We start from the raw sequence: 72,089 nt of genomic DNA, 5'->3' as shown, positions 1-72,089 counted from the left end.
GGGAGACCACCAACACTGCCCACTCCTACCCACATCCCTGGCCCAAGAGGAAACTGTATAAGGCCTCTGGGCTCCCGTGGGGGAGGGCCTAGGAGCGGCAGGACCCCTGCCTGAGACTCCGCCGGAACCTGAAGGAAACAGACCTGATAAACAGTTCTCTGCACCCAAATCCCGTGGGAGGGAGAGCTAAACCTTCAGAGAGGCAGACAAGCCTGGGAAACTGAAAGACCCCCGGAGAGGACCTTTCCCTCAGGTGGAGTCCCAAGCGCCCAATGACCGAGCCGAGTCCACTCGGATGCAATCAGCAAGAGGGTTTATTGGAAAACACAGGTACCTGCGGGCACACAGTCTCTTTGGAGGACTTGCGCGCCCAGCAGCTCCAGCATGGGGCTTTTATAGGGATTGGGGAAGCAGAAGCGGGCGTACAGAAGCAGATGCACAGTTACGGGGATTGGTGGATTCAAACGAGGCACATAGACATGTTCACATATGATTGGCTATTTCAGATGATGAGGCAATAAGGTATAGCTACACACATTGGCAGGTTTGGGGCGTCCTGGATGTCAGGGGCTGGGGGCTTATCGCTTCCTGCCAGGTGGCCTGTGAGTCAGATCTGGTACTCCTGGTCTGTTCTGCATTCCTTTCCTTTTATGGTCTGTTAGCTCTAGCGGCAGGGCGGGGCTGCCTGGACTTGCTTTTCACAGTGTTTATTCCTGAGTTGAAACATACTCTTTTAACTTCATATTTTTAAACCTTAAATCTGTATAATTTTCCTTTCAAAACCAGAAGAGACTGCTCTCTGCACACACATCTCGGACGCCAGAGGAAAAAGCCAAAGACCATCTGGAACCCTGATGCACTGAAGCTCCCGGAAGGGGCGGCACAGGTCTTCCTGGTTGCTGCTGCTGCAGAGAGCCCGTGGGCAGTACCCCACGAGCGAACTTGAGCCTCGGGACCACAGGTAAGACCAAATTTTCTGCTGCAAGAAAGCTGCCTGGTGAACTCAAGACACAGGCCCACAGGAACAGCTGAAGACCTGTAGAGAGGAAAAACTACACGCCCAAAAGCAGAACACTCTGTCCCCATAACTGACTGAAAGAGAGGAAAACAGGTCTACAGCACTCCTGACACAGAGGCTTATAGGGCAGTCTAGCCACTGTCAGAAATAGCAGAACAAAGTAACACTAGAGATAATCTGACGGCGAGAGGCAAGCGCAGGAACCCAAGCAACAGAAGCCAAGACTACATGGCATCATCGGAGCCCAATTCTCCCACCAAAACAAACATGGAATATCCAAACACAACAGAAAAGCAAGATCTACTTTAAAAATCATATTTGATCATGATGCTGGAGGACTTCAAGAAAGACATGAAGAACTCCCTTAGGGAAACACAGGAAAACATTAATAAACAGGTAGAAGCCTACAGAGAGGAATCGCAAAAATCCCTGAAAGAATTCCAGGAAAACACAATCAAACAATTGAAGGAATTAAAAATGGAAATAGAAGCAATCAAGAAAGAACACATGGAAACAACCCTGGATATAGAAAACCAAAAGAAGAGACAAGGAGCTGTAGATACAAGCTTCACCAACAGAATACAAGAGATGGAATAGAGAATCTCAGGAGGAGAAGATTCCATAGAAATCATTGACTCAACTGTAAAAGATAATGTAAAGCGGAAAAAGCTACTGGTCCAAAACATACAGGAAATCCAGGACTCAATGAGAAGATCAAACCTAAGGATGATAGGTATAGAAGAGAGTGAAGACTCCCAGCTCAAAGGACCAGTAAATATCTTCAACAAAATCATAGAAGAAAACTTCCCTAACCTAAAAAAAGAGATACCCATAGACATACAAGAAGCCTACAGAACTCCAAATAGATTGGACCAGAAAAGAAACACCTCCCGTCACATAATTGTCAAAACACCAAACGCACAAAATAAAGAAAGAATATTAAGAGCAGTAAGGTAAAAGGTCAAGTAACATATAAAGGCAGACCTATCAGAATCACACCAGACTTCTCGCCAGAAACTATGAAGGCCAGAAGATCCTGGACTGATGTCATACAAACCCTAAGAGAACACAAATGCCAGCCCAGGTTACTGTATCCTGCAAAACTCTCAATTAATATAGATGGAGAAACCAAGATATTCCATGACAAAACCAAATTTACACAATATCTTTCTACAAATCCAGCACTACAAAGGATAATAAATGGTAAAGCCCAACATAAGGAGGCAAGCTATACCCTAGAAGAAGCAAGAAACTAATCGTCTTGACAACAAAACAAAGAGAATGAAAGCACACAAACATAACCTCACATCCAAATATGAATATAACGGGAAGCAATAATCACTATTCCTTAATATCTCTCAACATCAATGGCCTCAACTCCCCAATAAAAAGACATAGATTAACAAACTGGATACGCAACGAGGACCCTGCATTCTGCTGCCTACAGGAAACACGCCTCAGAGACAAAGACAGACACTACCTCAGAGTGAAAGGCTGGAAAACAACTTTCCAAGCAAATGGTCAGAAGAAGCAAGCTGGAGTAGCCATTCTAATATCAAATAAAATCAATTTCCAACTAAAAGTCATCAAAAAAGATAAGGAAGGACACTTCATATTCATCAAAGGAAAAATCCACCAAGATGAACTCTCAATCCTAAATATCTATGCCCCAAATACAAGGGCACCTACATACGTAAAAGAAACCTTACTAAAGCTCAAAACACACATTGCACCTCACACAATAATAGTGGGAGATTTCAACACTCCACTCTCATCAATGGACAGATCATGGAAACAGAAATTAAACAGTGATGTCGACAGACTAAGAGAAGTCATGAGCCAAATGGAATTAACGGATATTTATAGAACATTCTATCCCAAAGCAAAAGGATATACCTTCTTCTCAGCTCCTCATGGTACTTTCTCCAAAATTGACCATATAATTGGTCAAAAAACGGGCCTCAACAGGTACAGAAAGATAGAAATAATCCCATGCGTGCTATCAGACCACCACGGCCTAAAACTGGTCTTCAATAACAATAAGGGAAGAATGCCCACATATACGTGGAAATTGAACAATGCTCTACTCAATGATAACCTGGTCAAGGAAGAAATAAAGAAAGAAATTAAAAACTTTTTAGAATTTAATGAAAATGAGGATACAATATACTCAAACTTATGGGACACAATGAAAGCTGTGCTAAGAGGAAAACTCATAGCGCTGAGTGCCTGCAGAAAGAAACAGGAAAGAGCATATGTCAGCAGCTTGACAGCACACCTAAAAGCTCTAGAACAAAAAGAAACAAATACACCCAGGAGGAGTAGAAGGCAGGAAATAATCAAACTCAGAGCTGAAATCAACCAAGTAGAAACAAAAAGGGCCATAGAAAGAATCAACAGGACCAAAAGTTGGTTCTTTGAAAAAATCAACAAGATAGATAAACCCTTAGCCAGACTAACGAGAGGACACAGAGAGTGCGTCCAAATTAACAAAATCAGAAATGAAAAGGGAGACATAACTACAGATTCAGAGGAAATTCAAAAAATCATCAGATCTTACTATAAAAACCTATATTCAACAAAATTTGAAAATCTTCAGGAAATGGACAATTTCCTAGACAGATACCAGGTATCAAAGTTAAATCAGGAACAGATAAACCAGTTAAACAACCCCATAATTCCTAAGGAAATAGAAGCAGTCATTAAAGGTCTCCCAACCAAAAAGAGCCCAGGTCCAGATGGGTTTAGTGCAGAATTCTATCAAACCTTCATAGAAGACCTCATACCAATATTATCCAAACTATTCCACAAAATTGAAACAGATGGAGCCCTACCAAATTCCTTCTACGAAGCTACAATTACTCTTATACCTAAACCACACAAAGACACAACAAAGAAAGAGAACTTCAGACCAATTTCCCTTATGAATATCGACGCAAAAATACTCAATAAAATTCTGGCAAACCGAATTCAAGAGCACATCAAAACAATCATCCACCATGATCAAGTAGGCTTCATCCCAGGCATGCAGGGATGGTTTAATATACGGAAAACCATCAACGTGATCCATTATATAAACAAACTGAAAGAACAGAACCACATGATCATTTCATTAGATGCTGAGAAAGCATTTGACAAAATTCAGCACCCCTTCATGATAAAAGTCCTGGAAAGAATAGGAATTCAAGGCCCATACCTAAACATAGTAAAAGCCATATACAGCAAACCAGTTGCTAACATTAAACTAAATGGAGAGAAACTTGAAGCAATCCCACTAAAATCAGGGACTAGACAAGGCTGCCCACTCTCTCCCTACTTATTCAATATAGTTCTTGAAGTTCTAGCCAGAGCAATCAGACAACAAAAGGAGATCAAAGGGATACAGATCGGAAAAGAAGAGGTCAAAATATCACTATTTGCAGATGATATGATAGTATATTTAAGTGATCCCAAAAGTTCCACCAGAGAACTACTAAAGCTGATAAACAACTTCAGCAAAGTGGCTGGGTATAAAATTAACTCAAATAAATCAGTTGCCTTCCTCTATACAAAAGAGAAACAAGCCGAGAAAGAAATTAGGGAAACGACACCCTTCATAATAGACCCAAATAATATAAAGTACCTCGGTGTGACTTTAACCAAGCAAGTAAAAGATCTGTACAATAAGAACTTCAAGACACTGAAGAAAGAAATTGAAGAAGACCTCAGAAGATGGAAAGATCTCCCATGCTCATGGATTGGCAGGATTAATATAGTAAAAATGGCCATTTTACCAAAAGCGATCTACAGATTCAATGCAATCCCCATCAAAATACCAATCCAATTCTTCAAAGAGTTAGACAGAACAATTTGCAAATTCATCTGGAATAACAAAAAACCCAGGATAGCTAAAACTACCCTCAACAATAAAAGGACTTCAGGGGGAATCACTATCCCTGAACTCAAGCAGTATTACAGAGCAATAGTGATAAAAACTGCATGGTATTGGTACAGAGACAGACAGATAGACCAATGGAATAGAATTGAAGACCCAGAAATGAACCCACACACCTATGGTCACTTGATTTTTGACAAAGGAGCCAAAACCATCCATTGGAAAAAAGATAGCATTTTCAGCAAATGGTGCTGGTTCAACTGGAGGGCAACATGTAGAAGAATGCAGATCGATCCATGCTTATCACCCTGTACAAAGCTTAAGTCCAAGTGGATCAAGGACCTCCACATCAAACCAGACACACTCAAACTAATAGAAGAAAAACTAGGGAAGCATCTGGAACACATGGGCACTGGAAAAAATTTCCTGAACAAAACACCAATGGCTTATGCTCTAAGATCAAGAATTGACAAATGGGATCTCATAAAACTGCAAAGCTTCTGTAAGGCAAAGGACACTGTGGTTAGGACAAAACGGCAACCAACAGATGGGGAAAAGATCTTTACCAATCCTACAACAGATAGAGGCCTTATATCCAAAATATACAAAGAACTCAAGAAGTTAGACCGCAGGGAAACAAATAACCCTATTAAAAAATGGGGTTCAGAGCTAAACAAAGAATTCACAGCTGAGGAATGCCGAATGGCTGAGAAACACCTAAAGAAATGTTCAACATCTTTAGTCATAAGGGAAATGCAAATCAAAACAACCCTGAGATTTCACCTCACACCAGTGCGATTGGCTAAGATCAAAAACTCAGGTGACAGCAGATGCTGGCGAGGATGTGGAGAAAGAGGAACACTCCTCCATTGTTGGTGGGATTGCAGACTGGTAAAACCATTCTGGAAATCAGTCTGGAGGTTCCTCAGAAAATTGGACATTGAACTGCCTGAGGATCCAGCTATACCTCTCTTGGGCATATACCCAAAAGATGCCTCAACATATAAAAGAGACACGTGCTCCACTATGTTCATTGCAGCCTTATTTATAATAGCCAGAAAATGGAAAGAACCCAGATGCCCTTCAACAGAGGAATGGATACAGAAAATGTGGTACATCTACACAATGGAATATTACTCAGCTATCAAAAACAACGAGTTTATGAAATTCGTAGGCAAATGGTTGGAACTGGAAAATATCATCCTGAGTGAACTAACCCAATCACAGAAAGACATACATGGTATGCACTCATTGATAAGTGGCTATTAGCCCAAATGCTTGAATTACCCTAGATCGCTAGAACAAACGAAACTCAAGACGGATGATCAAAATGTGAATGCTTCACTCCTTCTTTAAATGAGGAAAAAGAATACCCTTGGCAGGGAAGGGAGAGGCAAAGATTAAAACAGAGACTGAAGGAACACCCATTCAGAGCCTGTCCCACATTTGGCCCATACATATACAGCCACCCAATTGGACTAGATGGATGAAGCAAAGAAGTGCAGACCGACAGGAGCCGGATGTAGATCGCTCCTGAGAGACACAGCCAGAATACAGCAAATACAGAGGCGAATGCCAGCAGCAAAACACTGAACTGAGAATAGGTCCCCTATTGAAGGAATCAGAGAAAGAACTGGAAGAGCTTGAAGGGGCTCGAGACCCCAAAAGTACAACAATGCCAAGCAACCAGAGCCTCCAGGGACTAAGCCACTACCTAAAGACTATACATGGACTGACCCTGGACTCTGACCCCATAGGTAGCAATGAATATACTAGTAAGAGCACCAGTGGAAGGGGAAGCCCTGGGTCCTGCTAAGACTGAACCCCCAGTGAACTAGTCTATGGGGGGAGGGCGGCAATGGTGGGAGGGTTGGGAGGGGAACACCCATAAGGAAGGGGAGGGGGGAGGGGGATATTTGCCCGGAAACCGGGAAAGGGAATAACACTCGAAATGTATATAAGAAATACTCAAGTTAATAAAAAAAAATAAAAATAAAAATAAAAAAAAAGAAATACTCAAGTTAATAAAGATAAAAATTTTAAAAAGTTAAAAAAAAAATAAATAAAAACCTATATTCAACAAAACTTGAAAATCTTCAGGAAATGGACAATTTCCTAGACAGATACCAGGTATCGAAGTTAAATCAGGAACACATAAACCAGTTAAACAACCCCATAACTCCTAAGGAAATAGAAGCAGTCATTAAAGGTCTCCCAACCAAAAAGAGCCCAGGACCAGACGGGTTTAGTGCAGAATTCTATCAAACCTTCATAGAAGACCTCATACCAATATTATCCAAACTATTCCACAAAATTGAAACAGATGGAGCACTACCGAATTCCTTCTACGAAGCCACAATTACTCTTATACCTAAACCACACAAAGACCCAACAAAGAAAGAGAACTTCAGACCAATTTCCCTTATGAATATCAACGCAAAAATACTCAATAAAATTCTTGCAAACCGAACTCAAGAGCACATCAAAACAATCATCCACCATGATCAAGTAGGCTTCATCCCAGGCATGCAGGAATGGTTTAATATACGGAAAACCATCAACGTGATCCATTATATAAACAAACTGAAAGAACAGAACCACATGATCATTTCATTAGATGCTGAGAAAGCATTTGACAAAATTCAACACCCCTTCATGATAAAAGTCCTGGAAAGAATAGGAATCCAAGGCCCATACCTAAACATAGTAAAAGCCATATACAGCAAACCAGTTGCTAACATTAAACTAAATGGAGAGAAACTTGAAGCAATCCCACTAAAATCAGGGACTAGACAAGGCTGCCTACTCTCTCCCTACTTACTCAATATAGTTCTTGAAGTTCTAGCCAGAGCAATCAGACAACAAAAGGAGATCAAGGGGACACAGATCGGAAAAGAAGAGGTCAAAATATCACTATTTGCAGATGACATGATAGTATATTTAAGTGATCCCAAAAGTTCTACCAGAGAACTACTAAAGCTGATAAACAACTTCAGCAAAGTGGCTGGGTATAAAATTAACTCAAATAAATCAGTAGCCTTCCTCTACACAAAAGAGAAACAAGCCGAGAAAGAAATTAGGGAAACGACACCCTTCATAATAGACCCAAATAACATAAAGTACCTCGGTGTGACTTTAACCAAGCAAGTAAAAGATCTGTACAATAAGAACTTCAAGACACTGAGGAAAGAAATTGAAGACCTCAGAAGATGGAAAGATCTCCCATGCTCATGGATTGGCAGGATTAATATAGTAAAAATGGCCATTTTACCAAAAGCAATCTACAGATTCAATGCAATCCCCATCAAAATACCAATCCAATTCTTCAAAGAGTTAGACAGAACAATTTGCAAATTCATCTGGAATAACAAAAAACCCAGGATAGCTAAAGCTATCCTCCACAATAAGAGGACTTCAGGGGGAATCACTATCCCTGAACTCAAGCAGTATTACAGAGCAATAGTGATAAAAACTGCATGGTATTGGTACAGAGACAGACAGATGGACCAATGGAATAGAATTGAAGACCCAGAAATGAGCCCACACACCTATGGTCACTTGATTTTTGACAAAGGAGGCAAAACCATCCAATGGAAAAAAGATAGCATTTTCAGCAAATGGTGCTGGTTCAACTGGAGGGCAACATGTAGAAGAATGCAGATCGATCCATGCTTATCACCCTGTACAAAGCTCAAGTCCAAGTGGATCAAGGACCTCCACATCAAACCAGACACACTCAAACTAATAGAAGAAAAACTCGGGAAGCATCTGGAACACATGGGCACTGGAAAAAATTTCCTGAGCAAAACACCAATGGCTTATGCTCTAAGATCAAGAATCGACAAATGGGATCTCATAAAACTGCAAAGCTTCTGTAAGGCAAAGGACACTGTGGTTAGGATAAAACGGCAACCAACAGATTGGGAAAAGATCTTTACCAATCCTACAACAGATAGAGGCCTTATATCCAAAATATACAAAGAACTCAATAAGTTAGACCGCAGGGAAACAAATAACCCTATTAAAAAATGGGGTTCAGAGCTAAACAAAGAATTCACAGCTGAGGAATGCCGAATGGCTGAGAAACACCTAAAGAAATGTTCAACATCTTTAGTCATAAGGGAAATGCAAATCAAAACAGCCCTGAGATTTCACCTCACACCAGTGAGAATGGCTAAGATCAAAAACTCAGGTGACAGCAGATGCTGGAGAGGATGTGGAGAAAGAGGATCACTCCTCCATTGTTGGTTGGATTGCAGACTGGTAACACCATTCTGGAAATCAGTCTGGAGGTTCCTCAGAAAATTGGACATTGAACTGCCTGAGGATCCAGCTATACCTCTCTTGGGCATATACCCAAAAGATTCCTCAACATACAAAAGAGACACGTGCTCCACTATGTTCATCACAGCCTTATTTATAATAGCCAGAAAATGGAAAGAACCCAGATGCCCTTCAACAGAGGAATGGATACAGAAAATGTGGTACATCTACACAATGGAATGTTACTCAGCTATCAAAAACAACGAGTTTATGAAATTCGTAGGCAAATGGTTGGAACTGGAAAATATCATTCTGAGTGAGCTAACCCATTCACAGAAAGACAACATGGTATGCACTCATTGATAAGTGGCTATTAGCCCAAATGCTTGAATTACCCTAGATCCCTAGAACAAACGAAACTCAAGACGGATGATCAAAATGTGAATGCTTCACTCCTTCTTTAAATGAGGAAAAAGAATACCCGTGGCAGGGAAGGGAGAGGCAAAGATTAAAAACAGAGACTGAAGGAACACCCATTCAGAGCCTGCCCCACATGTGGCCCATACATATACAGCCACCCAATTAGACAAGATGGATGAAGCAAAGAAGTGCAGACCAACAGGAGCCGGATGTAGATCGCTCCTGAGAGACACAGCCAGAATATAGCAAATACAGACGCGAATGCCAGCAGCAAACCACTGAACTGAGAATAGGTCCCCCGTTGAAGGAATCAGAGAAAGAACTGGAAGAGCTTGAAGGGCCTGAGACCCCAAAAGTACAACAATGTCAAGCAACCAGAGCTTCCAGGGACTAAGCCAGTACCTAAAGACTATACATGGAGTGACCCTGGACTCTGACCCCATAGGTAGCAATGAATATCCTAGTAAGAGCACCAGTGGAAGGGGAAGCCCTGGGTCCTGCTAAGACTGAACCCCCTGTGAACTAGACTATGGGGGGAGGGCAGCAATGGGGGGAGGGTGGGAGGGGAACACCCATAAGGAAGGGGAGGGGGGAGGGGGATGTTTGCCCGGAAACCGGGAAAGGGAATAACACTTGAAATGTATATAAGAAATACTCAAGTTAATAAAAAAAAAAAGATGCATTCCATAGAATCCCACTGATATGCAACAACATATGGCATATAATTTGATGTAAAAGTCTCTTGATGGCAACATATGTGGAAGGAGGAGAGTAAAATAGCACTGTGTTATGTGTAATATTTCTGTGTCATTTTTATCCTACAATTGTGCTATAGAGGAGAGGTCATTTCTTCCCTGAAGTTCATAGTGGATACCTGACAATGGAGCAGGATAGAAAGAAGTAAGTATTGACTACAGCACCCTGCCTCATAGACTGACACAGCATACATGCTATTCTTCCTTTGCATAGACCAACAACATACTCTCTACAGTTATGTGGAACAAAAATATGTCCTAAAATGCTTCACGATAGCTTCTTAGAGATGAAGAGGAAGAATGAATGGCAGGGTTAGAGAAGAAATAACAGTTGTATTTTTGTGTTATATGAAAGCAAGGGCATCAGAAAAGACCTCTGAAAGAAAGTGGGGGAGAGGAGACAGAGTCTTTTTTCCACCTCAACAATTCTCATCTGTGGTTTGGGGTGATGATCATATATCCTCTACATGGAAAGCCTGGCCCCTCTCTAGATTACTTGACACATCGGCATTTCCAACATGTGATGAATCATGGTTACAAAACTTTAGATAACCCACTGAGCCTGACCTTCAGGTTTCCCTTCTGTAGACTGAGTATTCCTGCATCTGCTTCTCTAAGGTACTGTGACCACCCAGAGAACTGTTGAGAATGGAATTAGGAATCGATGGGTGAGAAAATTTTGTTCTCAGTTTCCATTTGTGTGATGATGACAGCCCTATTCTCTGATGATTTTATGGATACATCTAGATTGCAACGTCATGGTCATCACATGGCATTAGTAGTTCTGTGGTCTACAGGAGAGAAGGGTGAGACAAAGTGTCTGGTTATCCATCCTGGCACTGCTACTCTCTGACAGGTTCCTGGGACAGTTATACACATAGGGTCTTCACATGATACCCTTTCTCTACTACTATAGACTGGCTATACTGTAAAGATTAAATTTATTTAAACACTTAGCAAAACTTCTGACTTGTAGGAAAATTTTCATCACTATGTTACTCAGAGTCCATGTGATCTTGGACTTCTCACTTTCCTTTTCCAGGGTTTAGTTGTCAGTGAATTTCACTAGGGGACAGGTTGGTGGCTCTCCACCTAGCTGCTTTATTTATTTATTTATTTATTTATTTATTTATTTATTTATTTATTTATTTATTTGCGTTGGCATACCCTGGGGAACTGAGTAAACTCCTGTATCATTTAATTGGTTTGATATGGATTTTGACATCTGAAATGCCTAATAACTACAGACTTTTCCAATATACAGCTTGTGTTTATCTCAGATACATTTTGTGAAGCAACAGTAAATATTTGTGATTTATCCATTGATAGAGTTATTATCTGACTTCAAGTTTGCTGTGTTATACAACCCCTTGTGCTTTAGAATAATGTGGCTCAGCCTGCTACACACAAACCCCTAATCACTAAGTAATGTGCCAGGGACACCTTTAAGGGATGAAATCCGAGGTCCCTAAGGGTCCATGAAGACAGCCAGATAAACTTCATTTTCGGGGCTCAACTTTTTTATATTGCACATGGCTGCGTTAGAAAAATTTCTAGGAACAGCGATTTATTTTTCCACTGAGAACTCTACCTCATTGATTCAATATGACCTTCTATCTTTTCAGTTCTCCATAATTGGCCGCTATGTAGTAAGGGCATGTGGTCCTGAGTGTACTGTAAAAGCTCCTGGATAATTTAATGAGAGGATCTATAAGAAAGGGAAGGATGAGAATTATGGGGGCTTCTATTCTATAGGTAGCTTTTACATGGCAAGGGTAGGAACAATCAGGGAGACACCATACTGTTAATGTATAGCTTTACTGCATCCAATAATGGCAAAGTTATCAAGTGCATGATCTCAAATCTACTCACAACTGCAGTAATAAGTGGGGTTTCTAAGCACTTGTAGTTCATGAGATTATATCATCATTTTCATCTTTCTATATTAGGGGTTTTGCTCAAGACTTATGGAAAAGGCATATTAATGTCATTAGCCAAAGATTTAAATTAATTACCTGCTGAGAGTAAGAAGAGTTTTACTCTTTAGCCTGTGCATCTTGTTCACCCACATGTAATCTGATCTCAATCCCAACAAAGGTCACTAGAATCTGTGCATTGAAAACTGCCTGGACCACTATTCCCATTACTTTCATGAGTAGGCCTGGAGGGCCCCAGGGGCATCCACCTTCAGCACATCTCTATATATCCCCTAATTTCTAGGTAAACATGGGGTATAACCAACAAAAATAAGCAACTTTCTACTCCCTGAGATCCATTGCCCTCCACCACCAGGAGTCCTACTGACATTAGAAAAACACAGCCAACACCAGGGACAACCAGATAGTTAGAGGACAGCTTAAGAATACAATCAACAAGAGCCATGTCAATATGATATGACCAGAATAGAGCTATTCTGTGACAGCAAGTCTTGGAAATACTAACTCATCCATAGAACAAGAAAATAACCTTATTCAATCATTTGAAGATTCTATAGAACTTCAAGAGTAAACAAATAATTCCATTAAAGAAATAAAAGAAACACAATCAAACATATAAAGAAAATGAATGTAACTGATTAAGGCCTGGTAATGGAAATAGAAGTAATAAAGAAAACACAAACTGAGGAAATCCTAGAGATGGAGGACCTAAGAAAGTACCACAAATAAAATACAACAGGGAAGAGAGAATCTCAGGCATAGAATACATAATTGAAGAAATAAATACATCATTCTAAGAAAAATATGAAGTCTAAAAATTGATGACAAAAATGCAAGAAAACTTGGGTACTATGTAAAGGCCAAAACTAAGACTAGAAATAGACAAAGGAGGAGATTCCCAGCTACAAGGACCAGAAATTATTTTAAACAAAATCATAAAGAAAAATTTCCCAACCTAAAGGATGATATGGTTGTATACATAGAAAAAGCTTAGAACACCAAATAGATTGCAAGAAAAAAAAAGAAAATCCTGTCACATAATAACCAAAACAGTAAATGTAGAGAACCAACAAAAATATTAAAAGATACAAGAGGAAAATGTCAATAAAATATAAAGACACTCAGCGGCTGGTAGAGTCTCTCAGAGAACAGCCAAGCTAGGTTCCTCTCTGTAAGCACAACATAATGTCACTAACAGTGTGAGGATTTGGTGCCTGTCCATGGGGTGGATACGAGGTTGAATTGGTCCCTCCATTTTTGTCCCTGCATTTCTATTGCACAGGAACAAATTTGAGTCAGTTTTTGAAAGTAAGTTGGTTTCTCCATCACTCCACTGAGTTCCCTAACTCTAGGAGGTGGCTCCATCTCCCCACTCTTGGGCATTTGACTAAGGTCATCCCCATTGAGTCCTGGAATCCTCCCACATACCAGATCTCTGGGATGTTTCTAGAGGTTCTCCCCTGCCCCTTACCTTCATAACTACATATTTCCATTCATTCTCCTGGCTCTCTGGGCTTCTCTCTTGTCTCCCACACACCTGATCATGACTCCCCCAACACACACACGCGCACTTCACTCCTTATTTTCTCTCCTACCCCAGTCCCTTCCTCTGTTTCTTAGGATTGTTTTCTTTCCAGTTGTGAGTGGGACTGAAGCATCCTTTCATAGGCCTTCCTTCATGTTTAACATCTTAGCGTCGGGGTTGGGGATTTGGCTCAGTGGTAGAGTGCTTACCTAGGAAGCGCAAGGTCCTGGGTTCAGTCCCCAGCCCCAGAAAAAAAAAAAACTAACATCTTAGCGTCTATGTGGTATATCATATGTATATCCTACTTTTTGGCTAATATCCATTTATCAGTGAGTATGTACTATGCATATCTTTCTGGGTTTGGTTTACCTCCCTCAGGTTATTTTCCAGTTCCATCCATTTTCCTCCAAAATACATGATTTTCTTGTTTTTTTTTTATTAACTTGAGTATTTCTTATATACATTTCGAGTGTTATTCCCTTTCCCGGTTTCCGGGCAAACATCCCCCTCCCCCCTCCCCTTCCTTATGGGTGTTACCCTCCCAACCCTCCCCCCATTGCCGCCCTCCCCCCATAGACTAGTTCACTGGGGGTTCAGTCTTAGCAGGACCCAGGGCTTCCCCTTCCACTGGTGCTCTTACTAGGATATTCATTGCTACCTATGGGGTCAGAGTCCAGGGTCAGTCCATGTATAGTCTTTAGGTAGTGGCTTAGTCCCTGGAAGCTCTGGTTGCTTGGCATTGTTGTACTTTTGGGGTCTCGAGCACCTTCAAGCTCTTCCAGTTCTTTCTCTGATTCCTTCAATAGGGGACTTATTCTCAGTTCATTGGTTTGCTGCTGGCATTCGCCTCTATATTTGCTGTATTCTGGCTGTGTCTCTCAGGAGCGATCTACATCCGGCTCCTGTCGGTCTGCACTTCTTTGCGTCATCCATCTTGTCTAATTGGGTGGCTGTATATGTATGGGCCACATGTGGGGCAGACTCTGAATGGATGTTCCTTCAGTCTCTGTTTTAATCTTTGCCTCTCCCTTCCCTGCCAAGGGTATTCTTTTTCCTCATTTAAAGAAGGAGTGAAGCATTCACATTTTGATCATCCGTCTTGAGTTTCGTTTGTTCTAGGGATCTAGGGTAATTCAAGCATTTGGGCTAATAGCCACTTATCAATGAGTGCATACCATGTATGTCTTTCTGTGATTGGGTTAGCTCACTCAGCATGATATTTTCCAGTTCCAACCATTTGCCTACGAATTTCATACACTCGTTGTTTTTGATAGCTGAGTAATATTCCATTGTGTAGATGTACCACATTTTCTGTATCCATTCCTCTGTTGAAGGGCATCTGGGTTCTTTCCAGTTTCTGGCTATTATAAATAAGGCTGCGATGAACATAGTGGAGCACGTGTCTCTTTTATATGTTGAGGCATATTTTGGGTATATGCCCAAGAGAGGTATAGCTGGATCCTCAGGCAGTTCAATGTCCAATTTTCTGAGGAACCTCCAGACTGATTTCCAGAATGGTTTTACCAGTCTGCAATCCCACCAACAATGGAGGAGTGTTCCTCTTTCTCCACATCCTCGCCAGCATCTGCTGTCACCTGAGTTTTTGATCTTAGCCAATCGCACTGGTGTGAAGTGAAATCTCAGGGTTGTTTTGATTTGCATTTCCCTTATGACTAAAGATGTTGAACATTTCTTTAGGTGTTTCTCAGCCATTCGGCATTCCTCAGCTGTGAATTCTTTGTTTAGCTCTGAACCCCATTTTTTAATAGGGTTATTTGTTTCCCTGCGGTCTAACTTCTTGAGTTCTTTGTATATTTTGGATATAAGGCCTCTATCTGTTGTAGGATTGGTAAAGATCTTTTCCCCATCTGTTGGTTGCCGTTTTGTCCTAACCACAGTGTCCTTTGCCTTACAGAAGCTTTGCAGTTTTATGAGATCCCATTTGTCGATTCTTGATCTTAGAGCATAAGCCATTGGTGTTTTGTTCAGGAAATTTTTTCCAGTGCCCATGTGTTCCAGATGCTTCCCTAGTTTTTCTTCTATTAGTTTGAGTGTGTCTGGTTTGATGTGGAGGTCCTTGATCCACTTGGACTTGAGCTTTGTACAGGGTGATAAGCATGGATCGATCTGCATTCTTCTACATGTTGCCCTCCAGTTGAACCAGCACCATTTGCTGAAAATGCTATCTTTTTTCCATTGGATGGTTTTGCCTCCTTTGTCAAAAATCAAGTGACCATAGGTGTGTGGGTTCATTTCTGGGTCTTCAATTCTATTCCATTGGTCTATCTGTCTGTCTCTGTACCAATACCATGCAGTTTTTATCACTATTGCTTTGTAATACTGCTTGAGTTCAGGGATAGTGATTCCCCCTGAAGTCCTTTTATTGTTGAGGATAGCTTTAGCTATCCTGGGTTTTTTGTTATTCCAGATGAATTTGCAAATTGTTCTGTCTAACTCTTTGAAGAATTGGATTGGTATTTTGATGGGGATTGCATTGAATCTGTAGATTGCTTTTGGTAAAATGGCCATTTTTACTATATTAATCCTGCCAATCCATGAGCATGGGAGATCTTTCCATCTTCTGATGTCTTCTTCAATTTCTTTCCTCAGTGTCTTGAAGTTCTTATTGTACAGATCTTTTACTTGCTTTGTTAAAGTCACAGCGAGGTACTTTATATTATTTGGGTCTATTATGAAGGGTGTCGTTTCCCTAATTTCTTTCTCGGCTTGTTTCTCCTTTGTATAGAGGAAGGCAACTGATTTATTTGAGTTAATTTTATACCCAGCCACTTTGCTGAAGTTGTTTATCAGCTTTAGTAGTTCTCTGGTGGAACTTTTGGGATCACTTAAATATACTATCATGTCATCTGCAAATAGTGATATTTTGACCTCTTCTTTTCCGATCTGTATCCCTTTGATCTCCTTTTGTTGTCTGATTGCTCTGGCTAGAACTTCAAGAACTATATTGAATAAGTAGGGAGAGAGTGGGCAGCCTTGTCTAGTCCCTGATTTTAGTGGGATTGCTTCAAGTTTCTCTCCATTTAGTTTAATGTTAGCAACTGGTTTGCTGTATATGGCTTTTACTATGTTTAGGTATGGGCCTTGAATTCCTATTCTTTCCAGGACTTTTATCATGAAGGGGTGTTGAATTTTGTCAAATGCTTTCTCAGCATCTAATGAAATGATCATGTGGTTCTGTTCTTTCAGTTTGTTTATATAAAGGATCACGTTGATGGTTTTCCGTATATTAAACCATCCCTGCATGCCTGGGATGAAGCCTACTTGATCATGGTGGATGATTGTTTTGATGTGCTCTTGAATTCGGTTTGCCAGAATTTTATTGAGTATTTTTGCGTCGATATTCATAAGGGAAATTGGTCTGAAGTTCTCTTTCTTTGTTGTGTCTTTGTGTGGTTTAGGTATAAGAGTAATTGTGGCTTCGTAGAAGGAATTCGGTAGGGCTCCATCTGTTTCAATTTTGTGGAATAGTTTGGATAATATTGGTATGAGGTCTTCTATGAAGGTTTGATAGAATTCTGCACTAAACCCGTCTGGACCTGGGCTCTTTTTGGTTGGGAGACCTTTAATGACTGCTTCTATTTCCTTAGGAGATATCAGGTTGTTTAACTGGTTTATCTGTTCCTGATTTAACTTCGATACCTGGTATCTGTCTAGGAAATTGTCCATTTCCTGAAGATTTTCAAATTTTGTTGAATATAGGTTTTTATAGTAAGATCTGATGATTTTTTGAATTTCCTCCGAATCTGTAGTTATGTCTCCCTTTTCATTTCTGATTTTGTTAATTTGGACACACTCTCTGTGTCCTCTCGTTAGTCTGGCTAAGGGTTTATCTATCTTGTTGATTTTCTCAAAGAACCAACTTTTGGTTCTGTTGATTCTTTCTATGGTCCTTTTTGTTTCTACTTGGTTGATTTCAGCTCTGAGTTTGATTATTTCCTGCCTTCTACTCCTCCTGGGTGTATTTGCTTCTTTTTGTTCTAGAGCTTTTAGGTGTGCTGTCAAGCTGCTGACATATGCTCTTTCCTGTTTCTTTCTGCAGGCACTCAGCGCTATGAGTTTTCCTCTTAGCACAGCTTTCATTGTGTCCCATAAGTTTGGGTATGTTGTACCTTCATTTTCATTAAATTCTAAAAAGTTTTTAATTTCTTTCTTTATTTCTTCCTTGACCAGGTTATCATTGAGTAGAGCATTGTTCAATTTCCACGTATATGTGGGCATTCTTCCCTTATTGTTATTGAAGACCAGTTTTAGGCCGTGGTGGTCCGATAGCACGCATGGGATTATTTCTATCTTTCTGTACCTGTTGAGGCCCGTTTTTTGACCAATTATATGGTCAATTTTGGAGAAAGTACCATGAGGAGCTGAGAAGAAGGTATATCCTTTTGCTTTAGGATAGAATGTTCTATAAATATCCGTTAAGTCCATTTTGCTCATGACTTCTCTTAGTCTGTCTACATCACTGTTTAATTTCTGTTTCCATGATCTGTCCATTGATGAGAGTGGGGTGTTGAAATCTCCCACTATTATTGTGTGAGGTGCAATGTGTGTTTTGAGCTTTAGTAAGGTTTCTTTTACGTATGTAGGTGCCCTTGTATTTGGGGCATAGATATTTAGGATTGAGAGTTCATCTTGGTTGATTTTTCCTTTGATGAATATGAAGTGTCCTTCCTTATCTTTTTTGATGACTTTTAGTTGGAAATTGATTTTATTTGATATTAGAATGGCTACTCCAGCTTGCTTCTTCTGACCATTTGCTTGGAAATTTGTTTTCCAGCCTTTCACTCTGAGGTAGTGTCTGTCTTTGTCTCTGAGGTGTGTTTCCTGTAGGCAGCAGAATGCAGGGTCCTCCTTGCGTATCCAGTTTGTTAATCTATGTCTTTTTATTGGGGAGTTGAGGCCATTGATATTGAGAGATATTAAGGAATAGTGATTATTGCTTCCCGTTATATTCATATTTGGATGTGAGGTTATGTTTGTGTGCTTTCATTCTCTTTGTTTTGTTGCCAAGACGATTAGTTTCTTGCTTCTTCTAGGGTATAGCTTGCCTCCTTATGTTGGGCTTTACCATTTATTATCCTTTGTAGTGCTGGATTTGTAGAAAGATATTGTGTAAATTTGGTTTTGTCATGGAATATCTTGGTTTCTCCATCAATGTTAATTGAGAGTTTTGCTGGATACAGTAACCTGGGCTGGCATTTGTGTTCTCTTAGGGTCTGTATGACATCAGTCCAGGATCTTCTGGCCTTCATAGTTTCTGGCGAGAAGTCTGGTGTGATTCTGATAGGTCTCCCTTTATATGTTACTTGACCTTTTTCCTTTACTGCTTTTAATATTCTTTCTTTATTTTGTGCGTTTGGTGTTTTGACAATTATGTGACGGGAGGTGTTTCTTTTCTGGTCCAATCTATTTGGAGTTCTGTAGGCTTCTTGTATGTCTATGGGTATCTCTTTTTTTAGGTTAGGGAAGTTTTCTTCTATGATTTTGTTGAAGATATTTACTGGTCCTTTGAGCTGGGAGTCTTCACTCTCTTCTCTACCTATTATCCTTAGGTTTGATCTTCTCATTGAGTCCTGGATTTCCTGTATGTTTTGGACCAGTAGCTTTTTCCGCTTTACATTATCTTTGACATTTGAGTCAATGATTTCTATGGCATCTTCTGCTCCTGAGATTCTCTCTTCCATCTCTTGTATTCTGTTGGTGAAGCTTGTATCTACAGCTCCTTGTCTCTTCTTTTGGTTTTCTATATCCAGAGTTGTTTCCATGTGTTCTTTCTTGATTGCTTCTATTTCCATTTTTAATTCCTTCAACTGTTTGATTGTGTTTTCCTGGAATTCTTTCAGGGATTTTTGCGATTCCTCTCTGTAGGCTTCTACTTGTTTATTAATGTTTTCCTGTGCTTCCCTAAGTGTGTTCATGTCTTTCTTGAAGTCCTCCAGCATCATGATCAAATATGATTTTGAAACTAGATCTTGCTTTTCTGGTGTGTTTGGATATTCCATGTTTGTTTTGGTGGGAGAATTGGGCTCCGATGATGGCATGTAGTCTTGGTTTCTGTTGCTTGGGTTCCTGCGCTTGCCTCTCGCCATCAGATTATCTCTAGTGTTACTTTGTTCTGCTATTTCTGACCGTGGCTAGACTGTCCTATAAGCCTGTGTGTCAGGAGTGCTGTAGACCTGTTTTCCTCTCTTTCAGTCAGTTATGGGGACAGAGTGTTCTGCTTTCGGGCGTGTAGTTTTTCCTCTCTACAGGTCTTCAGCTGTTCCTGTGGGCCTGTGTCTTGAGTTCACCAGGCAGCTTTCTTGCAGCAGAAAATTTGGTCTTACCTGTGGTCCCGAGGCTCAGGTTCGCTCGTGGGGTGCTGCCCAAGGGCTCTCTGCAGCGGCAGCAACCAGGAAGACCTGTGCCGCCCCTTCCGGGAGCTTCAGTGCACCAGGGTTCCAGATGGTCTTTGGCTTTTTCCTCTGGCGTTCGAGATGTGTGTGCAGGGAGCAGTCTCTTCTGGTTTCCCAGGCTTGTCTGCCTCTCTGAAGGTTTAGCTCTCCCTCCCACGGGATTTGGGTGCAGAGAACTGTTTATCCGGTCTGTTTCCTTCATGTTCTGGTGGTGTCTCAAGCAGGGGTCCTGCCGCTCCTGGGCCCTCTCCCACGGGAGCCCAGAGGCCTTATACAGTTTCCTCTTGGGCCAGGGATGTGGACAGGGGTGAGCAGTGTTGGTGGTCTCTTCCGCTCTGCAGCCTCAGGAGTGCCCACCTGACCAGGCAGTTGGGTCTCTCTCTCACCGGGTCTCGATTTTCTTGTTTTTAATACCTTAATAGTATTCCATTGTATAAATAAGCCATATTTTCTTTATCCATTCTTCAGTTGAGGTACATCATTATTTCCTCCATTAGGCCATTAAAAATAAGGCTCCAATGAATTAGAAGGGGATGTGTCCTTATGGATTGTATGGTGGAGCACCTTTTGGGTATATGCCCAGGAGTGGAAGAGCTATTTCTGATTTTCTGAGGAAACACTAGTTGCATTTTCAGAATAGTTGTACCAGTTTTCAATTCACAATAAGTAGAGTTTAACCCTTTCACTACATCTTAGCCAGCATACACTGCAAATTGAGTTTTTGATATTATCCATTCTTAATTACATAGTTTGGAATCTAAGATTTGTTTTGAGCTGCATTTACTTGATGACTAAGGATATTGAATATTTCAAATGATTCTTGGCCATTCAAGATTACTTTTTTGACAGTTCTCTGTTTAGTTCCGTACCATATTTTATCAGGACCAAGGGCTACTCCTCCCATTGATGCCAGATAAGGCCATCCTCTGCAATATATGGAGCAAGGATCACCCGATGTGTGGTCTTCGGTTGGTGGTTTAGTCCCTGGGAGCTCTGAGAGTTCTGGTTGGTTGATATTGTTGTTCTTCCTATGGGGTTGCAAACATCTTCAGTTCCTTCAGTCATTTTCTTTACCTAATTCTTCTTTTAGGGTACATGAGCCCAGTCCAATGGTTTGTTGTGAGCAACAGCCTCTGCGTTTGTCAGGCTCTGGCAGAGCCTCTAAAGAGACTGTTATATCAAGCTCCTGTCAGCAAGCACTTATTGGTATAAGCAATAGTGTCTATGTTTGGTGTCTGTATATGGGATGGATGCCCAGACTGAGCAGTCTCTAGACGGATTTTCCTTCATTCTCTGCTCCATATTTTGTCCTTGTATTTCCTATAGACAAGAGCAATTCTGGGTTAAAAATTTGGAGATAGTGTGTGGCCCCAATCCTCAACAAGACGCCTTGTCTAACCTCTGGATATGGTCTCTAGAATTTCTACCTCCCCTTTGTGGGGTATTTCAGCTAATGTCATCCCCATTGGTTCCTGGGAGACTCTCACTTTCTTGGTGTCTGTAACTTTCTGGTAACTACCCACAGGTCCCCTCACCCAATGTTCTACACCACTATTCAGTTTTCTCACCCTCTGTATATCATCCCAATTTTCTCCCAAACCTGATCCAGTTTCCTTTTTCCCTCCTGCCCCACTATTCCTTGCAAGTCCCTTGCACCCTCATCCTCCTATGAGTAATTATTTTCTCCCTTCTAAGAAGGACTGAAGCATGCATACTTTGGTCTTCTTTCTTCTTGAGCTTCATATAGTCTGTGAGTTGTAACATGGGAATTTGGAGGTTTTTGCCTAATATCTACTTATGAGTGAGTATATACCATGTGTGTTCCTTTGTGAATGGGCTATATCACTAAGGATGATATTTTTCTAGTTCCTTCCATTTGCCTAAGAATTTCATGAAGTCATTGTTTTTTTATAGCTGAGTAACAATCTATTGTGTAAATGTAACACATTTTCTGAATTAATTCCTCGGTTGAGGGACATCTGGCTTGTTTGCAGAACCTGGCTATTATAAATAAGGCTGCTATGAACATAGGGAAACTGGTGTCCTTGTTATATGTTGGAACAACTTTTGGGTATATGCCCAGGAGTAGTATAGTTGGGTCCTCAGGTAGTACTATATCAAATATTCTGAGGAACCTCCAGACTGATTTCCAGAGTGGTTGTCCCAGCTTGCAATACCACCACAAATAGAAGAGTGTTCCTATTTCTTGACATCCTTGACAACATCTGATTCACCTGAGTTTTTTTATCTTAATCAATCTGATTGGTTGGACGTAGAATCTCAAGGTCATGATAATTTGCATCCCCCTGATAACTATGGATGTTGAACATTACTTTAAGTGCTTCTCAGCCATGTGAGATTTCTCACTTGAGAATTCTTTGTTTAGCTCTGTACTCCATTTAAAATAGATTTGGTTCTCTGGAGTATAACTTCTTGAGTTCTTTGTACATAAGGAATATGCATCATTGGTTGGACTTAGGGTTGATGAAGGTCTTTCCCCAATTTCTTGGTTGCCATTTTATCAGTTGACTGCGTCCTTTGCCTTACATAAGTTTTGCAGTTTTATAAGGTCCCATTTGTTGATTGTTGATCTTAGTGTAAAAGCCAGTGGTATTCTATTCATGAAATTTTCCCATGTGCCTTTGTGTTCAAGGCTCTTCCCCAGTTTTACTTCTATTAGACTGATTGTAACTGGTTATATGTGGAGGCTCTTGATCCACTTGGACTGAGTTTTGTAAAAGGAGGTATGTGTGGATTGATTTGTGGTCTTCTACACACTGCCCTCCAGTTGAACCAGCACCAAATGTCAAAAATGCTATCGTTTTTCAACTGGATGGTTTTAACTTCTTTGTCAAAGATCAAGTGACCATAGGTGTGTGGGTTAATTTGTGGGTCCTAATTCTATTCCCCTGATATTTCTACCTGTCTCTGTACCAATACCATTCAGTATTTATCACTATTGCTCTGTAAGTCAGACTGAGGTCAGGAATGGCACTTCCCCCAGTTCTTTTATTGTTGAGTATAGTATTCCCATCTTGTGTTTTTGGTTTTCCAAATGAATTCACACATTGCTCTTCCTAACTTTTTCATATGTTTTAATATATTATTTTTAATTTTATGTATATATTAGTCATGGTTTTCTAGAGTCACAATACTTATATATTAAAGGGATTTATTGTGATGAATTACAGTCTATAGTCCAACTAGACCAACAATGAGCAATCTAGTAGTTGATCAGTTCCAAGCACCTAGTTCTTTAAGCTGGTATTTTGTAGAAATAGGTACCAATAGATGTGCTGGCAATTAAGTGCAAGCAGTCAAAGAATGAGTCTTTCTTTTTCCAATGTCCTATGTAAGACTACAGAAGAAGGTGTGACCTAGTTTAATGGTGTTTACCACCACTCCTAGATCTGGAACTTGCTTTGTCCCAGGTTGACCTTGATTTGAGAGATACTTTTGTCTCAATTTCCTGGAACTAAGGGCCTATGCTACCATGACTGGGCCATAAACTTTTCATGACCCCTATTCCTCAATATCTCCATGTCAAGATCTAGGGAAGAAACTTAGGTCTTCCAGCCTAAAGTTCTGGATCACAGGTGTGTCCTCCAAATCTAGATTGTAGATCACTCCAGATACAGTAAAGTTGAAAACTGGGAATAGCCATTAAAATTCACCCCTTGTAAACTTAACATAAATCATTTCTCATGACTAAACAAAACAATGACTAAGTGATAAATACATTAACATTGTATAACTGTTCCTCCTATAATCACAAATGCATATGCTAGTTTAGAATAGGTAATGTCACTTTGAAACAATCTTTTAGCATCTCAATTTAAGTACTTATTGACGTGAACAAATGGAAGAAAGCACAAATATCTATACAAACATATTCTTAACAAAATATAATATAAAAATCCTCTTTTCTGCAACTACTCATGTGGCCTTAGATGGTATTTATATCTTCCTTCCTCTACCACCTTGTTTGTATTTCCTAAACTCTCTGCAAGCTCCTCAGAAGGTCTTGACTTTTTCCTTTGGCTATTTTGTTATAATGTGTCTGGGCCCTTTGTCATCCTGCTTGAATTTAGGCTGTCGTAGCTTTCCATTGATGTTAGTCACAGAACATGGTAGTAAGAAGAGGTGCCCTAAAGAATCCCCTGCACTCCAGACATAATGTTTCTTACCTCCATTGTGGAGAGGCAATCCAATTTCTCCATCAGAATCTATCGTCCCCCCCTAACACTGTTATTCCTTTCTTAGCCTGTTGATTTAAGGGCATTAGGAGCCCAAAATTACCAAGAAGAAGTCTTAGCTTCTAATTCAATGGAATGTTTGTTGTGGTTCCTGATAGGAGCACTCCCCATTCTGGAACCATAACTTCTATGCCAGCAGAACTTAGAACTGTGGGAACAGGAAGCAAAGCTTTTCTATAGGGTCACTAATACTGATAATGAGTGGAACTATTTCCTTTTCTACACCGTGATTACTGAACCTGTGGATCCTGGCTATAGAAGAAATTATACTTGATGCTGATTCAAAGCATGAATGTTCTTCTGATGAACTCTGCCCTAGTTCTCCATGCTGGTACCACCTCATTGGCACTGTAACTGTGTCTACAAGAGGCTATTCCATCTTTCTATCAGATTAGTTGCTTCATAATGATGGGGAATATGGTAGGGAATACCAGTGGTTTCCATTATTGTCGCCCCACTTTCACACTTCTCTGGCTGTGAAATGAGTTCATTGGTCAGAAACAATACTGTGTAGAATAACGTGATGGTGGATAAGGCATTCTGTTCATACATTAATGGTGGTTTTGACAGAAGTATTACATGCAGGAACCATACCATAACCAGAACAAATATCTACTGCAGTAAGAAATAAAAAAGAAACATTGTCCTTTCCATGGAGGAAGTGGTCCAATGTAGTCAACCTGCCACCAGGATTGATGGCGTATCTGGGATACAGTGTTGGTCTCTGCTGTTGGCAATCTGGAATTCAGCAGTAGCTGTAAACAAGTCAGCCTTGGTGAGTGGTAGTTTATGTTGTTGAACCCAAGCATAATCCCCAACTCAGCCACCATAGCCATTTGGTTCTTGTGTCCATTGTGCAATAACAGGGATGCTGGGGAAAGAAGCTGAGTTTCCACAGAACAGGACATCTTATTCACTTGATTATTGAACTTCTCAGCTGAAGTCACCTTTTAGAGAACATTTATATGGGACACAAAGATCTTCATATCTTTTGCCCATTTGGAGAGATCTCACCATATACTTCCTTTGCAGACATCTTTTCACCAATTTTCCAATCATGATCTTTCTAAGACCCTGGCCTTCCAGTCAATCCATTGACTGGAAGCCCATGAGTCATTGACCAATTGTACATCTAGACATTTCTTTTTCCAAAAAAAGTTTATTACCATTTGTATTGCCTGGAGTTCTGCCCACTGTGAATATTTCCCTCCACCTATATCTTTCAGAGTTGTCCCAGAAATGAGTTATAATGCTGGAACTGTTCACTTCTGGGTGGTACCTGCATAATGTGTAGAACAGTCAATAAACCAGGTTCTAAGATTCTCATCCACAGTCAGCCAATCATAGGGAACACCTCATGACACTATAGGTGCATACTAGACAGTAGATGGCACTGTAACAGCAGTAGAAACTATAGAGATTTGAAGAACATCTTCATGTAACTTGTTTTTGCCATCAGAACCTGCTCATTCTGGTCACATATATACCACTTCCATTAGATAATAGACTACCAGTGTTCACATCCTAGCTTATGACTTTAAAGGACTGATAATGCCCTGTTCATGAATGTCAGATCAGGTCACATGATAATTGGTGTTCTGTTGTCAAATGTGCAGTTTCCACTAAGGCCCAATAGCATACAAAGAGCTGTTTTTCAAAGGGAAAATAAGTGTCTGCAGATGATGGTAGAACTTTGTTCCAAAATCCCTAAGGTGTCTTCTGTGATTCACCTACAGGAGCTTGCAAGAGGCTCCAAACAGCAGCTCTCTCCACCACTGATACCTCAAGTACCATCGAGTGTGCTTTATCATATGGTCCAAGTTGTAGAGCACCATGAATCTATTGCTGTGCTTTCTCCTATTCCTGGCCCTGCACAAAGATCACAACTTTCTGAGTCACTTAAGAGCCTGAGTAACACACTCAAATGAGGAGTGTGCTTTTTACAGAATCCAAATAGACCCATGTTGTGCTTCTTTCTTCGTGGTTGGAGGGACCAGGTGAAGTAACTCATCTTTAACCTTAGAAGCAATAACTCTGCATGTCTCACACACGTGGACTCCTAAGAATTTCACTAAGGTAGACAGTCCTTAAATTTTGGTTTGATTTATTTCCCAGCCTCTAATGTATGTGTTTCCAGTGAGTCCAAAATGATTGCTACATCCAGCTCACTTGGTCCAATTAGTATTATGTCATCAATATAGTTCACCAATGTGAAAGTCTGTAAAAGAGACAATCAATCAGAGTTCCTTCTAACTAAGTTATGACACAGTGGCAGGAAAGTTAATATTTCCTTGAGGGAAAACCGTAAACATATACTGCTGGCCTTGCTAAATGAAAGCAAATTGCTTCTTGGAGACCTTATGGACAGGCACTAAGAAAGAAGCCATTTGATAGGTTTTGGGCCTGTATACTGGAGGCTGTCCAAGATCTCTGGCCTAGCCAAGTAAAGAGGAGAGAACATAAACAGGGTGAAGGAATTGCCTCCTCACTGCCTCCACTGCTGAAGCTGCCTCAACATCCACCCCTTCTGCTGATGCTTCTGTTGCTCCAAGATGCTGCATAGGTCACTCTACACTGAGTCGGTCCAGGCTAAGCCAGAAGAGGCTGAGTAAGCCAGTGACGGGTGCAGGGGAGCTTCTGACAACATTTTCAGGAGAGCGGATCTCTTCCTCAAGCAGCAGTTTTACAGAACTTATGCCAGAAGCGTTCAGATGATGACAGAGTAATTCTCTCACACTTTGTTCCTTCTGGATATGATCCTTGTATGCAATTTTGGGGTGAATTAGGGTATGACAGTAGTAGTTTCATATTGGCTTGGTCTGAGAGCATGGGGATATCTTGTGTACATGCAGGAGGGCTTGGGGTGCTGCCCCTACATGACTGATAGCCACAAACCTCTCTACAGGATATGTGTTGGTCTGTAACTACATGACAGGGCCCTGGTTTCAGGAGCAGGCAAGGCAGGAGACCCTTCAGAGTCTCTGAGGCTTCAAACCTTAGCTCAACTTTACCAGGCTTCCTCTCTCAGCTCACTGCCCCACAGTAGATTGAAAAATACATACCAGATATCAGGAGATATGTTAATTTGCTCAAGTAACAAAACTAGATTTGGTACAGCAGCTGCATTCAATGTTACTACCTGATTTATGTTTCAAAATTCAATTGTCATTATCCATGATCTTCTCAATGTTTTCTGCATTGGCCAGATAGGAGAGTTAAAAGGAAATGTGGTGGGAACCACCACCCCTTCTTCTTTTAAGCCCTTGATGGTGGAAGTAACTTCTGAAATTCTCCAATGAATAAGATACTGTTTTTGATTCACTAATTTATTTGTCACAAGCAACCATAAAGGCTTCCATTTAGCCCTTACAACCATAATAGCCCACACTCCACAGGCCAGGAAACAAATATGTGGATTCTGCCAAATTCTAAGTACATCTATCCCAATTATACATTCTGTAACTGGGGAAATGTCCACAGGATATGTTCAAAGACTTATTGGACCTACTGTGAGTCAGACATCACCCAAAACTCCACTAATTACCATGCTTCCATGTACCCTACTTTACCTGAAAGGCATCCATGTTTCTTGGTATTTCCTAGGACTGGGGTAAATTCAGAGCCAGTATCCAATAGACCCTGGGACATCTGATTATTTCCTTTCACCAAGGGTAGAGTTACCCTTGTAAAAGTCCGTAAGTCTCTCTTGTGGAGAACAGCAGAATGGCTAACAGCAAAACTTTTAGGTGTCTCATTAAGATCCTTTCTCAGGGGAACCTGGACACACATTCACTGAAGAGTTTCTCGGTCTGCAAACTGTCTCATATCTAAAGACTGATTCACCAAGATTACCTTCTGCCATGATCCAATGAAGCCTTTCTTTCATTTGTTTGAGAGGTTTTTGATTATACAAATCAAACAAATATGCAGTAGGCTTCCTATATATTTCATGCCTGGAAATACCATGATTAATTAGCCAGTACCAAAGGTGCATTTGAGTTGTGCTGTTAGAAAATTTACCTTTGTTATGCTGACAATCCTGGGCTAGGTCATTATGAACATTGCTTTGTCTACACTGTCCATTATAATAACTATGATCACCTTGTCTCTGGTGATTCATTGTTGTTACTTGTCCCTTGCTTACCCAGGGTCTAATTAAACACATTGAATTTAATTCATCCTATGCAGCAGTATCTACAACTCTAAGGTCTGACAAAAGGAAAAGCATAAGAACAAATTCTTCAAATGTCCTCATGTCCCTCTCACCAGTTTGTGTCTTACAAGATTCATGAAGATTCTTCTGGACCTTACCATTGTGGAGGATTAGGTTTTACATAACATACCCACTCTAGCTTTACAATTTCCCTGACCCTTAGAATCCCCCTCATCAACATTCAGCCAAAGAATATCAAATATCTCTAACTCCTTTTCCATAGATATGCCCTCCAATTCTGGATTGTGGTTCATTCCAGGTACAGTCAAATTGACAACCACGAATAGACATTACCATGTACACATTTAAATTCTTTTAATAATGAAAATAAAAGTATCTAGAATACAACTCAATATGCACAGCACTAAAGCTGGGGGACAATGATACATACGCAGAGGAACAACCAGAAATTTTGAATTCAAGTTGTCCTAGTTGTGTCTTTATGAGCAGTCTTCAGTGGCTTCTCGTCACCATCTATTCCCATGCTGATTCTCTGCAAGAAAAGGGATGGCAGATACTTAGGCTCCAATGTGGTAGAGGATAAAAGAGAAAACTGTGGAGAATCCATTCTGGCTGGGTACTTCTTTCATTATTTACAACGTATCTTATTGTTATAGTGTCCTGGATTCAGCTCTTCTAGCACTCCTTCCCTGAGTGAATAAGATGCCCATGTCAACAAAATGACATGTAGCATTTCAGTCTAGCTCCTAAATCATGCAGTCTTCTGAGTCTATTCTCCATGATCACAGACAGGTCAAAGCAGAAACCTGCCATCTGAATTGTCTAAACTTTGGTATATAATCTAGATTGATGATTCCCAAACCCACCTTGTCTTTTACTGAAATCACCTGAAATAGGAACTTTGAGGCCAATGCACAATATTCTCCCCCTGGGGCAAGAATCATCACATCTTCTAGGATACATTGGGCATCTCTATAGATCCTGAACTGAACAATTCTGTTGTTCAGAATTTCTGGGATGTTAGGATGCCTCAAAGTGTATCATGAGATTCTTAAGGAGGTTCTATGTCTTAACATTGTGTGATGAATTTCATGGCCATCTTACTGATTTTGTGCTTCCTATGTAGTCCACAGACTAACATTTATCTGGTGTTTCAAATACAAAACTTTCCATATATACTAGGTAGGATGTTGATCCTTATTCCCAGGTGGCAATGCTCTTTGGAAGATTTAGGTGGTACACTATTGCTACAGGAAGTACATCACAGATACTGAACTTTGAGAGTAAATATTTTTACCCTTCCAATTTGTTCAGTCTAGTCATGCTTTCTGCAGAGTTTGAGCACTCTGCTGTCTCTTTTGCTTGCCACTACTCTCCAGCATGATGTACTCATAAGAGACTGGAATAATGAGGAGCAAAATAAACCCTTTCATCTACAAACTATTTTTGTCATGGAGTTTTGTCACAGTAACCAAAATATGACTAATATATCTTTATCCCCCCTAACTTACATTCAGGAATTTTGCATCTGTGCTTATGAATGAGAGTGACAGCAATTACCAGCATTAGTTTGTATCCAAGAAGTGCAGCTGCAAGGATTTTAGCAATGCCTGATGTTTTTGGTTCTGAAAATCAAAGAGTCAAACAACCATTAAAAAATCACATTAGTGGTCTTTTCTTGGCACATTGGTTAACTTCTAAGCCTAGCAAAGCTATAAGGAGTTTGAGTCTGTTTTCTTTCCCCATGAAATTCACAAGTTTCACTTAGAAAACATGAGAAAGAGGGTGTCTACATTTAGAAGTATGAAAATACGTGTATATTTATCAACTTGCATAAACCCCAAGTCCAAGTGGAACAAAAAAATAAGACTGGGTCCAATAAGTCTCATAGAAAAGAAACTGGGAAATACCCTTAAACACATAGGTATTGAAAATAATTTCCTAAACAGAATATCAGTGGCTCATGCTCTAAGAACAACAATTAATAAATGGGACCTCATGAAACTATGAACTTCTGTAAGGAAAGTGATAGTGTCAATAGGACAAAACAGCAGCCTAAATACTGTGAAAGGATCTTCAACAAACCTATATCTAACAGAAAGGTAATATTCAAAATTTACAGAGAACTCAAGGACGTAGTCACCAAGAAACCAAATAACCCAATTCTGTGCAACAGAAGAATAGATACAGAAAATGTGGTACATCTACACAATGGAATATTACTCACCTATCAAAAAATAACTTTATGAAATTCATAGGCAAATGGGTGGAAATGGAAAATATCATCATGTGTGAGGTAACCCAATCACAGAAAAACACACATGTATCCACTCATTGATAAGTGGATATTAGCCCAAATGCTTGAATTACCCTAGATGCACAGAACACATGAAACTCAAGAAGGATGATCAAAATGCGAATGCTTCACTCCTTCTTTAAAAAGGGAACAAGAATACACTGGCAGGGAACAGGGAGGCAAACTTTAGAACAGAGGCAGAAGGAACACCCATTCAGAACCTGCGCCACATGTTGCCCATACTTATACATCCACCCAATTAGATAAGATGGATGAAGCAAAGAAGTGCAGGCCGACAGGAACCAGATGTAGATCTCTCCTGGGAGACACAGCCAGAACACAGCAAATACATAGGCGAATGCCAGCAGCAAACCACTGAACTGAGAACGGGACCCCCATTGAAGGAATCAGAGAAAGGACTGGAAGAGCTTGAAGGGGCTCCAGACCCCATATGAACAACAATGCCAAGCAACCAGAGCTTCCAGGGACTAAGCCACTACCCAAAGACTATACATGGACTAACCCTGGGCTCCAACCTCATAGATAGCAATGAATAGCCTAGTAAGAGCAGCAGTTGAAGGGGAAGCCCTTGGTCCTGCCAAGGCTGAACCCCCAGTGAACGTGATTGTAGGCAGGAGGGCGGTAATTGGAGAATGATGAGGAGGGGAAACACACAGAGAAGGGGAGGGGGAGGGGCTAGGGGAATGTTGGCCCAGAAACCAGGAAGGGAATAACACTCGAAATGTAAATAAGAGATACTCAAGTTAATAAAGATGGAAAAAAATGTTTGTAGAGTTAAACAGAATTCTCAACCTAAGACTCTGGAATGGTCAAGTCATTAAAGTAGTATTCAAAATCATTAGTCAGGAGGGAAGAACAAATCCAAAAAGAAAAAAAACTCTGAGGTTCCATTTTTCAACCATCAGAATAGCTAAGAAAAATCTCAAGAGATAGCACATGCTGGCAAGAATGGGGAGCAACAAGAACACTTTTTAATTGCTAGTGTGAATGCACATTTGTATAACTACTTTCAAAATCAATTTGGTAGTTTTTCAGAAAACTGGAAATAATTCTATCTCGGGACCCAGCTATATCACTCTTGAGAAAATACCCAAAAGATGCTCCAACATACCACAAAGACACCTGATTAACTATGTTCAAAGAAGCTTTATTCATAATAGCCTAAAACTGGAAACAATGTAGATATCCCTTAACTGTAGAATCAATTTTAAAAAACAAGGTAAATCTAAACAATGGGTTACTATTAAGCTATGAGAAACAATGACATCATGGATTTTGCAGGCAAATGGATGGAACTTGAGAATGTCATCTGGAGTGAGGAAATGTAGTCCCAAAAAGACAGGAGTGGTATGTACTCACTTATAAATGGATATTAGTTATAAAATATAGGCACCATGCTATATACCACAGTCACAAAGATGCTAAAGAAGAAAAAAATGCACTTTAAAGAAAGTCGGAATTTCACTTAGAATGGTGAGTAAAATAGGCATGAGAAAAATGAGGGGAGGGATTTAGGAAGGTAGAATTTGGGGAGAGGTATAAGGGCTTGGCTTCAGAATCAGGTGTGGAAAGGATTAGAGAGATGGGTAGTTGGCCATGAAAATTATTTGAAATCTGCAATTGATAAGCGTGAGCACATAGAAAGGTCTGTATGATGAGACAGAGACCTTGTATAAGGGAGGCATTCAAGAATCAATAGAGTTGATCTTACTTGGGACTTACTATATTGGGGATGTGGGACCTGAAGAGGCCATCATCTGTAGCCACACAGACCCAAAGAGTAACCCCAGAGGAGCGATAGAGCCACCAACCCACACACAAACTTCCAATCCAAAATATTTCATGTCTCTGAGAGATACAGGAATGGGGAAATTGAACAAAGACTGAGGGAATGGCCATCCAATAAGTGATCCAGGTTGAGACACATCCCATGAACAAGCACCAATCCTTAAACCTACTAATAATAGTAATGTTTATAGACAGGAGCATATAGTCCTCTGAGAGACTCCACTTAGCCACTAACTGAGACAGATACAGACACCCACAGATGAACAGTGGCTGGAGTATTAGGATTCTTATAGAAGAATAGTAGGAAAGATTGTGGGTCCGACAGGGTTGGGAATGCCACAGGAAAACAACAGTCAACTAACCTGGACCTTTGGGGTTCTCAGGGTTTGAACCACTAATCAAAGGACATACAGTGATGGATTTAGGTTTCCCTGTACATAAATAGCAGATGTGCAGCTTGGCCTTCATGTGGGTCCCTTACTACTGAAACAGGGACTATGCCAAAATCTTTTGCCTGAACATGGGATGTGTTCTTCTAGCCTCACTGGCTTGTCTGGACAGTGGGAAAGGAACAGCTTAGCATTACATGGACTCAATGTGCCTTGTTGGTGGAGGATTACCAGAGGGACCCCACTTGTTTAGAGGAGAAGAGGAGGGGTGTGGGGAAAGGATTGTCAGAGAAGGTGTCTCAGAGGGGGCAGCAAGTGGGATGTAAAGGGAATAAGTAAAAAAGAAAAAAGTAAAAGAAAGAAAAATAGGTATCTATTTCTCCATTGTCCCAATGTCAGGTCTCCAACTTATAGCACTATAGTTTATCAACAACATTTTACATAAAATAGATGAAACTTTGATCTGAACTTTTTACAAGGGGGATTGTATCTTTGGAATGTGAATGAGTTCTGGCACATTGCAGATACAAAGCAAATTTTTCTGGATCATATTTGCCCCTCATAAGAGGCATATATTATCTTCCTTTGTCCCTGACCAAACAGCTTTGTGAAAATTTAGGTGAATCATCTGGAGTGTACATGCAGACAAAAAGTTTTCTTGTGGAATGTATTAACTTTTAACCAGATTATTAGCAGATTATTAGTTTTAACCAACCTAAATATTGGGCTTCATCAGTTAGTATCTGAAATCTCAACTAGGTTTCTCTGCTAATTTGGTAACCCACCCCTTCCATGTTTTCACCAATTAATTTTTAAAAAGAGTCTTGATTTATGACTTTCTTCTATTTCTACAAAAAAAGTTACAAACTGCTTCCACAGACGGCTGCCAGGTCACCCAAATCTGTGTTTCTGTGACATGATAACTGATAGTTGGATTCAGAATGAAATATTTACTGTCCTCTTTGAGGAGAGAATTGTAGTTCTATCTCAACTGTCAAATGCTTGTTTTTAGAGTCCTGTGGATCAGGGGATTCAGTTTCCACAATTCTGGGATAACTGATCCCTAGGGAGGGTTACAGAGTTACTGTGATTCAGAGATGCTCCTAATTGGTGGTACTTTGGCTGATACTTTGCCCAAGATGGTTTAAGTCTTTCAAGTAGTCAGGAAGAGCAGTGAACTGGATATACACATGAAAGAGATGATAAATGGAAAGGAAGAGAGTTGATAGCTGCCTTGTATAGATATAAGCATCTTGGAAAATTCAAGAGCTGCCAACCATATCCTAAGTTCATGTTAATAAGTCAAAAGCCAACAGAGGGAAAATGGAATGTCCAAGATCACATGACCCAATAGTAGCATAGTTACAGTGATGAAACATTTCCTAACAGTCAGCAGTTTCTCTAAGTACGTTGTATGACTTTACTCCTTCATTAGAACAAGTCTATCCTCTGTTTTCAATTAGAGAAAATACCCCATTTTGAACGTCTTGTCCTGGATACATGCCAAAGAGTAGCAGTGCTGGGATGCATATCTTGGCATTTAGATTCAATCTTCTTTTGTGAAGACCACAGTAATCCGATACTCCTAATGATCCTGACTCTAACAGCCAACAATATGTGAATTTTTTTTCTTTTCTCAAGGAACACCTACCATTGACCATGACTCTAATCATCACAACAGAGAAAACTGAGCATTGTACAGAGAGTAAGATTTCTCACCCCTTGACCTTCTGATGCCAGACACTCATTGTTTCTCTAGGTAGTCATAACTCTCTCAAAATGGGTCTAAGTATCTTCATTCTACAGAAGGAAAACTAAGGGTCAGATTCAATGAGTTGTCCAAGGTTTCACAACCATGATATACCTACCACCTTTGCTTTGGCATGCTGTTGTATTGGGTGATATACAGAGGCCCAGGCTTTCCTTTTGAAGAATCTGTGACCATCACCACATTACAGATGATGATTCCAAGGCTGAAACAAAAACTGTCTTTCATTCTTTACTGTGTCACAGAGGTCATTTTCTGTGACTTCACATTCATTTCCTAAAAGAAAGCTGCTGTTCTACACTGAAGCCAACTAACTTACATTGCTCTGTTTCTACTCTAAGAATCCAATGTGAGGAATTCTATGCTAGATCTCTGTTTCAGGTAACACTGGGTAGAAAGACGCTTTTGCTTCAGGGGACCTAGATTCGTGTACATACCGATTTATTTCTTCTTCACATTTCCAATACTGGAAACAATTGGAAACTTTGTTCTACAGTTACTGCTCAGAGAATAAGTTATTTAGGAAGAAAAGCATCTATGCCATGTTATACTATGAGGTAGAAGTTGTAGTCAACATTTAGTTCTTCATTACCTATTCACATATCAGGTCCCTCTGTCAATTTCAGGATCTTCTCTAAAGGGAAGAATTGTCCTCACTTTTATAGAATTTTATAGAGAAAATGACATAACAGAGGTGTAGCATATAGCAATTGCTACTTGTTGCCCTTCCATCTGCTAACATCATCATTAAGAGAGAGCATCCTTATAACAAATGACATGACAGATAAAAATCTATTATTACTGGAAGCTATGGACTACATCTTACCTCAGTCACTTACTGATTGGGCTTTCCTATATTTTATATTGGCTAAAATTTCAGTGTCGTGGTTGAAGATTGAATATGTATGAATTCATGGTGACTTGACTACCTTCACTGCAGGGTTGTGGATAAATGATAATTTCCTTATAAACTTTTCATTCTCAAATGCCGCAGCCCTCCTATAGAGAGGACATGTTTCTTTATGTCCAGGGTGGGTGAATATAAGAGTAGGTTCACTCTGGCCCTATGTAGCTCTTAACTACTAATGATTAACTACTGCTTAAGTAGTCAAAAATAAGAACAATAGCAATAGAATTTTTATTCAATTCCCCACTGCTATGCAAAAGGTATTAATCACCTAAGCCTGTGATTTTTAAACACAGAATAAACAAGAAAGTTTTGAGGATGTTTTAGAAGTTATAAGTAACAATCCAGTATAGTTAGAGAGAAAGAAGGCAAGAGACATGTAGGGCAGTCATGTATTTCATGGACTTGTTATAACCACTAATGTGAGATAATTTGAGAAATATAAGTTTGGTGGGGCAGGCAGACAAATGTATGAATTTACATCCATTTCCCAGAAGGGGAAACCTCTAATACATAGCATGTCCTCTCTTCTCCTCAGCGTTCTTGGTCCAGAGATGGAGTAACGTGAACCTATGTATATTGGGGTCCCTTCTACATGTTTTTTGTTGTTGTTGTTGTTGTTCATCAAGTATTGAACACTACTTCAACATATAAGAGAAATCAAAGGTGAAAAAGAAAGTGTAGTACTTACCAAATACTAACAACTCAGTGCCACCTCCAGACTGAATCTCAATGTCAGTCTCTAATAATTCTTTCTGGAACTTCACACAATAGTAGGTACCTGCATCAGCCGGCATAACATTACTAATGCGAATGGAAAAGTCCAGGTTGTTTCTCTTTGAAGCATCTGAAACATTTGTTACTCTGGGGAAATATCCTCCTGTGAAATTAAATATCAGGTGCCTACTGTGTTGTGCACCCCTGAACCACCTGATGGGCCCCATAGGGATGATAGATGTCACTGTGCAATTCAGAATGACTGATTCTCCAGCATCAACAGAAATTAACTTCTCAGGCTGGACCACCTTCAGCTTTTTCATATCTGCTCCTGCCAAAAAAAAAAAATATATCAGTTAGTGTTCATCCTGGTGGAAAGCCACAGGCTCTTCAAGTGTATGAGAAAATTAAACCTTACTCACTAGAATGCAGCATGAACATTAGCATAGTTCTTCTTAATATGGGCTTTTTATTATAAGAATACAGTATAGAAGAGGAAGTTGAATAACAGAAACTTGAAACTTCATGGGATTTTGATTGAAGTCCTAGTTTTGTTTGGATTTATTATACTTCATCAAAATCTGATCCTAATTCTGATTCATTTTCTGTGAAAGTAGCCTAGGGAAATTCTGTTATAATGCTGTTGGATGTGACTCATGTCACTCTTTTACACCAATGAGAAATGAATATAAGTGCGTAAGTATAATGAGGTATACATTTGATTACAAGATGCCTATGATGATATGCATATATATATATACATATATGTGTGTGTGTGTGTGTGTGTGTGTGTGTGTGTGTGAGAGAGAGAGAGAGAGAGAGAGAGAGAGAGAGAGAGAGAGAGAGATCTTGTAGAGTGACCATGTCATAGATCGGTCCTAATATCATGTATCCTAATTGAGAATTAAAACCTCCAGCCAGAAGAGGTAAGAGCCTCATCTGCTCTATTAACCTTTACATTCCCACTTCCTTGATTTAGAGCCCAAAGGCACAAGCTTATCATACCCAACACAAATCAACAATTCCCAACCCACTTCACTGTCCCTCCCCCTAACCCCAGTTTCACTACTCAGGTGAACATTCACTGTTCAAATGCTGGCCATACCATTCACAAATGGCAAGAGTCCTACCTAGAGTCTGCCCATCTCACTTTCTTGGTTTGAAAGCAATTATCCAAGCCCCTCACACCTTCCCCTGCACACTGTCTCTCTCTCATCCCATATACATTTCCCTATTTGGGCAGAGATCCACTGCTTATTGCAGGCCACACAATCCCTAAGAGATAAGTTCCCCATATGCAATCTAAAACCTTTTACTCCCTCCTTTAAGAACTAAGTGACTGAAACTTCTAACATGTTGGATGGTTTTCCTTGAGGAGCTCTGTCCTATCCATCCATCGAAAAGTGGATATCTGTTCATCTGTATGTATGTGTGTAAGTATATTTATGTATGTAAACATGCATAAATGCTTATGGAGCTGATTGTAGCAGAGAGTGTGGTCCAACCAGAGTATGGGTGTATGTATGTGTGGTTTTGTGTATGTGTGTGTGTGTGCGTGCACGTGTATGTGTGTGTGTCCATATTTGCATGTATAAAACATTTTAATTCATTTTTTTCTTCCTCTCTGGCTCACAAAGAGTTAACAAGCTTTATCAGAGGGACTTCTGACTGCCTGGACACAGTTTCAACCTATAGGAGAAATCAAGGATGAAAAGGAAAATGTAGTACTTACCATACACAAACAACTCAGTGCCACCTCCAGACTGAATCTCAATGTCAGGCTCTACTGTTCCTATCTGGAACTTCACACAGTAGTAGGTACCCGCATCAGCAAGCATAATATTACTGATGCGGATGGAAAAGTCCGTGTTGTTTCTCTTTGTAACATCTGCAATATTTGTTTTTCTGGGGAAATAGTCTCCTCTGAAGCTATATATCAGTTGTCTATTTTGTCCTTCACCCTTGAACCACCTCGTGGGCCCCACAGGGGTGAGAGATGTCACTGTGAAATTCAGAATAACTGACCCTCCATCATAAACAGAAACTAATTTCTGAGGCTGGATCACCTTTAGCTCTTTCATATCTGCTCCTGCAAAAAAAAAATCAGTAAGTGGTCATCCTGAATAAAAGCCACAGGTTCCTCCAGTATATGAGAAAGTAAAAAATAAATAATAAAAAATAAAAAACCTTACTCACTTGAACTTACTTACTAGAACTTGTTGGGAGCAATGCCCTTAAAACCCTCCATTAGTGATGTCAGTATTATAGTTAGAGTTAAGTATGACTGGGTTCATGGGAAATTCCCAGCCAGCTGCAGAACACTAAGACAAATCTGGTGCTCAGGAAGACTAATGGTATGGCAAACTTGTGACCTTTCTGAAAAATATGTCTGGTGGCAGGATGACTAGTGATATGATAAACTTGTGACCTCTCTGAGAAATACATCTGATGTCAGGATGCCCAGTGATATGACAAACTTGTGACCTTTCTGAGAAACCTATATCCTACTGACTAATCATTTGACAAATTTGTGACCTTTCTAGGAAACCAATATCCTGTTGACATCAGGTGACCACAAGAGTACTGTGTCCTTGGCCTGCATAAATGTTTCCCACTTTTCCCTCCCTCTTTTCCCTTGCTATGGTATGAATTCAGCCTTGGGAAAAAATAAAATTGTCGCCTTGATAAGACTCTTGTTTTGGTGTCCTTCTTTGCATCTCTTATCCCCCATTCTCTTCCAGGTACCCTCTGGACCCTTGCTGACTGTCCTGCAGGCTGGCACAAGATCTCAACATGAGCATTAGCTTAGTTCTTCTAACATGAGCTTTTTAATACAAGAATATAATACAGAAAAGAAAATTGAATAGCAATGATAGTTGGAACTTGGCAATAGTCTGATTGAACCCCTAATTTTGTATGGTATTATCATGCTTCATCCAATATCTGCCTTTGTTTCATTTTCTGTGAAAGTGGCCTAGGGAAATTCTGTCATAATAGAGTTTGTTTTGATTATGTAACTCTTTTACACCAATGACACATGTATATAAGTGCTTAAGTATAATGAGGTATACATTTGAATACAAAATCTTTATGATCGTTTTAGTTTGATCAGGTAGAGTGATCATGCCATAAAAAGGCCTATGCATCCTAATTAAGAAATAAAACCTCCATCCAGAAAAGGTAAGGGTCTTATCAATTGTCTGAAAACTTCCATCCTCATTTCCTTGATATAGAGCCCAAAGAAACAATCTCCTCACACTGAATACAAATCTCTATCTTTCTTCCCACTTTACTTTCCTCCCAGTTCCACTACTCAGGTGAACATTCACTATTCAGGTTCTGGCCATACCATTAAAAAATGGCAGTCTGAACTTCCCACTTCATTGGTTTATAAGTCATTACACAAGTCCCTGATACGTTCCACTACACACTGTCCCTACCTAATTCAATGTACTTTCCCCTATTTGGGCAGAGATTTATTGCTCATGTGCAGAGCACACAATCCCAAACAGGTAAGATTTCCATTTGTAATTGAAAACCTTCTCTTCGCTCTTTTCAGAATTAAATGACTGAAACTTCTAATATGCTGTTGGATGGTATGCATTGAAGAGTTGTGCCCTATCCTTTCATCCATCCATTCAAATGTTTATATCTCTTTTTATATATGCACATGTGAAGGTGTAGTTATGCATGTAAATATTTGGGAATGCTTGTAGAGATGATTGTGCTTGTATAAAGCATTTTAATTTATTTTCTTTCTTTCCTGTCTGTCTTACAAAGTGTTAACAAGTCTCACCACAGAGGCTTCTCGTTACCTGGACAGAATAGAGAACAATAGCAATAACATTTTCACTCAATTCTCTGCAGTTGCACAACAGGTATTAATCTCCCAAGTTAGTAATTTTTAAACACAGAATAAGCAAGAAAGGTTTCTAGAAATTTTTTAGAAGTTATAAGCAATAATTCCGTATAGTGAGAGAAATAGAAAGCCAGAGACCATAAGTATTCAAAGCTACCTCTATGTCCAATGAGGTGTCTCATTTCAAATTATTCCAAAGTGAGCTGGCTCCTGGAATCAACACATACCTACACTTCCACACCACGACATAGTCCCACAATCCTGTTATTCATGTAGATACCATGAAAGCCAGAAGAGATCCATACCTTCTCTATTAAACCTCCTATATCCTCACTTTGCAAGTCATGACACAAGCCACTGACACCTCCTGCTGTCCATTGGCCCTTTCTATACACCTTCCCCTAATAGGACAGACAATGATTGTCTAAGTGCAGGTCACAGAAGGAAGACAAGATATGATCCCACCTGCTATCTGAACACACCAACAAATTCCGTTCAGGGTAAAGAGACCCAAGTTTCTGATACATCATCTACTACCTGCTGCCTTTTGCGATAACCCACCCATTCATAGATCGATAATGTAAACGCCACTAACCTAAAGAAAGAGATGCCCATAAACATACAAGAAGCCTATAGAACTCCAAATAGATAGAACCATAAAAGAAATTCCTCCCATCACAAAATAGTCAAAACACCAAATGCACAAAACAAAACAAAAAAGAATGTTAAAAACAGTAAGGGGAAAAGGTCAAGTAACATGTAAAGGCAGACCTTTCAGAATTATACCAGCTTTCTCACCAGAGGCTATGTAAGCTAAAAGATCCTTGACAGACGTCATACAGACACTAAGAGAAAAAAATTCCAGCCTAGGCTCTAATATCCAGCAAAATTCTCAATCAACGTAGATAGAGAAACCAAGATATTCAAGAACAAAACCAAATTTATACAATATCTCTCCAAAAATTCTGCCCTACAAAAGATAATACATAAAAACAATCTAACACAAGGAGGGAAACTATACCTGACAAAAAGCAAGAAAGTACTCTCCTTGCAACAAAACCAAGAGAAGAGAGCCACACAAACATAATTTCACCTCTAACAACAAAAATAACAGGAAACAACAATCACTATTCCTTAATATCTCTTAACATCAATGGACTCAATTTCCTAATATAAATATATAGACTAACAGATGGATACAAAAAGAGGACCCAGTATTTTGTTGCATAAAAGAACATACTTTAGTGACAAAGACAGATACTACATCAGATTCAAAGCCTGAAAAACAAATTTCTGGGCAAATGGTCACAAGAAACAAGCTGGAGTAGCCATTCTACCATTGAATAAAATTGACTTTCAACCACAAGTTTTCTAAAATATAAGGAAGGACACTTCATATTCATCAAAGAAAATAATCCAGCAAGATGACCTCTTAATCCGGGATATCTATGCTTCAAATGCATGGGTACCTACGTTCATAAAAGAAACCATACTAAAATTCAAAGCACACATTGCATCTCACAAGTAATGGGAGATTTCAACACCCCACTCTCATCAATGGACAGATCACAGAAATAGAAACTAAACAGAGACACACTGAAACTAAGAGAAGTTATGATCCAAATAGATTTAACACATACACACACACACACACACACACACACACACACACACACACACACGAACATTTCATCCTAAAAAAAGATAATGTGCCTTATGATCAGCACCACATGGTACCTTTTCCAAAATTGACCATACAATCAGTCACAAAACAGGCCTCAACAGATACAAGAAGATTGAAATAATCATTTGCATCCTATCAGATGACCACAGAGTAAGGCTGGTCTTTAATAACAACACAAACAAGAGTAAGCCCATATACACACAGAAGTTGAACAATGATTCTACTCAATAATGACTTGGTCTAGGAAGAAATAAAAAAGAAATAAAAAGTGTTTTAAAATTTTATGAAAATGAGGAACAGCATACCCAAATTTATGGGAAACAATGAAAGCAGTGCTAAGAGGAAAACTCAGCTCTGATTCCAAAAAAGGAATTGGAGAGCTTGCAGCTTGACACTAGCAGCTTGGTGGCACACCTAAAAGCTCCAGAACAAAAAGAAACAAATACCCCCAAAAGGAGTAGACAGCAGGAAATAATCAAACTTGGCTGAAGTCAACCAACATGAAACAAATAGAATTATACAAAGAATCAACAAAACCATGAGCTGGTTCTTTGAGAAAAACAATAACATAGATAAACCCTCACTCAGAATCACCAGATGGTAAGAGAGTGTATCCAAATTTTAAAGTGTTAAAAATAAAAAGGGAGCTATAACAACAGAATCTGAGGAAATTTAAAAAAATCATTAGATCTGTTTATATTCAACAAAACTGGAAAATTTGAATGCAATAAACAAATTTCTAGACAGATACTATACAACAACTTTAAATCAGGATCAGATAAAGCACCCAAACAGTCCCATAACTTTTAAAATAACAGAAGCATTTATTAAAATTCTCCCAACCAATAAGAGTCCAGGACCAGATTGGCTTAGTAGAGATTTCTATCAGATCTTCATAGAAGACATAATATCAATACTGTCGACCGGCGGATCCCGGACCGCAGCAGCTCTCTGCTCCCAAACCCCGTGGGAGAGAGACCTCACCGCCTGATCAAGTGGGCACTCCTGAGGCTGCAGAGCGGAGGAGACCACCAACACTGCCCACCCCTGCCCACATCCCTGGCCCAAGAGGCAACTGTATAAGGCCTCTGGGTTCCCATAGGAGAGGGCCCGGGAGCGGCACGACCCCTGCGTCTGAGACACTGCCGGAACCTGAAGGAAACAGACCGGATAAACAGTTCTCTGCACCCAAATCCCGTGGGAGGGAGAGCTGAACCTTCAGAGAGGCAGACACGCCTGGGAAACCAGAAGAGACTGCACTCTGTGCACATCCAGGCGCCAGAGGAAAACACCAAACGCCATCTGGAACCCTGGTGCACGGAGGCTCCCGGAAAGAGCGGCGCAGATCTTCCCGGTTGCTGCCACAGCGGAGAGGACTTAGGCAGTACCCCACGAGCAAACTTGAGCCTTGGAACTGCAGGTAGGACCAACTTTTCCCCTGCAAGAAACCTGCCTGGTGAACTCAGGACACACAGAGGCAAAATTCCTCTAAGGCCGGGCACTTCCTGTGTTTACCGGAAGTCCCACACCGGCGGATCCCGGACCGCAGCAGCTCTCTGCTCCCAAACCCCGTGGGAGAGAGACCTCACCGCCTGATCAAGTGGGCACTCCTGAGGCTGCAGAGCGGAGGAGACCACCAACACTGCCCACCCCTGCCCACATCCCTGGCCCAAGAGGCAACTGTATAAGGCCTCTGGGTTCCCGTAGGGGAGGGCCCGGGAGCGGCAGGACCCCTGCGCCTGAGACACTGCCGGAACCTGAAGGAAACAGACCGGATAAACAGTTCTCTGCACCCAAATCCCGTGGGAGGGAGAGCTGAACCTTCAGAGAGGCAGACACGCCTGGGAAACCAGAAGAGACTGCACTCTGTGCACATCCAGGCGCCAGAGGAAAACACCAAACGCCATCTGGAACCCTGGTGCACGGAGGCTCCCGGAAGGAGCGGCACAGATTTTCCCGGTTGCTGCCACAGCGGAGAGGACTTAGGCAGTACCCCACGAGCAAACTTGAGCCTTGGAACCACAGGTAGCACCAACTTTTCCCCTGCAAGAAACCTGCCTGGTGAACTCAAGACACAGGCCCACAGGAACAGCTGAAGACCTGTAGAGAGGAAAAACTACACGCCCGAAAGCAGAACACTCTGTCCCCATAACTGGCTGAAAGAAAACAGGAAAACAGGTCTACAGCACTCCTGACACACAGGTTATAGGACAGTCTAGCCACTGTCAGAAATAGCAGAACAAAGTAACACTAGAGATAATCTGATGGCGAGAGGCAAGCGCAGGAACCCAAGCAACAGAAACCAAGACTACATGGCATCATCGGAGCCCAATTCTCCCACCAAAGCAAACACGGAATATCCAAACACACCAGAAAAGCAAGACCTAGTTTCAAAATCATATTTGATCATGATGCTGGAGGACTTCAAGAAAGACATAAAGAACTCCCTTAGAGAACAAGTAGAAGCCTACAGAGAGGAATCGCAAAAATCCCTGAAAGAATTCCAGGAAAACACAATCAAACAGTTGAAGGAATTAAAAATGGAAATAGAAGCAATCAAGAAAGAACACATGGAAACAACCCTGGACATAGAAAATCAAAAGAAAAGACAAGGAGCTGTAGATACAAGCTTCACCAACAGAATTCAAGAGATGGAAGAGAGAATCTCAGGAGCAGAAGATTCCATAGAAATCATTGACTCAACTGTCAAAGATAATGTAAAGCAGAAAAAGCTACTGGTCCAAAACATACAGGAAATCCAGGACTCAATGAGAAGATCAAACCTAAGGATAATAGGTATAGAAGAGAGTGAAGACTCCCAGCTCAAAGAACCAGTAAATATCTTCAACAAAATCATAGAAGAAAACTTCCCTAACCTAAAAAAAGAGATACCCATAGACATACAAGAAGCCTACAGAACTCCAAATAGATTGGACCAGAAAAGAAACACCTCCCGTCACATAATAGTCAAAACACCAAACGCACAAAATAAAGAAAGAATATTAAAAGCAGTAAGGGAAAAAGGTCAAGTAACATATAAACGTAGACCTATCAGAATCACACCAGACTTTTCGCCAGAAACTATGAAGGCCAGAAGATCCTGGGCAGATGTCATACAGACCCTAAGAGAACACAAATGCCAGCCCAGGTTACTGTGTCCTGCAAAACTCTCACTTAACATAGATGGAGAAACCAAGATATTCCATGACAAAACCAAATTTACATAATATCTTTCTACAAATCCAGCACTACAAAGGATAATAAATGGTAAAGCCCAACATAAGGAGGCAAGCTATACCCTAGAAGAAGCAAGAAACTAATCATCTTGGCAACAAAACAAAGAGAATGAAAGCACACAAACATAACCTCACTTCCAAATATGAATATAACGGGAAGCAATAATCACTATTCCTTAATATCTCTCAATGTCAATGGCCTCAACTCCCCAATAAAAAGACATAGATTAACAAACTGGATACGCAACGAGGACCCTGCATTCTGCTGCCTACAGGAAACACACCTCAGAGACAAAGACAGACATTACCTCAGAGTGAAAGGCTGGAAAACAATTTTCCAAGCAAATGGTCAGAAGAAGCAAGCTGGAGTAACCATTCTAATATCAAATAAAATCAATTTTCAACTAAAAGTCATCAAAAAAGATAAGGAAGGACACTTCATATTCATCAAAGGAAAAATCCACCAAGATGAACTCTCAATCCTAAATATCTATGCCCCAAATACAAGGGCACCTACATATGTAAAAGAAACCTTACTAAAGCTCAAAACACACATTGCACCTCACACAATAATAGTGGGAGATTTCAACACCCCACTCTCATCAATGGACAGATCATGGAAACAGAAATTAAACAGAGATGTAGACAGACTAAGAGAAGTCATGAGCCAAATGGACTTAACGGATATTTATAGAACATTCTATCCTAAAGCAAAAGGATATACCTTCTTCTCAGCTCCTCATGGTACTTTCTCCAAAATTGACCATATAATTGGTCAAAAAACGGGCCTCAACAGGTACAGAAAGATAGAAATAATCCCATGCGTGCTATCGGACCACCACGGCATAAAACTGGTCTTCAATAACAATAAGGGAAGAATGCCCACATATACGTGGAAATTGAACAATGCTCTACTCAATGATAACCTGGTCAAGGAAGAAATAAAGAAAGAAATTAAAAACTTTTTAGAATTTAATGAAAATGAAGGTACAACATACCCAAACTTATGGGACACAATGAAAGCTGTGCTAAGAGGAAAACTCATAGCGCTGAGTGCCTGCAGAAAGAAACAGGAAAGAGCATATGTCAGCAGCTTGACAGCACACCTAAAAGCTCTAGAACAAAAAGAAGCAAATACACCCAGGAGGAGTAGAAGGCAAGAAATAATCAAACTCAGAGCTGAAATCAACCAAGTAGAAACAAAAAGGACCACAGAAAGAATCAACAGAACCAAAAGTTGGTTCTTTGAGAAAATCAACAAGATAGATAAACCCTTAGCCAGACTAACGAGAGGACACAGAGAGTGCGTCCAAATTAACAAAATCAGAAATGAAAAGGGAGACATAACTACAGATTCAGAGGAAATTCAAAAAATCATCAGATCTTACTATAAAAACCTATATTCAACAAAACTTGAAAATCTTCAGGAAATGGACAATTTCCTAGACAGATACCAGGTATCGAAGTTAAATCAGGAACACATAAACCAGTTAAACATCCCCATAACTCCTAAGGAAATAGAAGCATTCATTAAAGGTCTCCCAACCAAAAAGAGCCCAGGTCCAGACGGGTTTAGTGCAGAATTCTATCAAACCTTCATAGAAGACCTTATACCAATATTATCCAAACTATTCCACAAAATTGAAACAGATGGAGCCCTACCGAATTCCTTCTATGAAGCCACAATTACTCTTATACCTAAACCACACAAAGACACAACAAAGAAAGAGAACTTCAGACCAATTTCCCTTATGAATATCGACGCAAAAATACTCAATAAAATTCTGGCAAACCGAATTCAAGAGCACATCAAAACAATCATCCACCATGATCAAGTAGGCTTCATCCCAGGCATGCAGGGATGGTTTAATATAAGGAAAACCATCAACGTGATCCATTATATAAACAAACTGAAAGAACAGAACCACATGATCATTTCATTAGATGCTGAGAAAGCATTTGACAAAATTCAACACCCCTTCATGATAAAAGTCCTGGAAAGAATAGGTATTCAAGGCCCATACCTAAACATAGTAAAAGCCATATACAGCAAACCAGTTGCTAACATTAAACTAAATGGAGAGAAACTTGAAGCAATCCCACTAAAATCAGGGACTAGACAAGGCTGCCCACTCTCTCCCTACTTATTCAATATAGTTCTTGAAGTTCTAGCCAGAGCAATCAGACAACAAAAGGAGATCAAGGGGATACAGATCGGAAAAGAAGAGGTCAAAATATCACTATTTGCAGACGACATGATAGTATATTTAAGTGATCCCAAAAGTTCCACCAGAGAACTACTAAAGCTGATAAACAACTTCAGCAGAGTGACTGGGTATAAAATTAACTCAAATAAATCAGTTGCCTTCCTCTATACAAAAGAGAAACAAGCCGAGAGAGAAATTAGGGAAACGACACCCTTCATAATAGACCCAAATAATATAAAGTACCTCGGTGTGACTTTAACCAAGCAAGTAAAAGATCTGTACAATAAGAACTTCAAGACACTGAGGAAAGAAATTGAAGAAGACCTCAGAAGATGGAAAGATCTCCCATGCTCATGGATTGGCAGGATTAATATAGTAAAAATGGCCATTTTACCAAAAGCAATCTACAGATTCAATGCAATCCCCATCAAAATACCAATCCAATTCTTCAAAGAGTTAGACAGAACAATTTGCAAATTCATCTGGAATAACAAAAAACCCAGGATAGCTAAAGCTATCCTCCACAATAAGAGGACTTCAGGGGGAATCACTATCCCTGAACTCAAGCAGTATTACAGAGCAATAGTGATAAAAACTGCATGGTATTGGTACAGAGACAGACAGACAGACCAATGGAATAGAATTGAAGACCCAGAAATGAACCCACACACCTATGGTCACTTGATTTTTGACAAAGGAGGCAAAACCATCCAATGGAAAAAAGATAGCATTTTCAGCAAATGGTGCTGGTTCAACTGGAGGGCAACATGTAGAAGAATGCAGATCGATCCATGCTTATCACCCTGTACAAAGCTTAAGTCCAAGTGGATCAAGGACCTCCACATCAAACCAGACACACTCAAACTAATAGAAGAAAAACTAGGGAAGCATCTGGAACACATGGGCACTGGAAAAAATTTCCTGAACAAAACACCAATGGCTTATGCTCTAAGATCAAGAATCGACAAATGGGATCTCATAAAACTGCAAAGCTTCTGTAAGGCAAAGGACACTGTGGTTAGGACAAAATGACAACCAACAGATTGGGAAAAGATCTTTACCAATCCTATAACAGATAGAGGCCTTATATCCAAAATATACAAAGAACTCAAGAAGTTAGACCGCAGGGAAACAAATAACCCTATTAAAAAATGGGGTTCAGAGCTGAACAAAGAATTCACAGCTGAGGAATGCCGAATGGCTGAGAAACACCTAAAGAAATGTTCAACATCTTTAGTCATAAGGGAAATGCAAATCAAAACAACCCTGAGATTTCACCTCACACCAGTGAGAATGGCTAAGATCAAAAACTCAGGTGACAGCAGATGCTGGCGAGGATGTGGAGAAAGAGGAACACTCCTCCATTGTTGGTGGGATTGCAGACTGGTAAAACCATTCTGGAAATCAGTCTGGAGGTTCCTCAGAAAATTGGACATTGAACTGCCTGAGGATCCAGCCATACCTCTCTTGGGCATATACCCAAAAGATGCCTCAACATATAAAAGAGACACGTGCTCCACTATGTTCATCGCAGCCTTATTTATAATAGCCAGAAACTGGAAAGAACCCAGATGCCCTTCAACAGAGGAATGGATACAGAAAATGTGGTACATCTACACAATGGAATATTACTCAGCTATCAAAAACAACGAGTTCATGAAATTCGTAGGCAAATGGTTGGAACTGGAAAATATCATCCTGAGTGAGCTAACCCACTCACAGAAAGACATACATGGTATGCACTCATTGATAAGTGGCTATTAGCCCAAATGCTTGAATTACCCTAGATCCCTAGAACAAACGAAACTCAAGACGGATGATCAAAATGTGAATGCTTCACTCCTTCTTTAAATGAGGAAAAAGAATACCCTTGGCAGGGAAGGGAGAGGCAAAGATTAAAACAGAGACTGAAGGAACACCCATTCAGAGCCTGCCCCACAGGTGGCCCATACATATACAGCCACCCAATTAGACAAGATGGATGAAGCAAAGAAGTGCAGACCGACAGGAGCCGGATGTAGATCGCTCCTGAGAGAAACAGCCAGAATACAGCAAATACAGAGGCGAATGCCAGCAGCAAACCACTGAACTGAGAATAGGTCCCCCGTTGAAGGAATCAGAGAAAGAACTGGAAGAGCTTGAAGGTGCTCGAGACCCCAAAAGTACAACAATATCAAGCAACCAGAGCTTCCAGGGACTAAGCCACTACCTAAAAACTATACATGGACTGACCCTGGACTCTGTCCCCATAGGTAGCAATGAATATCCTAGTAAGAGCACCAGTGGAAGGGGAAGCCCTGGGTCCTGCTAAGACTGAACCCCCAGTGAACTAGACTATGCGGGGAGGGTGGCAATGGGGGGAGGTTTGGGAGGGGAACACCCACAGGGAAGGGGAGGGGGGAGGGTGATGTCTGTCCGGAAACCGGGAAAGGGAATAACACTTGAAATGTATATAAGAAATACTCAAGATAATAATAATAAAAAAAAAATATATCAATACTGTCCAAACTACTGCACAAATTAGAAACCCAGGATATAGTACCACATTCCTTCTATGAAGCCACAATTTAACTTATATTTAAACCACACAAAGACCCAACAAAGAAAGAGAACTTCAGGCAAATTTCGCTTAAGTATATCAACGCAAAAATACACAATAAAATTCTCACAAACTGAATCCAAGAACTCATCAAAATGATCATCTAACATGATCAAGTAGGCTTCATCACAGGGATACAGGGATGGTTTAACATACAGAAACCCATCAGTCTAATCTGCTGTATAAAAAATCACACAGAAAAAAAATGACCATCTCATTAGATGTGAGAGGGTATTTGACAAAAATCAATATCACTTCATGTTAAAAGTCTTGGAATGATTAGGAATTCAAGGCCCATACCTAAACACAGTAAAAGCAATATACAGCAAACCAGTAGCCAACATTAAACTAAATGATGATAAATTTGAAGCAATCCCACGAAAATCAGAACTAGACAAGGCTGCTCAGTCTCTTCCTACTTAATCAATATAGTACTTGAAGTCCCCTCCATAACAACCAGAGAACAAAAGGAGGTCAAAAGGATACAAATTGGAAAAGAAAATGTCAAAATATCACTATTTGCAGATGATAGGATAATACAATTAAATGTCCCCATAAATTTCACCAGAGAATTTCTTAACCTGATTATCAAGTTCAACAAAGTGGCTGATTCTAAAACTAACTAAAACAAATCAGGAACTATTCTCTACTTAAAGGATAAACAGGCTGAGACAGAAATTAGGAAAATGACATCCTTCAGAATAGTCACAAATAACATAAAATAGCTCAGTATGAATTGAGCCAAGCAAGTGAAATATTTGTATAACAATGACTTCAAGTCTCTGTAGAAAGACTTTGAAGAAGATCTCAGAAGACAGAAAGATCTTCCATGCTCATGGATTGGCAGGATTAATATAGTACAATATTATATGGGCCATTTTCCCATAGAAATCTGCAGAATCAAAGAAATCTTCATAAAAGTTCCAATGCAATTTTTCATAGAGTTAGAAAGATCAATTTGTAAATTCATTTGGAGTAACAAAACAATAAAGAGGAAATTGAAATCTATCCTCAAAAATAAAAGAGTTTCTGGAGAAAATCACTATCTCTGACCTGAAGATATATCACAAAGCAATAGTAATAAAAATTGGTATGGTATTGGTATACAGACTCACAGATAGATAAATGGAATACAATTGAGGACTCAGAAATGAACCCACACACCTATGGTCACTTGATCTTTAACAAAGGAGCTAAAACCATCCATTGGAAAAAGGATATAATTTTCAGCAAATAGTGCTGGTTCAACTGGAAATCGTCATGTAGAAGAATGCACATCAATCCATTCTCATCACCCTATACAAAGCTCAAGTCCAAATGGTTCTAGGACCACAACATAAAACCAGATACATTCAAAGTAACAGAAGGAAAATTGTGGAAGATCATGGGCACTGGGGGGAAATTTCCTGAAAAGAACACCAATGCCTTACGCTCTACGATCAAGAATCGACAAATGGACTTCATAAAATTGCAAAACTTCATTAAGGAAAAAAACACTGTCATCAGGACAAAGGGGCAACCAACAAGTAGTAAAAGATCTTCAGCAAGTCTAGATCCGATAGAGGGTTAATATCTAATACATACAAGAACTCAAGAAGTTAGACTCCAGAGAGTCAAATAACCCTATTAAAAAGTGGAGTACATTCTTGTCCTTATGGGTTGCAAGCCCCTTCAGCTCTTTCAATCCTTCCAGTAATTCCCCCAAAGATGGTCCTGTTCTCAGTTCAGTGGTTTGCTGCTAGCATTCACATCTATATTTAACATTCTCTGGATGTGTCTCTCAGAAGAGATCTATATCCGGTCTCTTTCAGCATGCACCTTTTAGCTTCATCAATCTTATCCAATTTTGGTGGCAATATACATAAGGGCCACTTGTGGAGCAGGCTCTGAATGGTCATTCCTTCAGTCTCTGCTCTAGACTTTGCCTCCATATTCCCACCTATGTATATTTTTGATCCCCCTGTTAAGAAGTGGGAACATCCGCATTTTGGTCATCCTTCTTCTTGAGCTTCCTGTGGTCTGTGGATTGTATCTTGTGTAATTCGAGTTTTGGGGCAAATATATGAACAACAATGCTAACCAACCAGAGCTTCCAGGAATTAAACCACTACCCAAAGACTATACATGAACTGACCCAGGACTTCAACTGCATATGTAGCAGAGAATAGCCTTGTTAGGGCACCAGTGGAAGGGGAAGCCCTTAGTCCTGCCAAAGTTGGACCCAGTGCAGGTGATAGATGGGGAGAAAAGGGGGTAGATGGAGGGGAACACCTGTATGGGGGACAGGGAGGGGATAGGGGGCTTATGAGCAGGAAATCAGGAAGGGAATAACATTTGAAATTTAAATATATATATACATATATATAATAAAAATGATGTAAAAATAAAAAAATTAAAAAATTAAATGTTCCAAAAATAATATTATATATTATTAAAAGAGAAAGTCTAGACCCAGAACTGCAGGCAATACTGAGACTGCAAGGCAGGACAGACTGCCACTTCTGTCCACCTTTGCCCACATCCCTTGGCCCAAGAGGAAACTGCATAGTGCCTTTGGACACAGGAAAATAGGAGCAGTCAACTGCAGGAGCCCCACAATCCAGATCTGTTCCTGGATCTGAACTTAACTGGTTCCTGCACCCAAATCCCAATGATGAGGAGAGCTAGACCCTCAGAGGTGCAGACACCCCTGAGAACTGAGAGAAGACTACTCTCTGCTAACATTCCCAACTCAAAAGGAAAATTACTAGTGCCATCTGTGCTAGAAGAGTGCAAATAAATCCATAATTATCTCCCTATACAAAGCTTGAGTCCAAGTGTATCAAGAACCTCCGCATCAAACCAGACCACTCAAACTAATAGAAGAAAAAGTGAGGAAGAGTCTTGAACACGTGGGCACTGGAGAAATTTCCTGAACAGAACACCAATGGCTTGTGCTCTAAGATCAAGAATTGACAAATGGGATCTCATAAAGATGTGAAGCTTCTGTAAGGTAAAGGACACTGCCATTAGGACAAAATGGCAACCAATAGATTGGGAAAATATCTTTACCAATCCTACAACAGATAGAGGGCTAATATCAAATATATACAAAGAACTCATGAAGTTAGACTCCAGAGAGTCAAATAACCCTATTAAAAATGGGGTACAGAGCTAAACAAAGAATTCACAGCAGAGAAATATTGAGTGGCTGAGCAGCACCTAATGAAATGTCCAACCTCCTTAGTCATCAGGGAAATGCAAACCAAAACAACACTGAGATTCCACCTCACACCAGTCAGAATGGCTATGATCAAAAACTCAGATGACAGCAGATGCTGGTGAGAATGTGGAGAAAGAGGAACACTCCTCCACTGTTAGTGGGATTTCAAACTGGTTACAACCACTCTGGAAATCAGTCTGGAGGTTCCTCAGAAAATTGGACATTGCACTACCTGACCACACAGCTATACCTTCCCTGGGCATATACCAAAAAGATGCTCCAACATACATCAAAGACACATGCTCCACTATGTTCATAGCAGCCTTATTTATAATAGCCAGAAGCTGGAAAGAACCCGGATGTACTTCAATAGAGGAATGGATACAGAAAATGTGGTACATCTACACAATCGAGCACTAATCTGCTATTAAAAGCCATAACTTTATGCAATTCATAGGCAAATGGATGAAAATGTGAAATATCATCCTTAGTGAGGTAACCAAATCACAGAAAAACACACATGGTATGCACTCAATTATAAGTGGATATTAGCCCAAAAGGTGAAATTACTCAAGAAGATACAATCAAAAAACTACATGAAGCTCAAGAAGAAAGACAACCAATTTGCAAATTCTTCAATCACTCTTAAAAGGGGGACAAAACATATTCATAGGAGGAGATATGCAGACAAAGTTTGGAGCAGAGACAAAAGGAATGCCATTCAGAACCTGGCACACCTGGGTATCCAGCCCATATACATAAAGCCAGCAAACCCAGAAAATATTGCTGATTCCAAGAATTATATGCTGACAGGAGACAGATATAGCTATCTCCTGAGAAGTTCTGCCAGTACATGACAAATACAGAGGCAAATGCCAGCAGCAAACCATTGAACTAAGCATTGTGTCCCCATTGGAGTAGTTAAGGAAAGGATTTAAGGAGCCAAAGGGACTTGCAACCCCATTTGAACAATTATACCAACCAATCAGAGCTTCCCAGAACTAAACCAATACCCAAAGAGTACACATAGACAGACCCATGTCTCCAGCTGCCTATGTAGCAGACGATGGCTTTGTTGGGCACCATTGGGAGAAGCAGCCATTGGTTCTGCAAAGGCAGAACCACACATTGTAGGGGACTGTCAGGGTGAGGAGACTGTAAGGAGTGGGTAGTAGGGGAGAGGAAAACCATCATAGAAGGAGGAGGAGGGTAAATGGGATAGGGAGTTTTTGGATGGGAACCCAGGAAAGGGAGTAGCATTTGAAATACAAATAAACAATATCCAATATTTTTTTTCAAAAAAAGAAGAAAAATGATCATAGGCCCTAAGCAATCTCCTGTCCCTGGGGGGACCTCCATTCTCCTTCTGTCTCTCCCCCTACCTTCATGAGACATGCAGATCGTGAACTATACAGGTAAACTTCCCTTCATTCTTCCATCTTTCCTGTTTGCTGAGCCCTCTGGTCCAAGCCAAGCTGTGCTAAGAAGCTGATATCTCAGTGGGACCTTACTCTACTGCTACCTCTACCTCTCCAACCCCCAACCCCCTCACTTTCTCCAGAGCTGTAGATCATGAACCATAGAGGTAATCTTCCCTTTCTCCACCACTCTTGTCTGCTCTATGAACCCCTTGGGCCACACCAAGTTACTCTGAGCAGCCTGTTGTCCCAGGGTACCTCCATTCTTCTGTCATCGCCCCTACCTTCACCAGACCAGAGACTTATGAACACACAGATTAGTTTCACTTCCCCCACCCATATTTCCTGATTTCTGAGCCCTCTGGACCAAGCCAAATCCTCTAGAAGAAGCTGAAGGGGTTTGCAACCCCATAGGAAGAACAGCAGTATCAACAAATGAATGCCCCATACCCATGAGCTCCCAAAGACTTAACCACTCTCCAAAGAATACACATCGAGGGACCCATGGCTCCAGCTGCTTATTTTGCAGAGGACTTCCTTATCTGACATTTATGGGAGGGGAGCCCTTTGGTACTGCAGAAGCTTGATGCCACAGTGTAGGGGAATGCTAGTGTGATGAGGTGGGAGTGGGTGGGTGGTGAGTGAGGGAGCACCATCATAGAAACATGGGGATGGGGCTGGGATAGGGGTTTTTCAGAGGGGAGAGTGGGAAGGGGGATCACATTTAAAATGTAAATGAGTAAAATAAATTTTAAAAAAGGAAAAAGAAAAGAAAAACCTGATAACATACAGGAACCATGTAGAATATTACTAACACCATTTGACACAAACAGAAGAAACTAAAGCTCACTGGAGAGGGTCCAGAAGATCAGGGATGTGTGGTAAACTGTTATGGATGAATCATTTACACTCTATTTATCAAAGCTATAACTCCACATCCCAGTTCAGGCAGTGCTCAGAATTCCAGATCTATTATGTGAGAGAATATTCTGACCTTCTCTGCTGTGACAGTTCAGGTAACTAACTGGAGTCCTTCATTTTCAATGGTAAGAATAGCTCAGAGACAGGGGGATGATTCTATTCTTGGGGCATGCTTACCTTTAAGTTCCAGAAGCAGGATCAAGAGCAGGGCACTGTGAAGAATGTGGGCCCAGGAATGTAGGAGAAGCATTGTTGGGGTTATGGAACCTTTTGTGGTCAGAATCAGTTCTCATGAGGTCCCAGTTTCTTAAACGTAGAGAAAGGAAGTATTGTAACTTAGTATGCATAAGGGTCATGTCAGTGTTTCATGAAAAGAGGAACTATACTGCATATTTTGAAATAGATATTCAATGTTCCATGCAGCTGCAAGAGAAGAGTTCATATTTATTAATTTTTTAGAGGGGCTCAGATGTACGTAACATAATCCTTTCTCTTTCTCTTGAGTCTGAACTGAAGCAATATTGTCTCAAGTATCTTGTCTTAGAATCCAGTACGAAAGAATGTTTCCCAAACACCTAAGATCCTAGATGTTGTTGATTTGTGTCAAATTCTTTCCAAGTGTCACGTGAAAGTTGTCAGTTGGGCCCATAAAACAGTAAACCAGCTGTTCTCTTGGAATGATCCCTTGTATATTGTTTCCTGATATCAGGGTAAATGTAGTCCAATTGAAACTTAGGAGTCTTTATGCCTACACAAGCAAGTGAAATATGTTATGATTAGTATTAATTGCAAACTTTTCACAGATAAAAGAAGCTACAAGGAACATCTGTGAGAAATTGTTAAAGTGTGTCTACATCTTAGCCCAACTGTAAGGGATTGTCTTTAGTTAACTGTTTTGGGAAAACTCGTCTTAATTTTATGCAAAATATTGTCCTACAGAGTACATTGAATTGGAAAATGGAGAGAGACAGTTGAATACTAGCATACTTGTATTAATTCACTGGTCTCAGCTATTGACTATAGACATAATATGACACCCTGCCTCAGTATGTTACCACCTTGAAATTTTTGCAATGATGAATTGTAATTTGCATTTTAAACCCAATAAACCCATGATCACTTAAATTGCCTTTGCCAGGGTTTTCAGTCTTACCATTTTGATTTCTTCTAGAAAGCAAATGGGAAATCTTTACTAAGTATATGCATAATAAAGTATGAAAGTGTATACTGCAATGGATATTGAATAGACTGCTTTTTGAGACAGGGAGGGCATACTGACACAACGAATTTATATTCTGTTTTAGATAGAAATAAGATTTCAAGTCTTACTACATGCAGACAGGAAGTAGGGAAAGAGTGGTATAATTACCTTCATCAATATCAAATATGTGTGTAGGAAAATGAGCAGGAGAGCTAAGCCTCAAGATCCTATTTCTTTCCTGAAGTCCAGTTATAAGAACTATTTGCCAGATAAGGCAATCCTCTGCTACATATCCAACTGGAGCTATTTATCCCTCCCCATGTGTACCTTTTAGTTGATGGTTTAGTCCTTGCTTATCAGGCGTCAGTTAGAGGGGAACCCCTTGGTCCTGTGGTGGTTCAATGACCTAGCATAAGAGAATGGTAGGGCACTGAAGTGGGAGTGGGTGGGTGTGTGAGTGGGTAGGGGAACCCCTCATAGAGGCATGGGGAGGGAGGGTGGGCTAGAGATTTTGCAGAGGGGAAATTGAGTATGGGGATAACATTTGAAATGTAAATAAATAAAATAATCAAATAAAATAAATACATAAAAACTCTTTGCTTTGGTGTTTCAGTGTGTGTAAATGTTAATCTTGGCTTTGAAATGAACAGCTGAAAACAGGAACCTCAATTGAGCAATTTCTCACTCTATGCTGCCTCACAGGTGACACAGCCATGACTAGTAAAATGTGGCAAGAGCCATGAGGCCAGCACATCTGTTTGAAAAAGTCCAGCAAAGTTGAGCCAAATGCTTTTTTGGCCATTGTGATTTCTTTTGCCTTGGGATTCTGAACTTTGTTTCATTTTTCCTAAGGTAAAATATTCTAGTTGAGTATAATGTTGTTGTGCTGGAAACATATGAAAGCAGACACGTCAGAACTTATAAAGCATTTAATTAGACAGCTTAGTAATTGTCTATGATTCTTGTCCAATCTCATAATGTCATAAACTAAGCAAATGAGGAATGGAAATGTACTTGCACGGTTGAATTTGGGACTCCTGTGCCTTTGGTATTTATACTGAGAAAAAAAATACATCCAAATGGTAAGAGGTTTACATTTGTAGTCATGCGTGTAACATAACCCCTGACAATCATGGCTCATAGTAACTCAAGCAAAGACTAATGAACATTCTTTATGTGAGAGGGAAAAGAGGGTTCATTACGGTGTATAGTATTATAGTTAGAGTATTGGATATTGCTTGGTCTGTAGGAATACATTACTAACAAACAATTGTAAACTACTGTCATACTGTTAAATGAATAGTTAAAAATTAATACTAGTAACTGTGGGGTTAGTTTCTAGCCAACAAATTAACTGAGATAGAAATTTGAAAAGTCATTCAGGTGTGAATAAAGTGCCAATGCTGTCCCCTTAGTTCCCTGAGATGGTGGAAATTTACCCAGTGAAACAATAAACTTAAATATAAATGTTTCCCTGAAATAAAGCGTAAGTTTTTCAAGAAAGAGGATATATAAGTTATCTTGCATTTCTTCTTTATTTTTAATGTGTAAGGGAAATATTTATTCATAAGACCATCTTCGGAAGTTTTTTGCCAGATATATAACCTTTTTTATTATTAGATATATTTCTTTTTTTTTTTTTGGTTCTTTTTTTCGGAGCTGGGGACCGAACCCAGGGCCTTGCGCTTCCTAGGTAAGCGCTCTACCACTGAGCTAAATCCCCAGCCGATTAGATATATTTCTGTACTTACATTACAAATGTTTCCTTTCTGGGTTTCCTCTCCATAAGCCCCGAACACCTCCACATCCTCCATACGGGTATTACCTGCAACAATCCCCCTTTCTGCCCCCCATATTCCCCTGCACTGGGGGTCCAACCTTGACAGGACCAAGGGCTTCCCCTTCCATTGGTGCGCAACAAGGCTATTTTCTGCTACATATGCAGTTGGAGCCCTGGATTAGTCCATGTATAATCTTTCGGAAGTGGATTCGTCCCTGGAAGCTCTGGTTGGTGGGCATTGTTGTACTTATGGGGTTGCAAGCTCCTTCAATTCTTTCAAACTTTCCTCTAATTCCCCACAAGGGGGTCCTATTCTCAGTTCAGTGGTTTTATGCTAGCGTAGACCTCAGTACTGGACATGCTCTAGATGTGTCTCTCAGGGGCGATCTATATATGGTCCCTTACAGCATGCATTATTTTTAATATTTTTTTTAAATTTATTTAATACTTAATAATAATTCTTCGGTTTCCGGGCAAACAACCCCCTCCCCCCTCCCCTTCCTTATGGGTGTTCCCCTCCCAACCCTCCCCCCATTGCCGCCCTCCCCCAACAGTCTAGTTCACTGGGGGTTCAGTCTTAGCAGGACCCAGGGCTTCCCCTTCCACTGGTGCTCTTACTAAGATATTAATTGCTACCTATGAGGTCAGAGTCCAGGGTCAGTCCGTGTATAGTCTTTAGGTAGTGGCTTACTCCCTGGAAGCTCTAGCTGTTTGGCATTATTGTACATATGGGGTCTCGAGCCCCTTCAAGCTCTTCCAGTCCTTTCTCTGATTCCTTCAACGGGGGACCTATTCTCAGTTCAGTGGTTTGCTGCTGGCATTCGCCTCTGTATTTGCTGTATTCTGGCTGTGTCTCTCAGGAGTGCTCTACATCCGGCTCCTGTCGGTCTGCACTTCTTTGCTTCATCCATCTTGTCTAATTGAGTGGCTGTATATGTATGGGCCACATGTGGGGCAGGCTCTAAATGGGTGTTCCTTCAGTCTCTGTTTTAATCTTTGCCTCTCTCTTCCCTGCCAAGGGTATTCTTGTTCCCCTTTCAAAGAAGGAGTGAAGCATTCACATTTTGATCATCCGTCTTAAGTTTCATTTGTTCTAGGCATCAGGGTAATTCAAGCATTTGGGCTAATAGCCACTTATCAGTGAGTGCATACCATGTATGTCTTTCTGTGAGTGGGTTAGCTCACTCAGGATGATATTTTCCAGTTCCAACCATTTGCCTACAATTTCATAAAGTCATTGTTTTTGATAGCTGAGTAGGGGTTGGGGATTTAGCTCAGTGGTAGAGCGCTTGCCTAGGAAGCGCAAGGCCCTGGGTTCGGTCCCCAGCTCCGAAAAAAAAGAACAAAAAAAAAAAAAAAAAAAAAGATAGCTGAGTAATATTCCATTGTGTAGATGTACCACATTTTCTGTATCCATTCCTCTGTTGAAGGGCATCTGGGTTCTTTCCAGGTTCTGGCTATTATAAATAAGGCTGCGATGAACATAGTGGAGCATGTGTCTTTTTTATATGTTGGGGCATCTTTTGGGTATATGCCCAAGAGAGGTATAGCTGGATCCTCAAGCAGTTCAATGTCCAATTTTCTGAGGAACCTCCAGACTGATTTCCAGAATGGTTTTACCAGTCTGCAATCCCACCAACAATGGAGGAGTGTTCCTCTTTCTCCGCATCCTCGCCAGCATCTGCTGTCCCCTGAGTTTTAGATCTTAGCTATTCTCACTGGTGTGAGGTGAAATCTCAGGGTTGTTTTGATTTGCATTTCCCTTATGACTAAAGATGTTGAACATTTCTTTAGGTGTTTCTCAGCCATTCGGCATTCCTCAGCTGTGAATTCTGTGTTTAGCTCTGAACCCCATTTTTTAATAGGGTTATTTGTCTCCCTGTGGTCTAACTTCTTGAGTTCTTTGTATATTTTGGATATAAGGCCTCTATCTGTTGTAGGATTGGTAAAGATCTTTTCCCAATCTGTTGGTTGCCGATTTGTCCTAACCACAGTGTCCTTTGCCTTACAGAAGCTTTGCAGTTTTATGAGATCCCATTTGTCGATTCTTGATCTTAGAGCATAAGCCATTGGTGTTTTTTTCAGGAAATATTTTCCAGTGACCATGTATTCCAGATGCTTCCCTAGTTCTTCTTCTATTAGTTTGAGTGTGTCTGGTTTGATGTGGAGGTCCTTGATCAACTTGGACTTAAGCTTTGTACAGGGTGATAAGCATGGATCAATCTGCATTCTTCTACATGTTGACCTCCAGTTGAACCAACACCATTTGCTGAAAATGCTATCTTTTTTCCATTTGATGGTTTTGGCTCCTTTGTCAAAAATCAAGTGACCATAGGTGTGTAGGTTCATTTCTGGGTCTTCAATTCTATTCCATTGGTCTATCTGTCTGTCTCTGTACCAATACCATGCAGTTTTTATCACTATTGCTCTGTAATACTGCTTGAGTTCAGGGATAGTGATTCCCCCTGAAGTCCTTTTATTGTTGAGGATAGTTTTAGCTAACCTGGGTTTTTTGTTATTCCCGATGAATTTGCAAATTGTTCTGTCTAACTCTTTGAAGAATTGGATTGGTATTTTGATGGGCATTGCATTGAATCTGTAGATCGCTTTTGGTACAATGGCCATTTTTACTATATTAATCCTGCCAATCCATGAGCATGGGAGATCTTTACATCTTCTGAGGTTTTCTTCAATTTCTTTCTTCAGAGTCTTGAAGTTCTTATTGTACAGATCTTTCACTTGCTTGGTTAAAGTCACACCGAGGTACTTTATATTATTTGGGTCTATTATGAAGGGTGTCGTTTCCCGAATTTCTTTCTCGGCTTGTTTCTCTTTTGTGTAGAGGAAGGCTACTGATTTATTTGAGTTAATTTTATACCCAGCCACTTTGCTAAAGTTGTCTATCAGCTTTAGTAGTTCTCTGGTGGAACTTTTGGGATCACTTAAATATACTATCATATCATCTGCAAATAGTAATATTTTGACTTCTTCTTTTCCGATCTGTATCCCCTTGATTTCCTTTTGTTGTCTGATTGCTCTGGTTAGAAGTTCAAGAACTATATTGAATAAGTAGGGAGAGAGTGGGCAGCCTTGTCTAGTCCCTGATTTTAGTGGGATTGCTTCAAGTTTCTCTCCATTTAGTTTAATGTTAGCAACTGGTTTGCTGTATGTGGCTTTTACTATGTTTAGGTATGGGCCTTGAATTCCTATTCTTTCCAGGACTTTTATCATGAATGGGTGTTGAATTTTGTCAAATGCTTTCTCAGCATCTAATGAAATGATCATGTGGTTTTGTTCTTTCAGTTTGTTTATATAATGGATCACGTTGATGGTTTTCTGTATATTAAACCATCCCTGCATGCCTGGGATGAAGCCTACTTGATCACGGTGGATGATTGTTTTGGTGTGCTCTTGGATTCGGTTTGCCAGAATTTTATTGAGTATTTTTGCGTCAATATTCATAAGGGAAATTGGTCTGAAGTTCTCTTTCTTTGTTGGGTCTTTGTGTGGTTTAGGTATAAGAGTAATTGTGGCTTCGTAGAAGGAATTCGGTAGTGATCCATCTGTTTCAATTTTGTGGAATAGTTTGGATAATATTGGTATGAGGTCTTCTATGAAGGTCTGATAGAATTCTGCACTAAACCTGTCTGGACCTGGGCTCTTTTTGGTTGGGAGACCTTTAATGACTGCTTCTATTTCCTTAGGAGTTATGGGGTTGTTTAACTGGTTTATCTATTCCTGATTTAACTTCGGTACCTGGTATCTGTCTAGGAAATTGTCCATTTCCTGCAGATTTTCAAGTTTTGTTGAATATAGGCTTTTATAGTAAGATCTGATGGTTTTTTGAATTTCCTCTGAATCTGTAGTTATGTCTCCCTTTTCATTTCTGATTTTGTTAATTTGGACGCACTCTCTGGGTCCTCTCGTTAGTTTGGCTAAGGGTTTAATCTATCTTGTTGATTTTCTCAAAGAACCAACTTTTGGTTCTGTTGATTATTTCTATGGTCCTTTTTGTTTCTACTTGGCTGATTTCAGCTCTGAGTTTGATTATTTCCTGTCTTCTACTCCTCCTGGGTGTATTTGCTTCTTTTTGCTCTAGAGCTTTTAAGTGTGCTGTCAAGCTGCTGACCTATGCTTTTTCCTGTTTCTTTCTGCAGGCACTCATCGCTATGAGTTTTCCTCTTAGCACAGCTTTCATTGTGTCCCATAAGTTTGGGTATGTTGTATCTTCATTTTCATTAAATTCTAAAAAGTTTTTAATTTCTTTCTTTATTTCTTCCTTGACTAGGTTATCATTGAGTAGAGCATTGTTCAATTTCCACGTATATGTGGGCATTCTTCCCTTATTGTTATTGAAGACCAGTTTTAGGCTGTGGTGGTCTGATAGCACGCATGGGATTATTTCTATCTTTTTGTACCTGTTGAGGCCCATTTTTTGACCAACTATATGGTCCATTTTGGAGAAAGTACCATGAGGAGCTGAGAAGAAGGTATATCCTTTTGCTTTAGGATAGAATGTTCTATAAATATCCGTTAAGTACATTTGGCTCATGACTTCTCTTAGTCTGTCTACGTCTCTGTTTAATTTCTGTTTCCATGATCTGTCCATTGATGAGAGTGGGGTGTTGAAATCTCCCACTATTATTGTGTGAGGTGCGATGTGTGTTTTGAGCTTTAGTAAGGTTTCTTTTACGTATGTAGGTGCCCTTGTATTTGGGGCATAGGTATTTAGGATTGAGAGTTCATCTTGGAGGATTTTTCCTTTGATGAATATGAAGTGTCCTTCCATATATTTTTTGATGACTTAGTTGAAAATTGATTTTATTTGATATTAGAATGGCTACTCCAGCTTGCTTCTTCCGAACATTTGCTTGGAAATTTGTTTTCCAGCCTTTCACTCTGAGGTACTGTCTGTCTTTGTCTCTGAGGCGTGTTTCCTGTAGGCAGCAGAATGCAGGGTCTTCGTTGCGTATCCAGTTTGTTAATCTATGTCTTTTTATTGGGGAGTTGAGGCCATTGATATTGAGAGATATTAAGGAATAGTGATTATTGCTTCCCGTTATATTCATATTTGGATGTGAGGTTATGTTTGTGTGCTTTCATTCTCTTTGTTTTGTTGCCAAGACGATTAGTTTCTTGCTTTTTCTAGGGTTTAGCTTGCCTCCTTATGGTGGGTTTTACCATTTATTATCCCTTGTAGTGCTGGATTTGTAGGAAGATATTGTGTAAATTTGGTTTTGTCATGGAATATCTTGGTTTCTCCATCTATGTTAATTGAGAGTTTTGCAGAATACAGTAACCTGGGCTGGCATTTGTGTTCTCTTAGGGTCTGTATGACATCAGTCCAGGATCTTCTGGCTTTCATAGTCTCTGGCGAAAAGTCTGGTGTGATTCTGATAGGTCTGCCTTTATATGTTACTTGACCTTTTTCCCTTACTGCTTTTAATATTCTTTCTATATTTTGTGCGTTTGGTGTTTTGACTATTATGTGACGGGAGGAGTTTCTTTTCTCGTCCAATCCATTTGGAGTTCTGTAGGCTTCTTGTATGCTTATGGGTATCTCTTTCTTTAGGTTAGGGAAGTTTTCTTCTATGATTTTGTTGAAGCTATTTACTGGTCCTTTGAGCTGGGAGTCTTCACTCTCTTCTATACCTATTATCCTTAGGTTTGATCTTCTCATTGAGTCCTGGATTTCCTGTACGTTTTGGACCAGTAGCTTTTTCCATTTTACGTTATCTTTGACAGTTGTGTTGATGATTTCTATGGAATCTTCTGCTCCCGAGATTCTCTCTTCCATCACTTTTATTCTGTTGGTGATGCTTGTATCTATGGCTCCTTGTCTCTTCCTTTGGTTTTCTATATCCAGGGTTGTTTCCTTGTGTTCTTTCTTGATTGCTTCTATTTCCATTTTTAATTCCTTCAATTGTTTGATTGTGTTTTCCTGGAATTCTTTCAGGGATTTTTGTGATTCCTCTCTGTAGGCTTCTACTTGTTTATTTATGTTTTCCTGTGTTTCTCTAAGGGAGTTCTTCATGTCTTTCTTGAAGTCCTCCAGCATCATGATCAAATACGATTTTGAAACTAGATCTTGCTTTTCTGGTGTGTTTGGATATTCCGTGTTTGCTTTGGTGGGAGAATTGGGCTCCGATGGTGCCATGTAGTCTTGGTTTCTGTTGCTTGGGTTCTTGCGCTTGCCTCTTGCCATCAGATTATGTCTAGTGTTCCTTTGTTCTGCTATTTCTGACAGTGGCTAGACTGTCCTATAAGCCTGTGTGTCAGGAGTGCTGTAGACCTGGCGAGGATGTGGAGAAAGAGGAACTCTCCTCCATTGTTGGTGGGATTGCAGACTGGTAAAACCATTCTGGAAATCAGTCTGGAGTTTCCTCAGAAAATTGGACATTGAACTACCTGAGGACCCAGCTATACACTCTTGGGCATATACCCAAAAGATGCCCCAACATATAAAAAAGACACGTGCTCCACTATGTTCATAGCAGCCTTATTTATAATAGCCAGAAGCTGGAAAGAACACAGATGCCCTTCAACAGAGGAATGGATACAGAAAATGTGGTACATCTACACAATGGAATATTACTCAGCTATCAAAAACAATGACTTTATGAAATTTGTAGGCAAATGGTTGGAACTGGAAAATATCATCCTGAGTGAGCTAACCCAATCACAGAAAAACACACATGGTATGCACTCATTGATAAGTGGCTATTAGCCCAAATGCTTGAATTACCCTAGATGCATAGAACACATGAAACTCAAGACGGATGATCAAAATGTGAATGGTTCACTCCTTCTTTAAAAGGGGAACAAGAATACTCTTGGCAGGGAATAGAGAGGCAAAGATTAAAGCAGACACAGAAGGAACACCCATTCAGTGCCTGCCCCACATGTGGCCCACACATATACAGCTACCCAATTAGACAAGATGGATGAAGCAAAGAAATGCAGGCTGACAAGAGCCGGATGTAGATCTCTCCAGAGATCTACACAGCCAGAATACTGCAAATACAGAGGCGAATGCCAGCAGCAAACCACTGAACTGAGAATAGGACCCCCGTTGAAGGAATCAGAGAAAGGACTGGAAGAGCTTGAAGGGGCTCGAGCCCCCATATGTACAACAATGCCAAGCAACCAGAGCTTCCAGGTACTAAGCCACTACCAAAAGACTATACATGGACTGACCCTGGACTCTGACCTCATAGGTAGCAATGAATATCCTAGTAAGATCACCAGTGGAAGGGGAAGCCCTTGGTCCTGCTAAGACTGAACCCCCAATGAATGTGATTGTTGGGGAGAGGGCGCCAAGGGGGGGAGGATGGGGAGGAGAACACCCATAAAGAAGGGGAGGGGGGAGGGGGATGTTTGCTCGGAAACCGGGAAAGGGAATAACACTCGAAATGTATATAAGAAATACTCAAGTTAATAAAAGAAAGAAGTTTAAATAAGAAATACTCAAGTTAATAAATAAAAACACAAAAATAAATTCTCTACTATGTTTATTTATTTTGTTACATATTCAAGTGCACCCTGATGCCAAAATTCTTTCAGTGTACAAATGGAGATGTGGAATATTGTCGTTACCAATGTATACTTCTTTTTCAAAAATTATCTGATGCTCAAGAGTTATTTTATGAGAAATAAAACATATTGAAAATACTGACTGAGAAATAATAGGCAAACAAAAATCAAAACCAAAAAAATACCGATAGAAAAGTAAAACAGGTAATTAGGATCAGCAATGAGATGGCTATGGGGCCAACATGAGCAATACCTATACCAAATGGAAAAGTATAGTCATTATTTGAGAGAAGGCACAAATACATGCTATCAGTATCTCGGAAAGTAGATAAAATACTGTAGCAGCTCTGCTCTGTGCTAACAATTAAGAACACAGCAGAAGTATTTAAGGCTCCAAGACTTTGGTTATCAATGATGTAGTTACTATTACTATTGTAATAATCATCATTGTTATTATGTAGTCATTGTCTTCATTTAGATCATCTCACTAAGTATTTTATACTTATTCTGAATTTATGGAACATTGAAAACTTAACTAAGCCATTTACATGAATAATCTCCTACCCCAATCCATTGAAATATTTCATGTGCATAAATGAGAACTTAAAGAGTGACCTTAGATGAAATGTACTACAAAGGGGAAAGGGAACTTGTAGAGCCCATCTCCAGCAGAAAGACAGAGCATCAAGTGAGAAATGGGGTTGCCATGCCACAGTCAAAACTCTGACACATAATTGCTCTTGTCTGAAAGAACTTCAGGAATAGAAACCGAGAGGATCCTGAGGAAAAGGAGGTCCAGGACAGGCCCAACGTGGGATACGGCTCTAGGGGAGGTCCCAAGGCCTGACACTATTACTGAGGATATGGAGCACTCAGAAAAAGGGATCTATCATGACAGCCTTCTGAGAGACCCAACAAGCAGCTGAAAGTCAGATGCAAATATTTTTACCCAACCAATGAACAGAAGCTGTTGACCCCTCTTGTTGAATTAGGGAAAAGCTGGAAAAAGCTGATGAGGTGGGCCACTCTGTAAGAGGACCAGCAGGCTCAATTAATCTGGACCCCCAAGATCTCTCAGATACTGGACCACCAACTGAGCAGCATACACTACCTGATGTGAGGCCTCCAACACATATACAACAGAGGACTCCTGGGTCTGGGTTTAATTAGGGAAGGTGCACCTAACCATCAAGAGACTGGAGGTCCCAGGGAGTTTAGCGGGTCTGGTGGGGTGGCGGTGGAGAATTGGGATATCCTCATTGAGACAGGAGGTGGGGAAAAGGTGTGAGATGGGGAACAGTCAGAGGGTAGACCAGGAGTGGAATAAAATCTGAAGTGTTAATAAAGGTTAAATAAAATTTTTCTTTTAAAGTGAAAAAAAATGAAATCTAGTTTTAGGTAAAACTGACATATTTGTTTGCACAGAGAAATAGAAAAAAATAGATATATAATATGAGAAAGGGGTTTTTATTAGCTTGGGAAAACACCATATTTTTTGGAACATATGACATTGCTTTCTGCAATCAGTCAACTGCTTTTCATTTTGATATTGAACTGCCACCATTAAGATGAGCTGAAGTTACTACCTACATTAGAAATAAAAGACAACATCCCTGTTTATCCCTGGGTCTTGCAACCCACTTTGGGTTCTGCTACACCCTTTTGGAAAATAATTTTCTAATCGAGATACATTTACTTTCTTTATGTTACTTTACTTCATACAGAAATTACTCACTTCTTTGTTCAACATTTATACAAAGAAGAAGGGGTATTTTAAAAAAATGACTGACAAGATTTTGGAGGCTGGAAAACCCAGCTAGTGGGGACTGCCTAAAGATTCAAGAACTAGTAACAAACCATGTGCTGATGCTCCCACCCTGTTCACAGAAGTGTTTCAGGAGCACTTTCTTTATTCAATTGAGTATAATTCATTCATGAATAAAACTAGGGCTCCATACTAGAGAGTAGAATTAGGTTACTCAAAGTTCACCTATTTAAGCTAATCTAATCCACACATACAAATTATTCTTTAGAAAGTCACTCAGGAGAATGTTTTTCAAAATATCATAGCATTGAACCTATTCAAGTGGTCTTGTAAAAATACCACCAGAAGCCAAGCATGTTGGCACTCACCTGTAGTCCCAGCACTTGGGGAGCTGATCCAGGAAAAACACCTAAACCCAGAAATTCAAAGCCATTCTGACCCTCACAGTAACACTTAATCTCAAAAAGAACAAGAATTAAAATAGGAGAAGTGGGAAAAGAAGTACAGAGACAGCACAAAAAAGGAAGAGGAAGGGGGAAAGGGGGAAAAAGCTGAAATACTAACCATAGTCAAATATGACAGCTTCTATCTGTGAGCCAAAAAAAATCTAATGAGTAAGTTATTTCTGTATTAGAATATTAGGAAGCGACCCGTGGATACCGGCCCGCAGCAGCTCTCTGCTCCCAGACACCGTGGGAGAGAGACCCGACCGCCTGGTCAGCTGGGCACTCCCGAGGCTGCAGAGCAGAAGAGACCACCAACACTGCCCACCCCTGCCCACATCCCTGGCCCAAAAGGAAACTGTATAAGGCCTCTGGGTTCCCGTGGGGGAGGGCCCAGGAGCGGCAGGACTGCTGCCTGAGACACCGCCGGAACCTGAAGGAAACAGACCGGATAAACAGTTCTCTGCACCCAAATCCCGTGGGAGGGAGAGCTAAACCCTCAGAGAGGCAGACACGCCTGGGAAACCAGAAGAGACTGCACTCTGCATACATATCTCGGACACCAGAGGAAAACACCAAACGCCATCTGGAACCCTGGTGCACTGAAGCTCCCGGAAACGGCGGCACAGATCTTCCTCGTTGCTGCTGCCACGGAGAGCTCTTGGGCAGCACCCCGCGAGCAAACTTGAGCCTCGGGACCACAGGTAAGACCAACTTTTCTGCTGCAAGTGACCTGTCTGGTGAACTCAAGGCACAGGCCCACAGGAACAGCTGAAGACCTGTAGAGAGGGAAAACTACACGCCCGAAAGCAGAACACTCTGTCGCCATAACAGGCTGAAAGTAAACAGGAAAACAGGTCTACAGCACTCCTGACACACAGGCTTATAGGGCACTCTAGCCACTGTCAGAAATAGCAGAACAAAGTAACACTAGAGATAATCTGATGGCGAGAGGCAAGCGCATGAACCCAAGCAACAGAAACCAAGACTACATGGCACCATCGGAGCCCAATTCTCCCACCAAAACAAACATGGAATATCCAAACACACCAGAAAAGCAAGATCTAGTTTCAAAATCATATTTGATCATGATGCTGGAGGACTTCAAGAAAGACGTGAAGAACTCCCTTAGAGAACAAGTAGAAGCCTACAGAGAGGAATCACAAAAATGCCTGAAAGAATTCCGGGAAAACATAATTAAACAAGTAGAAGCCAATAGAGAGGAGTCACAAAAATCCCTGAAAGAATTCCAGGAAATCATAAATAAACAAGTAGAAGCCCGTAGAGAGGAGTCACAAAAATCCCTGAAAGAATTCCAGGAAAACACAATCAAACAGTTGAAGGAATTAAAAATGGAAATAAAAGCAATCAGGAAAGAACACATGGAAACAACCCTGGATATAGAAAACCAAAAGAAGAGACAAGGAGCTGTAGATACAAGCTTCACCAACAGAATACAGGAGATGGAAGAGAGAATCTCAGGAGCAGAAGATTCCATAGAAATCATTGACTCAACTGTCAAAGATAATGTAAAGAAGAAAAAGCTACTAGTCCAAAACATACAGGAAATCCAGGACTCAATGAGAAGATCAAACCTAAGGATAATAGGTATAGAAGAGAGTGAAGACTCCCAGCTCAAAGAACCAGTAAATATCTTCAACAAAATCATAGAAGAAAACTTCCCTAACCTAAAAAAAGAGATACCCATAGACATACAAGAAGCCTACAGAACTCCAAATAGATTGGACCAGAAAAGAAACACCTCCCGTCACATAATAGTCAAAACACCAAACGCACAAAATAAAGAAAGAATATTAAAAGCAGTAAGGGAAAAAGGTCAAGTAACATATAAACGTAGACCTATCAGAATCACACCAGACTTTTCGCCAGAAACTATGAAGGCCAGAAGATCCTGGGCAGATGTCATACAGACCCTAAGAGAACACAAATGCCAGCCCAGGTTACTGTGTCCTGCAAAACTCTCACTTAACATAGATGGAGAAACCAAGATATTCCATGACAAAACAAAATTTACATAATATCTTTCTACAAATCCAGCACTACAAAGGATAATAAATGGTAAAGCCCAACATAAGGAGGCAAGCTATACCCTAGAAGAAGCAAGAAACTAATCGTCTTGGCAAAAAAACAAAGAGAAGAAAAGCACACAAACATAACCTCATATCCAAATATGAATATGACAGGAAGCAATAATCACTATTCCTTAATATCTCTCAACATCAATGGCCTCAACTCCCCAGTAAGGAGACATAGGTTAACAAACTGGATACGCAACGAGGACCCTGCATTCTGCTGCCTACAGGAAACACACCTCAGAGACAAAGACAGACACTACCTCAGAGTGAAAGGCTGGAAAACAAATTTCCAAGCAAATAGTCGGAAGAAGAAAGCTGAAGTTGCCATTCTAATATCAGATAAAATCAATTTTCAACTAAAAGTCATCAAAAAAGATAAGGAAGGACACTTCATATTCATCAAAGGAAAAATCCACTAAGATGAACTCTTAATCCTAAATATCTATGCCCCAAATACAAGGGCACCTACATACGTAAAAGAAACCTTACTAAAGCTCAAAACACACATTGCACCTCATACAATAATAGTGGGAGATTTCAACACCCCACTCTCATCAATGGACAGATCATGGAAACAGAAATTAAACAGAGACGTAGACAGACTAAGAGAAGTCATGAGCCAAATGTACTTAACGGATATTTATAGAACATTCTATCCTAAAGCAAAAGGATATACCTTCTTCTCAGCTCCTCATGGTACTTTCTCCAAAACTGACCATATAATTGGTCAAAAAACGGGCCTCAACAGGAACAGAAAGATAGAAATAATCCCATGCGTGCTATCGGACCACCACGGCCTAAAACTGGTCTTCAATAACAATAATGGAAGAATGCCCACATATACGTGGAAATTGAACAATGCTCTACTCAATGATAACCTGGTCAAGAAGAAATAAAGAAAGAAATTAAAAACTTTTTAGAATTTAATGAAAATGAAGATACAACATACCCAAACTTATGGGACACAATGAAAGCTGTGCTAAGAGGAAAACTCATAGCGCTGAGTGCCTGCAGAAAGAAACAGGAAAGAGCATATGTCAGCAGCTTGACAGCACACCTAAAAGCTCTAGAACAAAAAGAAGCAAATACACCCAGGAGGAGTAGAAGGCAGGAAATAATCAAACTCAGAGCTGAAATCAACCAAGTAGAAACAAAAAGGACCATAGAAAGTATCAACAGAACCAAAAGTTGGTTCTTTGAGAAAATCAACAAGATAGATAAACCCTTAGCCAGACTAATGAGAGGACACAGAGAGTGCGTCCAAATTAACAAAATCAGAAATGAAAAGGGAGACATAACTACAGATTCAGAGGAAATTCAAAAAATCATCAGATCTTACTATAAAAGCCTATATTCAACAAAACTTGAAAATCTTCAGGAAATGGACAATTTCCTAGACAGATACCAGGTACCGAAGTTAAATCAGGAACAGATAAACCAGTTAAACAACCCCATAACTCCTAAGGAAATAGAAGCAGTCATTAAAGGTCTCCCAACCAAAAAGAGCCCAGGTCCAGACAGGTTTAGTGCAGAATTCTATCAAACCTTCATAGAAGACCTCATACCAATATTATCCAAACTATTCCACAAAATTGAAACAGATGGATCACTACCGAATTCCTTC

General features: G+C 40.2%; 1 protein-coding gene across 5 annotated transcripts; it reads right to left on the bottom strand.

The window, feature by feature from the left end:
* Positions 1-28,970: 28,970 nt before the first annotated feature.
* On the bottom strand, positions 28,971-55,975 carry LOC100909964 (tyrosine-protein phosphatase non-receptor type substrate 1-like). Of its 5 annotated transcripts, none has more exon segments than NM_001433325.1 (5): positions 28,971-29,167; positions 30,147-30,260; positions 36,496-36,852; positions 38,254-38,610; positions 55,825-55,939. In NM_001433325.1, coding segments are annotated over 5 exon segments (903 nt in total). In that variant the 5' UTR covers positions 55,898-55,939; the 3' UTR covers positions 28,971-29,165.
* Between the last annotated feature and the right edge of the window lie 16,114 nt (positions 55,976-72,089).

This window comes from Rattus norvegicus, chromosome 2 (genome assembly GCF_021556685.1).
Source record: "Rattus norvegicus strain SHRSP/BbbUtx chromosome 2, alternate assembly SHRSP_T2T, whole genome shotgun sequence".
Taxonomy (NCBI): Eukaryota; Metazoa; Chordata; class Mammalia; order Rodentia; family Muridae; genus Rattus; species Rattus norvegicus.
The sequence above is the reverse complement of the archived record's forward strand: the minus strand, read 5'-3'. Positions and strand labels throughout refer to the sequence as shown.

Bases quoted from the DNA above. Each gene is read 5' to 3' on its own strand.
- LOC100909964 (XM_087613728.1), bottom strand. From the start codon at position 55,897: ATGCTTCTCCTACATTCCTGGGCCCACATTCTTCACAGTGCCCTGCTC. The intron at 30,261-36,495 runs GTAAGTACTACA...TTTGATTTTCAG, and splicing joins CACTGAGTTGTTAGTATTTG to AACCAAAAACATCAGGCATT. The intron at 29,168-30,195 runs GTAATTGCTGTC...CTTTTCTTGCAG, and splicing joins TTGGATACAAACTAATGCTG to AGAATCAGCATGGGAATAGA.